Here is a 72089-nt window from a genome sequence, read left to right as displayed (position 1 = left end):
AAGGGAGGATTTTAACTGGGAACCTTCTGTCTCGACCTTGGCGTTCCCACGCAAGAGGGAGGCTCACTAGGAACCATATTGTTCCCAATCTATGTGTTTCCAACCTAAGGGAGAGGTTCACCTGCTACACTGCACAAAATACTTTACAAATATATCTCTTTAACTGAATATTTTATTGGATGACCTCATTAAAAAACCCTTATAAGGGAAAAAGAGTGTTCCCTAAAAACTATGTACAATGCAATAACTTAACTGAAATAAAACTTAAGGTTGGTCGTGTTCCATGTACGAGGGATTGCTCCACCTTCTAAGGTCTCAAGCCTGTACGCTCCATTCCCAAGGGCCTCTGTCACGCGGAAGGGAGCAGTCCACTTGGGAGACAACTTGTTTTCTAGCTGGTATAGGTGGCCTTTCACATCACCAGGTCAGAGACCTGGAACTGCCAACGTCTCAGCTTAGAGTTGTACTTGTACTCCACCCTTCTCTTCAAGGCTTCAACCTTGATTCTTGCTTCTTCTTTGTTCATCCAGTAGGTCCAGGTTCACCTTTCTTTCTTAGTTGGATTCTTCAGCCACGAAGTTCTGAAAACGTGGTGTGTTCTCCTAGATTTCTACAGGAATCATCGCGTCCAAACCATAAATCAAGCTAAAGGGTGTTTCCTTGGTAGTGGACTGGGAAGTGGTGTGGTAAGCGCACACAATTCTAGGAACCTCTTCTGCCCATGTCCCCTTGGCTTTCTCCAGCTCTCTCTTCAGACCTCTGAGCAGAACTCGGTTGGCAGACTCGACCTGCCTGTTCGTCTGGGGGTGTTCGATTGATGCAAACACCTTGTTATCCCAAGCTCTATGCACAACTTGTCCAACTGCTAGCTTGCAAGCTGGGTGCCATTATCGGACACCAACCATTTTGGGACACCAAAGCGACATACTATATTCTTCCACACAAAGTGCTGGACCTTATGGGTTGTGATCTGCGCTACTGGCTCAGCCTCTATCCACTTTGTGAAGTACTCTATGGAAACCACGAGGTACTTCATCTGTCACACTGTTAAAGTGAATGACCCCAGAATGTCGATTCCCCAGGTATGGAATGACCATGAGCTATAGATCGACCTCAACTCTTCTGGGGGCGCCTTGTGCAAGTCAGCATGTTGTTGACACTGCTTGCACCAATGTGCGTACCTCGTGCAGTCTTTCCCCATGGTTGGCCAATAATATCCTGCGGGAACGGCCTTCGACGAGAGAGCTCGACCACCGATGTGACTCCCGCATATCCCCTCGTGAAGTTCTGCCATAATGCGCGTGCACTGCTCACCACTTACACATATTAGGGTAGGCTGAGTATACCTGTGTCTGAACAAATCCCCGTCGATCAGGGTATACTTGCTCGAATTTTTCTTAACGACCTTAGCCTATGTGGGTTCTAGCGGGAGTATCCCATAAGCCAAGTAGCATCGATAGGGTGTCATCCAGGTTTCGCCTCCTTCAACCAGGCAAACTTGCATTGACTCTCCCCCCGATAACGTGTATGTGCTTATTCTGGGCATTTTCAGGGTTTCTTGAGTCAACAACCGGTGACTTCTTAATACCTTCTGAGGTGCTTATCTGCTGGATTTCCACTGTGCTATCTATGGTGGTTCGAGGTGTCCTCAGGGTCTCCTATATGACTATCTTCTGCCTGCCTCCCTTGCTTGAACTAGCGAGCTTTGCTAGCAAGTCAGCTCAGGCATTCTGTTCTCGAGGGACATGTACTAACTCGAACACCACGAAAGTTTCCTTCAGAATCTGGACATACTATAGGTATGCGTCCATCTGGGGTCCTTGGCTTGGTATTCTCCTGTAACCTGTCCTGTTACCAACAGATAGTTACTTTTCGCCTCCATCTTTTTAGCTAGCAACATTCCAGCTATCAAAGCCTCATACTCCGCCTGATTGTTACTGGCCTTAAAAACAAACCGCAGAGCCTACAAGATCAGCAGCCCATTTTGATGGCAAATTTCATGAAGGTCTTCTTGAATCATGTAAGATATGGTGCGGAAGCTATGTATGAGTGTGTGCAAGATCCTCCTAAGAGTGATGTTGATCTTGAAGGTGCATGGTGTGTATGAATATTGGGAGGTTCGGCCAGCCCAAGGAGAGGTGAAGGATGTGAAGTTTAGAGCCTAGAGTTCTAGGGAGAAGCAAAGCTTGGCACAAAATGGCAGCATAACTTTACTCACAATAAACTTGCAAATACAAGGTGTAGGCCTCCCTATTTATAAGCTACATGGCCGTGGAAACTAAGCTAATAGCTAATGAAATGAAAGCCAAATGAAATGCAAATCACCAAGCACATGGCACATGTGCTCATGACCGGCCAAAACCAAGAGTTTCTAGAAAGTTCACTCAAATATGCTTTCTACACTACTCTAATTACTAAGCACCCCTAATGGGCCTCCATGTAACATGTACAAGGCTTTCTCTCTTCCATCTGTGGCTTCATTTAATTGGGCATGAATGTGCTTAGCCATTGATCTTGTAATTGGGCCTAGACGGTCTAGGTCTCCCCCTAGACGCTCCATGTGTAGCCTCCCTTCTTCACGTCCTAGACGCTCATTCCTTGGGTCTAGACGCTCATCATGGTCTAGCTTTGGGTCTTGGCTTTCATGATGGGATGTGCTTGGCCCTCCTCCATCACATTTAGTCCTTCCAAGATGACACCAGCTTCGCTACCCTGTTAGTTAGAGGATCCATCTATGGAGAGGACCCACCTAAAAGCTGATTCCTCTTGGTGCGTGGTTGCTGATGAGAGTTCTACTACGAAGTAAGCATAAACCTTACCTTTGATAGGTCCTTTGGGTTTGTACTGCACATTGAATTCTGACAGCTCCACCACCCAGTGCACCATTCGTCCTGCCACACCAGGCTTTTGTAAGACCTTTTGAATGGGCAGGTCTGTCATTACTATCATGGTAAAGCTCTGGAAGTAGTGGCGAAGTCTTCATGCTGAAAATACTACCGCCAAAGCCGACTTCTCCATGGCCTGGTACCTCACCTTAGGCCTTTGCAAAACTTTGCTCACGAAATATATTTGCCTTTGTACCTGATCTTGCTCTTGGACCAGGACCAAACTGATCGCCCGATTTGTGACTGCGAAGTACAAGCGAATCGGGGTGCCTGGTTGTGGCTTGCATAATATTGGTGGGCTGGCCAAGTATTCCTTCAACTTGAGGAAGGATTCCTCGCACTCCTTGCTCCAGACGAACCTGTTGTTTCTCTTTAAGAACTGGAAATAAGGATGGACCTTATCTCTCCTATTGACATGAATCTGGACAGAGCGACCATCCGCCCTGTCAGCTGTTGCACCTCCTTCACTGAGATCGAGCTGCGCATGCCTATGATTGCAACACACTTCTCAGGATTCGCCTTTATCCCATGCTCAGTGAGTAGGAACCCTGAGAACTTGCCTGCCTCTACCCCAAACACACACTTTTAAGGGTTCAACTTCAACATGTACTTAGCTATTGTGGTAAATAGCTTCTCCAAATCAGCAACGTGTTGATCTTTCACCTGAGAGGTGACCACCATGTCGTCCACATATGCTTGGACATTTCGCCCTATCATGGGCGCAAGCACTCTGTCCATCAACCTCTAGTAAGTGCCCCCTGCGTTCTTGAGCCCAAAAGGCATCATTTTGTAACAGTGACAGGAAAGCTCCGTCATGAACGCTGTCTTGCACTCGTCCCTGGGATGCATCCAGATCTGGTTGTATCTAGAGAAAGCATCCAGGAAGCTAAGAAGTGTACACCCTGAGGCACTGTCTACTAGGGCGTCGATGCTGGGTAGCGGGTAGGAATCCTTTGGACAGGCTTTATTGAGATCTGTGAAGTTCACGCACATCCTCCACTTCCCGTTGGTCTTCTTGTCCAGCACCACGTTCGCCAACCACTTAGGGTATTGGATTTCCCTGATTTGGCGGACACCGTCTTCCCTTGGAGGTTGGGTGGTGACTGCGCACACTCCTCTTTTTGTCTTGAGGTTGTTCTCGTAGCACCTTTTGACCACTTTTTCATCAGACTTCATGGTGATCACGACTTCTTCAAGGGAAGACAACTACATTTTCATATGCCTCGAAGAGGCTACTGCTCCAATCCTGTTCAAAGCAGGCCTGCCCAAACATATGTTATAGGCTGAGGGAGCATTGACAACAATATACCTGATGTTAGCAGTGCATGATGTTGTGTCGTCAGTGAAGGTTATCCGCAACTCTACGTGCCCCCGTACTTCTACCTGGTCTCCCGCAAAACCATACAACTACAGTTTGTTGAAGGTCGACCAAAACATTACATCGGCTGAGCTTCCCTTCTCAACAAGGACGCGGTGTACCTTTTTGCCCACTGAAATCACTATTGGGTCATTTTCGTGTGGGACCACATCCTGCATGTCGGTCTTGGTGAAGACAAGGTCGGGCTCGGGCGTCTAATCCGACTTCTGCACTTCTACTGCCATCACTCCCCTGGCATATTTCTTACGCTAGGAGGCAGTACACCCTCCTCCTGAGAATCCTCCAACGATGGTGTTGATCTCTCCATGAATGGGCACCTCGTGCCCCTGATCTCTCGCTGGGGCCATTATCGTCAGGGCCCCCTGCGGCTCTTGCAAGTTGTCTTTCAAGAAACCGCTCCTTACCAGTTTATCCAACTGGAATCCCAATGCCAGACAGTTGTGCAGGCTGTGGCTAAAGGTTTGGTGGGACTTGCGCCAAGCGTTTTTGCTGGGTCTTAACCTCTTATCGGTCTTCAGTGGAGACTTGAATCTGTCGGCCACATTGGGGATGACGATCAACTCCTTAAGGTCCACCTGAAAATTGTGTCTGGTAGGGACGTTTTCTCTCGTGCGTGCCCTGGTCTGGGGCTTCCTTGCTTCATACGGTGGTTGTGTTCCTGGGGCTTTCTTCTCCATCGTGGCCTCATGTACCCTCATATACTGAGGACGACCAGTTCCTCGAGGACGGACAGGGCCAACGCTACCACGCTTTTCTATGACCTCTCCTTCTGCGACGATGTGAGCCACGACACGACGTCTGATCTTGCAAAACCTCTTGGGGCGGCATTTGATCAGTGAATCACTGAAGGGTCCTGGCAGTAATCCCTTCATGTCTTCATCCTTGGTGTGCAGCTTCACCACTTGTGCCCCAAATCTGTTTAAGAAATCTTTCAATGACTCTCCCTGGTATTGCCTTATGTCATAAAGATCGTAAGAGACTGAAGGGGGAGCCCGGTTGACAATGTATTGTTCTCTGAACAATGTTGAGAATTGATCGAACGATGCAATGTGTCCGTCAAGAAGACTGACGAACCAGTCCAACGGTGTGCCTGACAACGTGCTCATGAATAGCTTACAGTGCAAGGTGTTAGAGCCTTCTGAAAGCATCATTTGGGTGTGGAAAGCTGTGATATGGGATTCTGGGTCCTCTACACCTGTGAAGGTGACCTTCGGGCCCATGAATGTGGCTGGTATCACAGTGTCCATGATTGCCTGAAAGAACGGCATGGGGCGAGCCCTAACCAGCATGGGCAGGGCCCGCTCATCCACCTCACGTTCTCTTACATGCTGTAAATTCCTACGTAGTTCCTCATTGGTTCTGCACAACTTTACATTGCTTGCTTGTGACGCGGCCAGGTCGACCTGGAAACGATCCTGATCAACTATGGACGCCGCTACCGCTTGCTGAAAGGCACGTATGGTTTCCATGAGTTGTTGCATGGTGACGTTGTCCCCCCCTTTTGTCGCAGTCGATCATTGCCTTGTGTTTCTCATGTTGCTGGTTGGCTCTCAACACGATTGTGAATGAGACCTAGTTTTATCGGGCCCCACGGTGGGCGCCAAATGTTTTCGCCAGTTGACTCAACCGCCGTTGGCTTCAAAGGCAGATGGTGGCTCCTTCTATCTCCTGGTGGTTTCCGCTCTCTCCTTGGGTAGCTGAGAGTGGCTTTGTTGAAACAGAGGGGGCCCTACCTGTTGATTGCACTCTTGCAATCAAGTCAGTACTGGGCTAAGGAACAATAAGTATGTAAAGTAGTTTCAGTCTTAGAAACGATGTACCTTTTCTAGGGTTCTTAACACCCTATATATAGGTTGTAATTAGGTCAACTCCCTATCCCTCAAGGATCTTTCCTTAAGTGGAATTAGGGTTTGGAATATATTCCTTTATGAAATGTTGTAACTTCCTCCAGAATGTGATTAACTTTCAACACTGCTTTATTGACCAAGGGTTCTTTCATAAATGAGATCTGCAACAGACAGAATTCAAAAAAGAATTAAATCCATTCTCTCATAGTGCTGTCAGAAAGGAAACAATCGGTTGTTTCAAGGAAACAATCGGTTGTTTCAAGGAAACAATCGGTTGTTTTTCTGCAGCAGCAAAACAAAATTTGAATTTTTAAGAAGGAGCAGATAAGATTCAATGTAGATAAAATTGAGCATCTAACAAGAGATATTAAACATGAATATGAATTTAAAAAGGAATTAAAGATAGAGATAAGGAAGGTCTTATCTTTTATGATGTTCCTTCAATGAGTCATATGTCTTTGATCAAGAAGCCTCTTTTGACTATTGAGAACCTTGGACAGATACACAACATTGATTCAGCTTCAATGTTAATCTTTTCCTTCCAAGAACTTGATCAGATGACTCAGTTCCTCATATTCCTCTAGATTCCCTGCATAAACATGAATTCAAGCAACAAGGTTTGGTCCCTTTACAAATTTGGGTCCATTTGGTTTATTTTTATCATTTGTAACCTCACAACCTTTAGGAATCCATTTCATAAAGCCTCTGGGAACAGAAAATTTCCTTATTTTGCAGAATCTAACAGAATGGCCTTTCTTCATGCAATAAAAGCATGTAACAACCGGTTGTTTCGACTTAACAATCGGTTGTTTTACTGGCTTTCTTGAAAAACTTTTTGAAAACTTATCTTGCTTGTTTTGTGGATTAAAACCTAATCCAACTCTTCAAAAAACACAGTTTTGAGATGCCAAGACATTCTCAAAGTTGGATTTTCCTTTTGAAAGCTTATCCACAGTACTTACAAGATAATGCACTTTCCTTTCAAAATTTTCACAATTTTCACAAATGAGAGTGTCACACTTGCAAGAAGAGTTTTTGCAATGTGTTTCAAGATTTTCAAAATCCCTTTTTGATTTTTCCAGCTCTTCTTCAAGTGCCTTAACTCTCTTTTCAAGCCAGCTGTTAAGATCTTTCAATCGGTTGTTTGAAAGAACCAATCGATTAGCTTCATCATGTGTTTCTTGAAAAGCTTCAAGCAATTCACTATAATTTTCAACATTTAGAGAAGCACATGAACTTAAATCACTTGAGCTACAAGACTCATCATCTTCTTCAACAATCAAGCATATGTTTGCCTTTTCTTCTTCACTTGATGATGAACTTGATGAGGAGACTTCATTCTCATCCCAAGCTATGTAGGCCTTTTTTACTTTCCCTTCTTTTCTTTGTAGCTTGACTTCTTCTCCTTGCTTTCTTTGTTTGGGCAATCTGCCTTTATGTGCCCTTGCTCACCACAACCAAAACAAGTATAGTTATTGGAATTAAAATCATTGGATTTTTTGTTTCCATACCTTTCTTTGTTGGTGTCTTTGCTGCAGTTCCTTTTCAAGAATTTGCTAAACTTTCTAGACAGCAAACTAAGGTTCTCTTTATCACTTTCATCACTGGATTCTTGCTTGCTTTTGTGCTTGACAGCTTTTAAGGCAATACTCCTTACATGCTTGTCTTCACTTTCTTGAACATTTAGTTGATTCATTTCTAACTCATGTTCCCTAAGTTTGTCAAACAAATAAGCCATACTCAATGATGTTAGATCTTTTGATTCAGATGTAGCAGTTACCTTAGGTTGCCAAGACCTATCAAGACACTTGAGGATTTTGATGTTTAGCTCTTCTTTTTCAAAGGTTTTCTCAAGGCTCATGAGGTGATTGATGATATGTGCGAACCTTTTCTGAACTTCAGCAATTGTCTCACCCTTGAGCATTCTGAACATTTCATACTCTTGGATTAGAGTATGATTTCTAGCTCTTTTTACCTCATTGGTACCTTCATGAGTTACCTCCAAGGTGTCCCACATTTCCTTTGCTGATTTGCTTTGAGAGACCCTGAAAAATTCATTTGAATTCAAGGCAGAAGTTATTATGTTTTTAGCAATGCAATCAAATTTAGCCTTCTTGCTTTCAGAATCAGTCCATTGAGACCAAATTTTTTCAATGGAAGATCCATCCTTTTCAAATTGGAACAAAGGGGTCATTTTCAATTGCATCCCAAATACCTTTGTCAAGTGATTCCACAAAGATTTTCATTCTGACTTTCCAAAATTGGTAGTTCAAACCACAAAACAGAGGTGATCTGTTGATTGAAGCACCTTCCCCAAAAGGTAATCTATTAGCCATTTAAAAACAGTTTTAGGATCACACTTGAATAAATTTCAAGAACCAAGCTCTTGATGCCAATTGTTAGAATGTATGGCTTTAAACTAGAGGGGGGGTGAATGGTTTAAAGAGGGTTTTCGCAAACTTTTAAGTCTAGAATGAAATTACTTCGAGAAAACTTGATTCAAAATTCAGTTTGCCAAAAACACAAAGCAATTTAGCACAGCACCAGAAAAACAATCGGTTGTTTCGCATAAACAATCGGTTGTTTATACCAGTTCACAAATATAAACTGAATTTAAAGTGTTTAAGGGATAGAGAGATTGAACACAAAGGTTTATACTCGTTCACTTTTAACCAAGAGCTACATCTAGTCTTCCCAGAAACCACTGGGGAATCCACTAAGCAATCAACCCTAGATTACTTACAACACCACCAAAGAAGTGACCTTGATCCCCTCAAGACACACACTTCCTTTGGCTCAGCAAAAACACCACTAAGAATGTTGATCTTGACAACCTCAAGAACACACAACACTTCTCAGTTTCACACACAGAGTTTCTTCAAAGTACAAAAGGATTACACTTGTTACAGAAAATATATGAAATCAATACAAGATGAAAATCCTATTTCACACTCTCTTGATCAAAGCAATCTCCAACTCTTCAAAAGCAAAAACAGTGTGTACCGCCCTGGTAGTCGGGAGTGATGACGTGGCATCCTGCTACAGTATAGGCGTGTTGACAAGGCGCCAGGTTGGCAGAAGGGAAGGAAGTCGGGGGGCTCGTGTAGTCGCCAGTTGTTAAATTGGCGTGTTCCGATCTCCAGCTTACCAGAATCGGCGATCACCAGGTTAAAGATGAAGTCGCCAGATGTAGATTCAGGCGACCTAGTCATTGGAGATCGCCAGAGCAAGCACATCGCCAAAGATGAAGGAGAAGCAGATTATGAAGGCGGCCGGCGAGACCACAGGGAAGGTGTATGAAGGCCCCTAACTCGCCAGTTCCAGTAGAGATCGCACTCCCAAGTTAGCTATGCACTGGGCAGTACCATGCATAAGTAACTTAGCCAAAATGAGAGTAGAAGCAGCGCCAAGTCAAGGAGGCTCCAGATGATGGCACGTGTACGACTGGATGCGAGCCACGTGTCCAGGTCTGTAACTGCCAGGAGAGAGAAAACAACCAGGTATATAAGAGTTCTCAACGAACTTTCTGAGGTACGCACGTTCAGATTATACTCTTTACGCTTGCGGGTTATAGAGCTTACTATGAGAGAGGATTTGCACGGTTCTTGTTCTCTTAGTATTTGGTGATACCGTCACTGACTTGGGCGTTGGAGTGCGATCGGCCGCAGCGGCGCCGCTCTGTTTCTTTGCAGGTTCTTGAGGTGGATCTCGAAGAGGAACGGAGGTTCGAAGCGGTGCACACGTCGATCCTTTGACGAGGCAGTTTCCAGCGTTCCGGTCAACAAGCAGGATCATCAGGCGCCCACCGTGGGGCCGTGTAAAACTTGCTCCCATCCACAGCGTGAGTTCTTGGAGGTTTTCGAAGTTTTCTGCGTGGTTGTGTGCTGGTGCAACCATCGCTCGCTGTTTGCTTGAGTTTCGTTCGGTGAGTTCGCGTTTTATACCGTTCGTTTGGGTTTTCGATCGGTGAAGTGAGGTTTTACTGCTGTTTGCGCGTAATTTGTTCGGTGGAGTTCGAAGTTCTTTCGCTCGTTTGGTTGTCCGTGGGGAAGCGCTGGTTTCTGGTGAAGTTGTGGTTTTCTTTGAAGATTTACGGTGTTCTTGAGTTTTCTTGCGCAGTTTCGCATAGTTTTCTCCGACTGATCGCTGAATCGATCGTGGTTGAGGTGTCGTTCGCTGCATTCTGTGATTCGCTGAGTTTCATGAGAAAAATGAGAAGCAATCGCTCAAGTCCAGTTGCGCCCGTCGTTGCCGAAGGTGATGGCATTTTCATGTGTTCTTCTTGAATCAAAGTAGAAAATAAGGTGCGGAAGCAATGGGTGAGATGATCAAGACCCTCCTAGGAGTTGTGTTGGCCTTGTAGGTGCATGATGAGTATGGTGTTTGAGTGGTTCGGCCAGCTCAAGGGAGAAGGTGAAAGGATTGAAGTTTAGAGCCTAGATTTCTAGGAGAAGTAAAGCTTGTGCACAAAAATGGCAGCATAACCTTACTCAATTAAACTTGAAAAATACAATGAGATAGCTTTCCTATTTATAAGCTATCTTAGACGTAAATGGTAAGCTAACTTCTAAGGAAAAGAAAACCAAAATTAAATCTAAATGCTAAGCCATGTGCCATGTGCAATGACCGGCCACACAACCCTAGTTTCTAGAATGTTTCCATCAAAAGTGCTTTCTACACTATCCTATCTACTAAGTACCCCTAATGGGCCTTTATGCAAACATATACAAAGCCTTCTCTCTTCCATCCGTGGCTTCATTTACTTGTGTGTGAGCATGTTTGGCCATGGATCTTGTAAGGGGGCCTAGACGGTCTAGCTCCATGGATAGCCTCCCTCCTTCACGTCCTAGACGCTCATCTTCACGTCCTAGACGCTCACCTTCACGTCCTAGACGTTCACCTTGGTCTTGGTCTTGGTCTAGACACTCTCCTTGGCTTGGGCCTTGGTTTCCTTGGGTAGGTGTGCTTGGCCCTCCTCCATCAGAAGGCGCCGCTGCCATGACCATGGCGCAGATGGCAGAGATGATGCGTTCGTTGCAGGCAACTGTGGAAGCCTCACGCTCTCGCGCCAGGAACGAGGAGCTCAGCAAGGTGACTGAGGAGCTGCGTCAAGCTCTTCAGGAGCAGCAAGGGCGTTCTTCTGCTGAAGAGGTGGCGCCGTCATCGCCACCTCGTGTTTTCCCTATGCCTTTTGTTCAGGCGATTACCGACACGCCCATTCCCACGAGCGTGGTTCCGGTTAAGGCTGTCTTTACCGGTGTGGAGGATCCAGAGGCTCATCTAACCACGTTCCATACGCAGATGATGCTGTCGGGAGGGTCAGACGCCGTCTACTGCAAGATGTTCGTGAGTACGCTCCAGGGGACGGCGATGGAGTGGTTTGTGAGCCTGCCTAACGGCCACATAACCAATTTTCAACAGTTCTCGAAGATTTTTGTCGAGCAGTACATCGTGAATAAGGCACCGCCTAGGGTGTCTTATGATCTGTTCGATATAAGGCAGTACCAGGGAGAGTCCCTCAGAGACTACCTGAATCGCTTTGGGGCGCAGATGGTCAGATCGCCGGCCAAGGATGAAGAAATGCTGGTCTATGCCTTCAAGAAGGGCGTGCTGCCAGGACCATTCTGCGAGGCCTTGATCAGGGCTCACCCCGCGACGTTTGCTGAAGTCAGGCGACTTGCGGTGGCTCACATCGCCGATGAAAGTGAGGTCGCTGAGAAGAGAGGGAGCATGGCTCCCGCTAGGCCACGCGCCCAGACCAGAATCCAGCCGCAGAGGGTGCTGGAAACAGCGGCGGCGGCCAGGAAGGACCAGAGGACTCGCCATCCTTACGATAGGAGGAACAAGGGAAGGAGCCAAGCACGCCAGCAACCAGCACGCCGGGAATACAATCGCCCGCCTAAGCACAAGTTTGTCATGGGACTGGCGGATCTGATCGTCATTCCTAACATATCTGCTAGGTTGAAAGCGCCTGAGAAGGTGGGCGACAAGGTGCTGGGGTCAAAGCCAGATGCCTGGTGTGAGTTTCACCAAGGCTTTGGCCACACTTTGGACTCGTGTTTGTCTTTGGGATATCAGCTCGACGATCTGGTTAAGAGCGGGTTCCTAAATGACTATCTGCTGGACAGGAGGACGGGGGGAGCGTCGAGTTCCCAGCCGGCAGGTGGAGAAGCCCAGCAACACGAGATGCCTATCCACGGGGAGATCCACACCATTGCAAGGGGCTTCTCAGGTGGTGGATGCACCGCATCGCAGAGGAAGAAGTACGCGCGATCGGTGATGGCAGTGGATATGTTTGAAGATCACTCGCCGGAAGTGGACATTACATTCACCAAGCAGGATCTTCGGGACGTTGTGCCTCATGATAACGATCCCATAGTCATTTCGTTGGTTACGGCGGGAAGGAAGGTCCACAGAGTTCTGGTGGACCAAGGAAGCTCGGCAGACGTGATGTTCTGGCCGACTTTCACGCAGCTGGAGTTGCCCCTTGACCAGCTAAGGCCCTATGGAGGGTGCCTATATGGGTTCGCTGGGAACCACGTTTACAGATGAGGCTGGGTCGAGGACGGAGAAAATCAAGTACCTCATTGTGAACGCTCCTTCAGCATACAACATCCTGTTGGGAAGGCCCACGCTTAACAGGATAGGCGCAATCCCGTCGACCCGGCACATGAAGGTAAAGTTGCCGTCTATGGAGGGGGTGGTGATCACGATCAAGTCTGATCAGAAAGAAGCGAAAAAGTGCTATGAGAATAGCCTGAAAAACAAGAGATCGGTGAGTTATGTAACAACCACCCCACCTCCCGGTGTGAAGCCCAGATCGACGGTAACAGAGGAGGCCGCCAGAAGAGATGTGGAGATGGTGGACGCTGAGCTGGGGGAGAAGAATGCTGGTCTGGAGGAGGAAGAGGAGCGGAATCGCCCTGAGGAAGCGAGGGAGCAGGGAATCGCCAGGGCGGTGATCGCCAGAGAATCCAGGCCAAAACCTGTCGAGCAGTGGCTCGAAAAGGAGATCGGAGGAAAGATCTTCAAGCTGGGAAGCTCTCTAGAGGTCGAGCCAAGGTGATTGAGCGGCATCTGGACGCGTTTGCATGGTCCGCTTCGGACATGCCCGGGATTGATCCCGACTTCTTGTGCCATCATCTGGCGATGGACAATTTGGTGAAACCAGTGCGACAAAGGAGAAGAAAGTTCAACGAGGAGAGGAGGCAGGCGATCAGGGACGAAACACAAAAACTCCTCGCTGCAGGCCACATCAGGGAAGTCCAGTACCCTGAATGGCTGGCAAATGTCGTGCTGGTAAAGAAGAGTAACGGGAAATGGCGCATGTGCGTCGATTTCACCGACCTGAACAAAGCTTGCCCAAAGGATTCGTATCCTTTACCAAGCATTGATGCCCTGGTCGATAGTGCTGCAGGGTGCAAGTTGCTGAGTTTCCTGGATGCCTTCTCGGGATACAATCAGATCAAGATGCATCCCATGGATGAAGAGAAGACAGCCTTCATGACAGAGAGATCGTGCTACTGCTATAAGGTGATGCCGTTTGGGCTGAAGAACGCGGGGGCCACATACCAGAGGCTGATGGATCGAGTACTTGCACCAATGCTGGGAAGGAACGTGCAAGCGTACGTCGATGACATGGTCGTGACCTCGCAGGAAAAAAGCAAGCACGTTGCAGACTTGGAAGAATTGTTCACGACGATCGCCAAGTTCAAGTTAAAGCTCAATCCGGAGAAATGTATTTTCGGCATGGAGGCTGGAAAGTTTTTGGGTTTCCTCTTGACTGAAAGAGGAATAGAAGCCAACCCAGACAAGTGTGCCGCCATCTTGGCGATGAGGAGCCCAGCTACGGTGAAAGAAGTCCAGCAGCTAACAGGTCGGATGGCAGCCCTATCTCGCTTCGTGTCAGCTAGCGGAGAAAAGGGGCATCCCTATTTTCAGTGTCTGCGGCGCAATAATAAGTTCGTTTGGACGAAAGAGTGCGAGGAAGCTTTCGTCAAACTGAAGGAGTATCTGGCGAGCCCGCCGGTTCTGTGCAAACCGCTGGTGGGAATCCCTCTCAGGTTGTATTTTGCTGTAACTGAGAGGGCGGTGAGTGCGGTGCTCGCCCAGGATCAAGATCAGGCTCAGAAGCCTATTTATTTTGTGAGCAAGGTGTTGCAGGGCCCAAAAACGAGATATCAGGCCCTGGAGAAGGCTGCACTGGCCGTGGTATTTTCGGCGAGGAGGTTGCGCCACTACTTCCATAGCTTCACAATACTGGTGATGACTGACCTGCCCAACCAGAAGGTCTTGAAGAAACCTGACGTTGCGGGAAGGATGGTGAAGTGGGCCGTAGAGTTGTCAGAGTTTGATATTAAATATGAGCCCCGAGGCCCGATCAAGGGGCAAATCTTTGCAGATTTCGTGGTTGAGCTCTCATCAGAGGCGACGCGAGTTGAAGGAGACGATTTCCGTTGGGTACTCTCGGTGGATGGATCGTCGAACCAGCAGGGTAGCGGTGCTGGAGTCATTTTGGAAGGACCCAACGGCGTGCTGATCGAACAATCTTTGAGATTTGCCTTCAAAGCCAGTAACAATCAAGCAGAGTATGAGGCGCTGATCGCCGGAATTTTGCTGGCCAAGGAGATGGGAGCTAGGGTGCTGATGGCTAAGAGTGACTCGCTGCTGGTCACGGGGCAAGTAACAGGCGAGTTCCAGGCTAAAGATCCACAAATGGCGGCTTACTTGGCGTATGTGCAGGAATTGAAGAGTTCCTTTGCCTCCTTTGAAGTAGTACATGTGCCCAGAGAGCAGAATGCCCGAGCTGACTTGCTTGCTAAGCTCGCCAGCTCAGGCAAGGGGGGTAGGCAGAGGACGGTGATTCAAGAAACTCTGAAGATGCCAAGGGCATTTGTAGCAGATCACCTGGTCCTTCAGATAAGCAAGTCGACGAAGAAAGCAGCGAGAAGCCATAAGTCCTTGACGCAAGAAACTCTGAGATCGCCGAGAATTAGAGCATGTCGAGGAGAGAAGGTGAATATGGCGCAGGTATGTGCCATCCATGAGCCAGACACCTGGATAACCCAGTACAAGCGGTGCCTGGCAGATGGCCTCCTCCCACTGGATCCGACAGAAGCTAGGAAGGTAAAGAAAAATTCCAGCAAATACACATTGATTGATGGCGATCTGTACAGGTTTGGGTTCACTCACCCACTCCTGGAATGCGTACACGGCGAGAAGTGCACGAGGATCATGGCAGAGCTCCACGAGGGTATATGCGGAAGCCACGTTGGGGGTCGAGCTCTAGCCACGAGGACTCTCCGTGCAGGCTACTACTGGCCATCGATGAGAGAAGATTGCAAGAAGTATGCCCAGTGTTGCAAACAATGCCAACAACACGCCGATTGGCACAAGGCACCTCCCGAGGAGTTGAAGTCGATCTATAGCCCTTGGCCGTTTCATACTTGGGGAATCGACATCCTGGGACCTTTCCCGCTGGCGATCAGGCAGATGAAGTACTTGGTGGTGGCGATTGAGTATTTCACCAAGTGGATTGAAGCAGAACCAGTGGCCCAGATCACCGCACACAAGATCGAAGGTTTCGTGTGGAAGAACATCGTGTGCCGGTTTGGAGTGCCTAAACGCCTGGTGTCGGATAATGGGACGTAGTTTGCAAGCCACCTGTTGAAGAAGCTTTGCGAAGGAGTGGGAATTCAACAAGTGTTTGCATCCGTCGAGCACCCTCAGACAAATGGCCAGGTGGAGTCAGCGAATCGGGTGTTGTTGAGAGGTTTGAAGAGAAGGCTTGAGAAAGCCAAGGGAAGTTGGGCTGAGGAGGTGCCCCGTATAGTCTGGGCGTACCACACCACCGAGCAGTCAGGAACCCATGAGACCCCGTTCAGCTTGGTCTATGGGTGTGATGCCATGATTCCAGTGGAGATCCAAGAGAGCTCGCCGAGATTCCAGAACTTCGTAGAGGAAGACTCGAATGAAGAGAGAAGGCTGAACCTGGATCTACTGGATGAGGTCAGGGAAGAGGCGAGGTTGAAGGCTGAAGCCGTGAAGAGAAGGATTGAACGAAGATACAACTCGAAGGTGATGCCAAGGCAGTTTAGAGAAGGCGACTTGGTGATGAGGAAGGCCCACCAGTACGAGATGGAGAATAAACTGTCACCCAAGTGGACTGGACCGTTCAGAATAACCGAGGCGCTCGGGAACGGCGCCTACCGCTTAGAGACGCTGGAAGGAGGGGCGATTCCTCGCACCTGGAACGCCACACACCTGAAGTTGTACTATAGTTAAGAGCTTTGTAAGTAAAGACAAACACAAAGTCATATTACAATGTCTCTGATGAAACAGTTTGAAGGGGGCACTCTTTTTTCCCTAAGGAGGGTTTTTAACGAGGCCACCCAATAAAAGAAAAGTTTTCGAAGTACAAGGCGTTTTCAGATTGCATGTGTGCTATTTTCCAAAAGTTTTGAAGAAAGACCTTGTCACTTGTACGTGATTTAAGGCAAGTAAAGATATATCGTGTGCTTTCTAAAAAGTTTTTAAGTCCTCATCGTTTTTCGGCGATTGGAGGCACCAGTAAAAGTTTTTAAGTCCTCGCCGTTTTTCGGCGATTGGAGGCACCAGTAAAAGTTTTTAAGTCCTCACCGTTTTTCGGCGATTGGAGGCACCAGTAAAAGTTTTTAAGTCCTCATCGTTTTTCGGCGATTGGAGGCACCAGTAAAAGTTTTTAAGTCCTCATCGTTTTTCGGCGATTGGAGGCACCAGTAAAAGTTTTTTAAGTCCTCATCGTTTATTGGCGATTGGAGGCACCAGTAAAAGTTTTTAAGTCCTCATCGTTTTTCGGCGATTGGAGGCACCAGTAAAAGTTTTTAAGTCCTCATCGTTTTTCGGCGATTGGAGGCACCAGTTAAAGTTTTAAAGTCCTCATCGTCTTTCGGCGATCGGAGGCACCAGATGAAAGACCTCAACGCCCCCGCGCGTTCTGAGGCAAGATAAAGACCTCCTCGCCGTCGAGCGAGTGCAGGCGAGGAAGAGTAAAAAGTCCTCAGTGTTTCTGGGGGCGAGAAGATGTAACCCCTGGGGCAATATAGAGGCACCAGTAAAAAGTCCTCAGTGTTTCTGGGGGCGAGAAGATGTAACCCCTGGGGCAATGTGGAGGCGCCAGTAAAAAGTCCTCCGTGTTTCTGGGGGCGAGAAGATGTAACCCCTGGGGCAATGTAGAGGCGAGTTAAAGACCTTCTCGCCGATGAGCGAGTTCAGGCGAGTTAAAGACCTTCTCGCCGATGAGCGAGTTCAGGCGAGTTAAAGACCTTCTCGCCGATGAGCGAGTCCAGGCAAGTTAAAGACCTTCTCGCCGATGAGCGAGTTCAGGCGAGTTAAAGACCTTCTCGCCTACATGCGAGCTTAGGCAAGATAAAATCCTTCTCGTCTCGAACGAGTTCAGGTATGGTGCAGAGGGTGGAAGAAGTTTGGAAGGTGGCTAAGGTAGGTTCGAAGAGAACGCCTAGTCACCCGGTCTTTCGTTCTGAAGTTCAGGGAGGCAAAGAAGGATCCCAAAAGGCGTTTCTACCCCCAGACAAAGAAACAATGGCCAAAGCATGAGGCTAGAAAGAAGCTGATATCACCAAGAGTCTTTGGCGATCGGGAAGAGTTCAAACAGCGGCGAGAGGGTTAAAAGACCTGTTTAGTGAAGCAGGTCGAGTGGAGCGGTGTTTAAGCCAGTGACTGAGTTACAGTTCATTGCTTGAGGGATATTTTTACGATAAGGTTAATTGCCTTAAGGTTACGAATTGTTAAGTGTTTGTTGCTTAGGGCTGAAGTGATCCGAAGCAGTTAAGTCAAAGGTTGTACCTACAGTTTTCCTAAGTCATTTCTTTGAAATTAAACAAGCAAGGAAAGTTGAAGCGAGTGAAGAAGTTATAAAAGGAAAAACGTAAACCTTTGTCATTAACAGATAGCAGTGAATAACAGTTCAGAACATATATACGAGGGGGCATAAAAGTTTATTACAAGTTATAATACAAGGGAAAGCACGAAGGTAGTAGATGAAGAAGAGTCGATTAATCTTCAGCAGGAACGACTTTTCCATCCACCACTTCATTGTTCAGTGACACCATGCTGAGATCCAGGTCGGGGAATAGGCAAGCAAATTGTTCCCGCGCAGCTTCGAATCCAGCAGCCAGAATTTGAGCAGAGTTTAGCTTGAGTTCTTCAATTTGCTTCTGAAGTTCCTCAATCCGCTTCTTGAGGTCTTCAGTTTGCTCTTTCAGCTCTTTATTCTGTTGCTCCAGCTCTTCAACCTGTTTTTTGAGTTGCTCGTTGGTCTCTTGAGCCTGGAGAAGGTCTTCAATAACCTTCTTGGATTCCGCTTGTGCTTGGGCCAATTCAGCAGCCACCTTTCCCTTCTCTTTGTTGGCCTCGGCAAGATCAGCTATGGCGTCGTCCCTCGCCTTTTCCACTTGCCCAAGAAATTTCTCTCGGTCGACTGACCTATGCTCCAGTTTTTGCACCTTAGCGGCGTCAGCTTTCATGAGAGCCTCCAGGTCAACCACCCTGACGTGAAGAGGCACAATCTTGCTCTCCAGCTCGACCTTCTCTTGAGCAAGTTGATGCACCTTGTGGCGAAGGTCAGTAGCCTCCTTGCGCGCCAGCCTGAGCTCGGTGTTCATTGCATCCTCCACTCAGGAGTGTTCGATTTCTGCGAGCGTCAGGCTGAAAGACAACTTCTCCACCTCGACCCTCATGGTGCTGTTTTCGGTTTTGAGGTTGAAGAGGTCGTCTTGGAGCCTCCTGGTTGAGCTCTCCACAGCTCTGGTTATGATCGCCGGGATATCTTGTGCTATGGTCTTCAGCTTGGCAGTTAGAGGCTCCCACATCCTTGTGACCTCCAAAGGGAGGTTTGCTGCTTGGAGAGGCACCAGGTGAGCCTGTTGTTGGTTCTCGTCGCCACCTTCCTTAGCGGGTTCTTCAGTAGGCGCTTCCTGGCGTGGCGACGGAATCGGGGACTCGGTGATCAGAATCGGAGAGGTATGAGCAACCTCATCCCCGATTGGAGCAACTTCTGCAGCTGAGGCGTTTGAAGGGAGACCCCCTCCAGCTGACACATATGGTGTAGAGGCGCTTGGGGGGTCCTCCATGAAGTTTGGCTCTTGGGCCTCAACTGCAGGTGGCGCAGTGGCCAGTAGGACCGCTTGGACTGGTGAGGCAGGAGCCCGTGGGAGTGGCGATGATGGAGGAGGAGCAGGCGTCGATGGAGGTGTTGAGGTTGGAAGAGGGGGTGGAGCAGGCGGTGAAGAAGGTGCCACCCTCTTCCTCTTTGAGACCAAACCGTCTTCGGTGGCCTCGTCATCTTCTTCCTCTTCCTCGGGGATCACCTGAGGGGCTTTCCTTTTAGGTCTCTTGAGGACCAATTTCTTGCGTTGGGCAGGTTCCTTGGGTGGCGATCGCCCGTGGACGATGGCTGTCTCCACCACCGAGTTGGGCACCGTTTGAGAACCCGTCGCCAACCCGTGGTTTCGGGCGAGCGCCTTCAGTTCAGCGAGCATGCCTTTGCCCAACATGTTGTCTGCATGGAACGAAAATGCATGGGTTAACTCAGGGAAAAAATGAATGCATAAGGTAGTACACAGCAAAGCAGATGATATGTGCAGGAAAGATAAAACCAAAGTCTTGCGCATAACGCGCAAGACGCCCAGAAACAGCTAAACAGAAGCAGTATTAAAACAACAGTTTTTAATGTTCTAACCTATTTGAATTTCTAGCTGGTCTTCGTAGAATTCGAAGCAGATCAAGGTGGTGGTAAGGAAAGTAATGTTGGCGTCCGCCACCCTTTTCCAGAAGAGACAGAGATCTCTGTCCAATGCTCCCATGCTGTCAGGACTTCTGGGTCTCCTGAAGCAGCTCTTGGACTCCTTCTTCCCCTTGTCCACCCAGTACAAGGGGAAGCCGTCGAGAAGGGAGGCGTCCTTGTCATTCGCGCGCACTTGAACGAATCTCCCTTTCCAGTCTTTATAGGACTGCTGGAAGATGGCAAAGATGGACCTCCCAGCGATCGCGTTCAAGCTAACCCACAGGCGGTCTCCTGGGTGCTTGGCTTCGAAGAGGAATAGGAACACGTCCACCGATGCGGGCAACCCCAGATGGTCGCACATCACTTCGAACGCTCGCACAAACGCCCAGCTGTTGGGATGGAGCTGGGCGGCGGCGATGTTGAGCTCGGTAAGGAGCTCCCTTTCGAAACGGGTGAAAGGGAACTTGAGCTTCACCTTCTTGAATAAGGTTGTGTAGACGAAGCAGAAGGGCCCGTCAGCACTCACCTTGTCATCGGCACAAACGGGCAGATCGGGGGGGCAAGGTAGCACTATCATTTTCTCGTCGTGCTCCTTATGAAACGTCTGGTTAGGCTCATCCCCCTTTGTCAGCCGCAAAACTGCTCCAGCAGTGTTCACAGAAGATGTCTCCTTCAGAAGGGTCGAGTTGGCCCAAGGATACAGGGTTTTGAAGTCTGGCAAGGGAACAGGGGCTCCTCCGGCGATAGGTGGAGTCGTCTGGGCCAGGTTAGGGCGGGAAGACGCAGTCCTCTCAGCCTGCGAAGATGAAGCGCCACGAACTCGTGGTGGGTCGTGTGCTTGTGAAGGGGGGTTTCGTGATGAAGGAGGAGGATTCGGGGTGATCTTTGTGCGAGTCATGGTAGCAGCTGCAAAGGAAGAAGAAAGGAAAAATGATCAGGGGTTACAGAGGCTGACTCGATCATAGAAGGAAGGTGAAAAACGAACGAATGTAGGTTCGTTGCGACGATTGACGAAGCCCTAAGTTACGCAGAAGGAGAAATGGAAAAACAACCCACAGCATATGCACCAGGCAGTTACAGGATGATGCGAATCGGTTAAAATGCAAGGAAAACCAACAGAAGAAGGAAAGTAGGTACCTTTTGATGATCAGGAAAACGATGAAGGTTGATGGTGATTCAGAATGTTGGAGAGCGCTGAGAGTTTTCCGCAGAAGAAAGTTAGAGCATTCGTGAATGCGAGGGAAAGTGATAGAACAGTGTTGAGTGAAAATGGGTTTAAGGGTTTTTTCGAAATGGGTTTAGGAAGCGCAAACGGCAGCTGAAGAGAGCCGTTGATGAAGCCACGTGTCGAGCGATGAGTGAGGGGTTTGGTGGAGCGTTAGAGCAGCAGAAGGTACAACCGCTTGGAATTCTGCGTCAGTGCCACGTAGATCGGTGTTGACGTGGCTCTTTCAGTCTTTTCGCTAGACAAGTCTTCGCTTAAGACTGGGGGGCTTGTGTACCGCCCTGGTAGTCGGGAGTGATGACGTGGCATCCTGCTACAGTATAGGCGTGTTGACAAGGCGCCAGGTTGGCAGAAGGGAAGGAAGTCGGGGGGCTCGTGTAGTCGCCAGTTGTTAAATTGGCGTGTTCCGATCTCCAGCTTACCAGAATCGGCGATCACCAGGTTAAAGATGAAGTCGCCAGATGTAGATTCAGGCGACCTAGTCATTGGAGATCGCTAGAGCAAGCACATCGCCAAAGATGAAGGAGAAGCAGATTATGAAGGCGGCCGGCGAGACCACAGGGAAGGTGTATGAAGGCCCCTAACTCGCCAGTTCCAGTAGAGATCGCACTCCCAAGTTAGCTATGCACTGGGCAGTACCATGCATAAGTAACTTAGCTAAAATGAGAGTAGAAGCAGCGCCAAGTCAAGGAGGCTCCAGATGATGGCACGTGTACGACTGGATGCGAGCCACGTGTCCAGGTCTGTAACTGCCAGGAGAGAGAAAACAACCAGGTATATAAGAGTTCTCAACGAACTTTCTGAGGTACGCACGTTCAGATTATACTCTTTACGCTTGCGGATTTGCACGGTTCTTGTTCTCTTAGTATTTGGTGATACCGTCACTGACTTGGGCGTTGGAGTGCGATCGGCCGCAGCGGCGCCGCTCTGTTTATTTGCAGGTTCTTGAGGTGGATCTCGAAGAGGAACGGAGGTTCGAAGCGGTGCACACGTCGATCCTTTGACGAGGCAGTTTCCAGCGTTCCGGTCAACAGGCAGGATCACAGTGAAAAACTCAAATCTGTTTTTCTTTGATTAAAACTAAGTTGTTGTTTGTTACAGAATCTGAACAAACTATTTATTGCATTCAAAGATTAGTCAAAGCATTTAAAACTGAAGCGTATTCAGTTATAAAATCATTTAAAGCTCAGTCAACGCATAAAACAGTTTTCTGTTACGGTCCCAAAACAAACAATCGGTTGAATGCTCGAATCAATCGGTTGTTTTGGTTTGACAGCAAGTCAACCACCAAAAACAGTTTTCAACCTTTCTCAAAACACCCAAGTATAAAACAATCGGTTGTTTCGACAAAACAACAGGTTGTTTTTCACTTAGTTTGAAAAACACTTTTCATTTAAAAGGTTTGAGAATGCTTAAGCTTTGGATTCAATCAAGAGTGGATTTAACACAGATCATCTACCCCAGATCCTATCAAGACAGCTCAGCAACAACAAGCACATCCAGCCTTCCATCAACCTTCAAAGGGTTTGGATTCTTCAAAGCTTGAACACACTTTATTCAACAGTGAACTCATACTGTTTGTGGGGCCCAACTTACGTGGCCCATTATTACTATCGGACCACCGAGGTCCGATGTCGACGTCTGATGTCGACCTCTTCTTCAGTCGATGTCCGAGGTCTGACCTGTACAATTAATAATAAAAAGGGGTTAAGATAATTATGCACAAAATTTAAAAGAGATTGAAACAACAAATAAAAAACGTTTGATCCCCAAGTTCTTCCACCATTGAATATTTTACAGGATCTCTATAGATTAATCTTTTCTCAATCCTCCAATAGAGATAAACTAGATTGAACATGTGCCAATCTTATTTAACTGAAACTCACCAGTAAAACATGCGTCTACTGGTTTAATCACTACCCACTTTGTTCGATGTGTATACTCCATGGGAATGCTTATCTCCTCTCTCTTGAATCATGTGTCCAAGAAATTAATTAGAACAATGCAAACTAATTAAGAAACCAAAGTTTAAGATAAGGAAGACTCTCAATCATGCGTTCAAGTACAACCTCTTACAAAAACCAATTTTCTAGGAGATTAGAATATTAAAACAACTGCTATAGAGAATTAAAAAATGAAACTTTTATTGACCAAAACCTCATAACTCAATGGAAAACTGCAAAGGAATCAACCAAAAAGGTTTACCCTTTCATGCGAAGGCAAAACAAAAGAATTACAAAGAAGAAAAGAAACTAAGAAAATCCTATAAAGTTGCCCCTTTTCTCCTTGATGCTTGTGTCCTTTTATAGGCTTTTCAGCTCCAATGATCTTGGGAAAATATATTTTGTTAACAGATTCCAATTTTCCAACTTTCCAAAATTCTTGTATTTTGCAGAAGATTTGCTTCCAATTTTGTTTTAGAGATATTGTAGATTTTATTTTCTCTTTCTTCGAAATTTGTTTCCTGTATAAAACTGTACATATTTTTTTGCATTCCGGATTATGAAATTCACTAAATTTTCGGATTGGCGCTTCCGGTAAAATTTTGGCTTGGCGCGTCCAGCAATTTCCTAGATTGGTGCTTCCAGTAATACATGAATGCCAGTGTTAATCCAAAATAAAAAAAATGCAGAACATCCATAATTGAAAAAAACATTCTGGATCCGCTAATCCGTAATTCAAAATATGCATTCCGGATTCAGAAATCCATAATTAAAAAAAAAATCATTCCAAATCCACCAATCCGTAATAGAGATTAGGCTTTTGGATTCAACAATCCAGAAATCAACAATTTATGCAAACTTTGTTTCCAGAACACTTACTCATTCGGAAAGCAACATAATTCACTTTCAGATTGATGAATCCATAACACACTCCCAGATCTCAAATTCAAATAACAGGTGAAGGTCATTTTTGGGATTTATAAAATTATGGGAGTACAGAAAGAAATTGTCGAATGTGAATTAAAACAATAAATTTATTTATTATTATATTTCAATAATCCATAATTAAAAGTGTAAATAAATACATGTTCATCACCTTGAGTTTATTAAAAATCTGAAATTGAAAAGTATATATTCGAAAAAGAAAATTCGAATAGATGTTTTATATTTTGAAAAATGAGATTCTTGAATAGAATTGAAAAACCAAATTTCATTATGCAAAAGCAAATCCAGAATACAAATAACGCATTCTGGAAAAGGATTCCAGAAAACAAAATCCGGAAACATATTCTCAAAAAAGAATTCCAAAAAACAAAAAAATCCATAAACATATTCTAAAATGAGTATTATGGAAAGTTGTGCTGAAAAGTCTAATCTAGAAAACTGTTCCAAAAATCTAAATATGAAAATATATTCCAAAATACCAAATCCATAATACGTTTTGACATGCTCCCACTCCTATTTAAACTAAAGAATGCGTATTTGTGGTCATTTTGCATCAGTGATAGAGTGCATGTTCAAATTTATTGAATAGAGGAAACAAGTGTATTTTATGGAAAGAACAACACTCTTTGTAAATCTGGTCTTTAAAATCACAAACTTAAATGAACAACATTGTATGTGAGTGGTGCACTAATTCATCAAGCAGTTCAAGCTCAAAAACAATATCTTCAATCGATTAAAGTTGCAACATTTATCCATAGGCAATATATATATAGCTCTAATGAAAGCATCATCAACAAAGCGATAAGAATTAGAAATCGAAATGTGCTTTCTTAACTTATTGCTGGATTTCACTATACGAGCCTCACGTGGAAATATAATTACTTGAAAAAATGAGAAGGAGAAAACAAATATGTTATTAATTAAAATAGTGATAATTACATTTTCAACTCCTTTATTTATAAAGGTCACATTCTCTTGAAAATAGAAATAAAATCTACTAGATTAAAGAAACTCCTACTATGATGAATGCAAAAGTTGGCATTGTGGTAGTGTGGAAAGGTTATTCTTGTTGAATTAATGGGGCTATAAGTTGAAGAGGGGTGAAGGTGAATTGTATTTAGGTAGATTTTCTTAAAAGTTGGTTTAGTCAATCATGAGAGAATTGGTTGTTTTTCGAAATAACATATTAAATTTTTTTAAAAGAATACTAATTTAGAAAAACAATCCATTATTTTTAAAAACAATTGATTAAAAATTCTGGGCACACAGATCACAAGATACAAATCTGTCAATCAATTTTACTTAGAAAACATTTGAACCAGTTTTAGGAAATAAATTCCAAAATCTATTTCAACAAATTCTCTTTAAAAACAACTTATTATTTTTCCAATTTTAGAAACAAAAAAATATCAACAGATTAATCTGAAAACAACTTATTTATTTTCTAGTTATAAAATCGGAGAAAAAGATATTAACATGTTAAACTTCGAAATAACAGATTGATTTTCTCGTTTTGATAAAAGGCAAAAAATATTTTAGTTTTTCAAGAATCCAATACAATCAGACATAGTTTTCAAGAAGCTTTTTGATTCAAACAATGAAAGTGTATACACAGAACCAATACATAGAGACTCGCATACAATTTATTATAATATTAATTATGTTCAATCCAAAAGATCACACAACACTACTGAGTAAAACAATCGATTAATTTTTTTAAAAATCGATTGATTTTTACACCAGTAAGTACAGTTATGCAGAAAATTAAATTGCAATGATAAGAAAAGCTTAAAGCACACCAAGATTTATACTAGTTCACTCAAAACTGAGTTACATCTAGTCCCACCTCACACCAAGATGGAATTCACTAGATCAACAATTTATTTTACAAAAGAAGATAAAAAACAGTTCTTGAACCCTATAAGAACCAAACCACACACTGCAACACCCAATTACAGTTGTGATAACCACCAAGAAACTTATAAACATATTTAAAACACAGTAAAGTAAACGAACGAATACACCTTTGTTATGAACCATGAAACTAAAAAAGGATCTCTAAATTCACAACACACTTTGAAAAACCTTTGACCTTAAGTGAATGGTGAAATTTAAGCACCAAGAACACTCAAAGATTATCAAAGACTATTTTTTCTCAAAAAGTAGCTCACTTTTTATTCTCTCAAATTGTAAAAATGTGTTGTATGTAAGCAATTCTCATAACCTTTTTCAGAAAACAAACTCACTCTTTTATAGGAGTTAAAACAGAAACTGTTTAAAAACATAAACTATTTAAAAAATAGAATAGGGTACTGTTAAGAAAATCAACTGGTTAAAAATCAAAACAATCAGTTGATTTTACTTAAAACACTTAGTTTGTTTCAGAAGTGGTTTTTCTTAAAAGGAAAGTGTTTAAATTGAAAATATTTTATATATTACATTTAAATATGGTTTTTCATAGATAAACACATTACTGAAAAACTACATTTTAAGATTTTCAATTAGTTGATCTACAAAATAATTGATTGAAAAACTACACCTTTCTAGAAAAGAAAAATATAATCCATTGAAAACAATTTTAACCAATTGAAAATATGGTTTTTCATAGATAAAACACATTTATGAAAAACTACATTTTAAGATTTTCAATTAGTTGATCTACATAATAATTGATTGAAAAACTACACCTTTCTAGAAAAGAAAAATATAATCTTGCTGAAAACAATTTTAACCAATTGAAAAACTACAGTTTTCTAGTAAAGAAAATTATAACCAGTTGAAAATAGTTTTAACAAATTCAAAAATTGCAACTTTCTAAAAAACAAAATTTTAACCAGTTGAAAACATTTTTTAATCAATTAAAAAACAGTTTAACCAGTTGAAAATGATTTTGTTCTTGAATACCCTTAACCATTACAAAAGAAAAAAGATAAATTAAGAAAACAAAAACAAAGCCTAAGTTACCTAGACACATAAGGCAACAAGTCTTCACGCAAGGTTTCAATTCATGGCTTCATTAAACATTTTGAGTTAAGATCCTTGAGATGTAGAACAATTATATGGAAAGAAATTTGTTGAAGATCTTCTAGGGTGAAAGAAGATTGAATACTCAAAGGTAAAGATTTGATAGGAAATCTTTTTTTTTCAAAGATGGGTTTAAAAGACTACGTAATTGAGTATGAGAAGTTTGTCATCTACCACCTTCTAGTGGGTATTCCTTTCAACTTGCCGCCACATATCCTTTATCTTCACTAGAATCATACATGGTATAGGGGACTACATACAAAATACATTGTTACACTTCCTCTCATATCATGTGATAACAAGGGAGTACGACAAGTTTTACAAGAAGCTCAACAGTCCAACTCATCCAGTGGTAATCAGCAAGGTGGAGAATAAGGTTTGCCCATAGGAGTATGGATATTAACACATTGTGTAGTAAACATGATGGTATACTAATTACACCAGAGACTCGTCCACAAGTGACTAAATGCAGTCACAAGGATGTGAGAGACATGTTGGAAGAGAAAATACACATAAAGAACAACCACAATATTTAAAGAATTATCACACCATTGAGGCATTTTCTTCCTTCATTTTTTCTTTAAAAACCTAAAGTTGGACTACTTAATTTGTTTTGAAGGAGCTTAATACTACGTAGATGAGACAAATAAAGGTTTAAAGAATTATGAGTTTCAATTGTTATATCATTTAGGAAAGGTAAACACGGTAACAAAGGTTTTAAGTAATAATACAATTCATATGTCAAAACTAGGAGGAATTGGAGTTAGTTAAAAATTTCAAGAACTTTGAGGTGGGTGGTGGTGTTATGGTTGTAAAATGTTAGTTATAAAACATAATTTGTTAAATAAGTGGATCTTAGTTTGAAACGTACTAATGAAGTTGTTAAATACTGAACATGCTAAGGATTCTTTTGTGGAAATAAATGAGATTATGAGATTCAAAGGCTGAATGTGTATGCTAAAATATAATTAAGTGAGGAAGACGAGTATTAGAGAAAATGACAAAAGTTGAATCAATTTGCATCCAAACATGACTGATATGTATTAAGATTATATATTTTTAGTAATTTAGCATGAAGAGAGACATGACTCACTTTGTAGCATTATTATAGAATAATAAAAAGAATAAAGTGAATATTAAGACAAAGTGGTTTGTTACAACACTTAAAAAGTTCAAATTGGAAATTAGACAACATAGTTATGTTTTTGTTACCTAATTAACACGATTAGTGAGATAACAAGACATTTTCAAGGGTTATGTTGTATAGTTAATGAAGAGTATTGACCTCATGTCATTTAGTTTAAGGATATATATATATATATATATATATATATATATCATAAAGATTGCAAGACTACCTAGTATATCCTATAGGTTTTAATAGATACTACAAAAAAAACACTAAGAAACCAATTCCTTGATGTTCAGTTTCACATATCATACCCAAAATAATGTTTAATTGGAACATAATTTAGTACTTAAAAGATTTGTTAATAACCTCAGAATTTGGGATGATATTTTACCTTAATAATAATAATAATAATTATTATTATTATTATTTTTTACCTTAATAAATTTTATCTACAACAATAGTTGATCCGATCGGTCATCGGTAGTCGATGACGTCAGCAGCAGAGGACCACGTGGACCGCTCGCAGGGCGACACGTGGACCAAGTGACAGAGAGATCAAGGAGACGATCGCCGAGAGCGGTCATCGGGGGTCAGTAACCAAGTGACCATCGACAAATCAGGCGGCAGAGAGGTCAGGGGACAGATCATCCAGAACGATGATCGGTGGTCAGTAGCCAAGTGGCCACCAACAGACCAATTCTCAGACTAACGCCTGGGGGCAGAACGCGAGAAGCAACAGAGCACTGATCAGTCATCGGGTGCATTGTCATCGGGGTCTCATGTTACACGCAGTTAAACTGGGACTGAGGCTCCCAGCGAGAGCGTTATACATGGACCTCGCATGAGTACACCTCAGGGAATCGCGCACGAGAGTGGCCTGAGGGAGCTAGTAAACCGATCAGTGATTGGTGACTCCCTCAACCCATTACGTGCGTGAAGGGAAAGTCGTCTGCGCAGAGAGCAACGCTTGGTGAGTGTGCCTAGACCGGCCACACCTGGCGTTCTCATGAGAGTATGCGATTTACCCAGATGAAAGAAATATGCTAAGTTACTCCGCAAGGGAATAACTTAGCACGCAAAGAGAAGCGCTAGAGCCCTTCCAGTAAGTGACATGTGTGTGGTTAGATGCGAGTCGCATGCCTCCACGTGTCGTCATCTGAGAGGGGTGTGGTCCAGATAAAGGTGCACTCCGTACCACTAAAGGTACAGACAGGTACAGACAAGCGCAACCAAGCGCAGAGACGCGCGGACACGCACAGACACCCACACTCTACTGATTCTACAGGTACACTGTCTCAGAAAAGCATAACAGGGTTCTGACACATGCCAGAAAAGCATAACAGAATTCTGTTATGCCCAGGAGCAAGAGAGAGAGACATAAAAGAGAATCAGGGAGAGAGTGAAGGGGATACGAGAAAATAGAGAGCAAGAGTTTTACACACACACTAGTTTTCTCATTTGGTGGTTCTGTGGTCTAACTTGACCGTCGGAGTGCAAACGACCGCTAGAGGCGCCGTCTGTGTGTTTTGCAGGTCACGTTTGGAGATCCAAGAGAAGGCTCTGAGGGTGATTCTGCAGAGGACGCAGTCGTGTAGACGGGACAGAGAGTGCTACAAAGCGATTCCTCCACGTTCGAGTTGCCGGCAGGATCAATAGTTATCATGTTAGTATTGACATGATTTTATTAGAAGTCTTGATGGAATAAAGTGTATAACTTCATTATTTTGGTATTTGGATTTATGAGAGTTACTTTAACATTTTTTTTTTTGAGAAAGCTAAGTTGATGTTTTGAGAAAGCTAAGTTGATGTAAAAGAGATAAAAAAAAAAAAAACTTCTTTGATTTGACAAAAAATATGCAAATAATAAAAGAAGACATTTAAAAGCCTTTGTTAGTGATCGAGTTTTCTTGTGAGATACACTCTTAAGTGAAGACTTCAATCTTGAGTGTAGAGCATTGTCACTTAAATGACCACTTGGACACTTGAGGATAGATCTCCTTAGGTGACCTATGACAACTTGAGCGAGGAGGCTCTAATTGTCCTTTTTCCATCTTGTTGAACTATAAGTCGCTTAAGTGATCTTTAACTAACGAATTATTTCACTCAAGTAACATTTTTGAAGTCTAAACCATTATTTAATTAAGGTACTCAATGTAATAATGTGATGTTATGATATTATATTGATTGAGATGATTATTGAAAGGGTTAAATATGTTTTTCGTCCTTATATTATCACGCGAAATTGGTTTTCGTCCATAATCCAAACTTTAGACCTCTTGGATGCTTGTAATATGGAAATTATTGGAATGAGTCCTTGACAACATGACATTAATTTTTTTTGTCTTAGCAAACAAACTTCTAGCGTGGATAGTATTTTGACATCCATTTGAATCGTTTGGTTTAACGCATTGTATTTAGAGAGAGAAACCAAGGAGAAAATGAAAAGTGACACTGAGAAAGTTGCATTGATTTGTCGAGAGGTAAAGAACACATTGATTCGTGATTGTGCATTTTGGTTGATTGTGAGGAGTGCATAAGTGTTTGTTAAAATTGTGATAAGTATTTCAAAATTCAATATCGTTATCAATTCAAAGTCTAAATACTTTTTCAGCAAAACATTTAACTAAAAACATAATCTACATTAAATTAAAAATAATTTACAAAATAAAGTAAAAGAAATATTAGACAGTATACAGGCAACAATTAGTTAGTTAGTTAGTTAGTTTGAGAGTTTTTCTCTCATCTTCCATGCTTTGTATATAATCTTTTGTATAGTTGCACCATATATCAATAATAGTTTCTCTCTCTTTCTCTTAATATTCTAATATGGTATCCTGAGCCACACATTTTTTTTTCTTCTCTATCAACTCATGACCTCCCCTTCCTCTTCTTCATCTTCCTCCTCTTTTTCTACCTCTAACCTTTCTGCCACTACGTTTTCCATGGCCACCTCCACCAACGTTCACCATTTCAATACCCCTATCTCTGTCAAACTCAATAATGATGACAATTTCCTTGTATGGAAACAACAGGTGTTGGCTACCCTGCGAGGTCTTGAGTTAATGCATTTCTTGGATGGAAATGTTGTTCCTTTTGAGTTTCTGCAAAACTAAAACAACCACAATTTGAAAAATCCTGCATATCGCTCTTATCACCAACAAGATCAACTTCTTCTGGCATGACTCCTTGCTTTCGTGTCTTTTTCTCTCTTGACCAAGATGGTGGGTCTTGATTCATCTGCTCAAATATGGAATCGCCTCCTCACCTACTATGCCTCTAACACTCGCGCAATGGTAAAGAAGTTCCGCCTTCTCCTAAAGACCCTAAAAAATGACCACTCCATTTCCAGTTACGTTAATGACATCAAGAAAATGTTGAACCAAGTGGTGTTCAAGCTTTGAAGAATCCAAATCCTTTGAAGGATGTTGAAGCCTCTACTGTGCTTGATGTTGCTGTGCTGGTTTAGCTTAGTTCTGGGGTAGTTTGGATGTTGTAATTCACCCTTTGATTAAATCTAAAGCATAAGCATCTCAATCTTTGTGAAAGTAAAATTAACTAAGTTAAAACAACCGATTGTTTTGTCGAAACAACCGATTGTTTGTACTTAGGTGTTTTGAGAAAAAGATTGAAAACTGTTTTTAAAATGGTTGAACTGTTAAGTACCAAAACAACCGATTGATTCGTAGAAACAACCGATTGTTTGTTTTGGGACCATAACAGAAAAGTTTTTCTGAGCTTTAAATGTTTTAACTGCTTACGCTCCAGTCATTAAATGCTTTGACCAATCTTTAAATGCAATTTAAGAGTTTGTTAAGATTTGATAACAAACTATATCTTTGAATAAATTCAGAAAAACATATTTAACAATTAATCTTTGATAAGTTTTTATTAAGAGGTTTTGAGTTTTTCAAAGAGCCGAGATTGCTAAGAGTTTGTGATTGATCAAAGTGTATGGAATAGGATTCTGCTTGTATTGATTTCAGATTTTCTTCTGTAACAAGTGTAATCCTTGTACTCTGTTAAACAAGTTTCGTTTCTGTGTTTGTTGAGATTGGCTGTGTGTTCTTAAGGGGATCAAGATCAGCAATCTTAGTGTTGGTGTGTTGACCAAGGAGAGTGTGTTTCTTGAGGTGTTCAAGGTCATTCTCTTGGTTGTTGTGTAAGTGATCAAGGTGTGGTTGCTTAGTGGATTTCCTCAGGATTTCTGAGAAGACTGGATGTAGCTCTGGATTTGAGTGAACCAGTATAAACAACTGTGTACAATCTCTATATCTCTAACTCTTTAAATTCAGGGTATAAACAACCGATTGTTTTTCTGGTAAATTCATTCTTGTTTTAAAAGTTTACGAAAATTCTCTTTAAACAATTCACCCCCTCTAGTTTAAAGTCATCTATTCTAACAGAAAATAGTTAACTCTTATTAACCAAATCTAGTGTTGATCCCTCATTTTTGGATTTTTGACGTAAACTTATGGTTGTTCAACCACTCCCATAAGTTTACGGAATGATATTAAACAATATATAGGTAATATTTTATTAGTTAGTTAGTTCGCGAGTTTTCTTTCTTGTGTTACTTTGTATATAATCTTTTGTATAGCTTCATATCAATAATATTTTCTCAATCTTTCTCTTAATATTCTAATAAGAAACAAAAACTATTAAATAAAATTAAAAATAAACATAAATAGAAAAAAAAACTCACTACTAAAGTGTTGCCTCATTTTCAAATAAAAAAAAAACATAAAACCACATATGTACTTCAACGAGATTTCGAAAAAAAAAAAAACTTGAAATCATAATACATTACACAATTTCTAATTATTTAAAAGAAAGCTCAAGTCGTAATCTCATTAATAATTTTAAAAATTAGTGTAAAGTCATAAGTTTAAGATCGACTTTAATTGTAAATTTGTAACAAATAAAACAAATTTTAAATTAAACAAAGAATAAGTCATATTTAACACTATTTCAAAATCATATTTTTAATCACAATTTACTTTTTTTTTATAAAAAATAAAAAATACTTATTTAAGTAAAAACCATCTAAAATGACATCATTTTTATAAAATAACATATCGTGAAATGCATGCGAGATATAGTTTTTTTTAAGACAATTGTTTCGAGAGTAAATTTGAACGTGCATATTCCGAGTTATAAATATCTTTAAGTAAAAGAGGATTCAGATGAAAAATATTTTCATATTTTTTTTATTTGAAATATGATTTTGGATTTAGATTTTCATAATATTTTTCTGAATTTTAGAACATATTTTGAAAATTTATTTTTCCAAAACATACTTTTTATATTTTGAATTTACAGCATAAAATTTTGTTTTTTAATTATGAATTTTATTTCCAAAATACATTAGTTTATCATAAATTTGTTTATTCAGAAAATAATTTTAAATTCTTAATTTTCAAATACAGAATAAAAAATATTTTTTAAAATTTTATAAAGTAGACCACGTGTCACAATTGGTAAGATACTAAAAGGAATTTGCATTTTCTAAATAGATAAACTTCAATTAAATAGTGATTAATTATGGAGTTTCTCGAATACTCTACCAAGATCTTTCTAAGCTAATCTAACAATTTCCTTCATGCACTACATTAATTTCAACCTGCATTCAAATTATTATTAAAAATAATAAAAATAAAAAAAACGAAAATAACTTTAAATAAAAGAAGATTGCAGATAAAAAAATATTTCTAAAATATTTTTTTAAAAAATATTTCAGATTTAGATTTCTGGAATAGATTTTTAAATTTGGGATTTTTTTTTTCAAAATATATCTTTTTTATTTTAGATTTTTTTCTGAAACGAAATTTTAACTTTAAAATCATATTTTTAAAATTTTAGATTTTTAAATCTAAAATAAAAATAATTTTAGAAAATAATAGGTATGGCGCGGTAAGAACTTCCAACATAGAATCAACCTTATTTTCAGCGCTAAAATGAATTCATAAATCGCAAAGCCTATACATGTACAATTGTACTTTTTCTGATTTTCTACGAAACCGAATCAATAAGAACGTTTGGAACTGAAGATTTTACAAGAATTTTTTATTAAGAAATTAATCCAATTGAATTTTGATGACGAGAGTTGTTTTTTCAATTATCAGAAATCATTTCTACAAATTTACACTAAAATAACATTTTTATCAATAACAAATTATAAAAAATACTATTAATATTGTACTTTATCTTAACCTCGTCATGCTACAGGTGTCGTGTAGAGTCTTACATTGTACATGTGTGATGCCAGCACTGTATGCTTAAAATTTAGAGAGAGAAACACTCCTTAGACTTAATATTATGCCTTTACTAAAATAGAGAGAAAAACACTCACACAAAACATTTCATCCTACCGAGAAAGAGGTATATTGTTTTTGTTCGATGAACATCTTTTCTTTTCTCCTTTTTCAATTTCTTTTATGGGGTTGTTGAATTCTTGTTATGGTGTAATTGGTTTGTAAAATTGTTGCGTTCTATACTTTGCCTTGAATTTCTTGTGGGGTTGATGTGAGTAGTTGTTCTAGGAGTTGATGCTGAACTTGTTTGAATCTTGGTTTATCTTTTTAATGCTACAGTAATTGATTTTCTTGCCCTCTTCTTCTTCTTCTTCTTTGGGTTTTGATCATTTTTTTATGTTGTTTTGGTCGAAATATGTTTTTCTTTTAGGTGTAAAAAATAAAGTATTTTTGGTGTAGAATGGTCGAAATCAGTATTGTTTTCTTATTTAGCCGAAGAGGGTTCCATATAAAGCGTTTTCCCTGTCTTGAATTTCTTAATTAATAAGAAAAACAAAGAAATTGTGTCAATGCTTTCTTTCATCTTTTTCAGGTAATCAAGATTGTGTTGTGCTTAAGAAGGACCACTGAAGGATGGTTGATTCAAAGGGTAGTTCGTGGTTAAAAAGTCTAAATATCAGTGACATATGGAAAGATCATGGAGAATGTGGAGCTCTGGCAGCTATAGTCATAAGCATCCTTGTTCCTGTTTTGTTTTCAGCTTTGTTCTTCGCAAAGAAAAAAGGAAAAATAAGAGGTGTGCCTGTAGAAGTTAGTGGCGAGGCAGGTTTTGCAATACGTAATGCTAGAAAAACTGAGTTGGTTGAAGTTCCTTGGAAAGGGGCTCCAACCATGGCTCATCTGTTTGAGCAATCATGTGATAAATATACCCGAAATCAATTTCTTGGAACAAGAAAACTAATACAAAGGGAGTTTGTTTCATCTAGTGATGGCAGGAAGTTTGAGAAAGTTCATTTAGGAGACTATGAATGGGAAACCTATGGAGAGGTATTTGCTCGTGTGTCCAATTTTGCATCTGGTCTTCTTAAGTTAGGTCATCTTATAGATAGCCGTGTTGCCATTTTCTCTGATACAAGGGCTGAGTGGCTCATTGCCCTTCAGGTAAATTTGCTTTATTTGTGTTATTTCCATGTCTCATTCCATTACCTTTTGGCTTAACAGTTCTGAATTCACAAATTTTAATGAAAATCTTTGTTTGCTGAACTTCAGGGTTGCTTCAGGCAGAGTGTAACAGTTGTTACTATTTATGCTTCTCTAGGAGAGGATGCCCTGATCCACTCACTAAATGAGGTAGGAAATTATCATCTCTTGCATAATTTTAAAAATTAGGCGACAATAGTTGATGAATCTAGTGACTAAAAGTGATGGGCATGTTCTCACTTGAAGCTTTGGAATGTGGACAGACTGAAGTATCTACTCTGATCTGTGACTCCAAGCAGTTGAAGAAGTTGGATGCAATAAAATCAAGACTAACATCTATACAAAATGTTATTTACTTTGAAGATGATGAGAAAGAAGATTCTTCCTCAGGAAGTTCGAGTGGTTGGACAATTGCATCTTTTGGTGAAGTTGAGAAACTTGGGAAAGAAAATCCTGTTGAGCCAAACCTGCCTTCTAAGAATGATACAGCAGTTATCATGTACACAAGTGGAAGTACAGGTCTGCCAAAGGTTTGTTTCTTCTTCAACTATTGTTGTAGGTGTGGTCTCTTTCTGTGTCTGATATTTGTGATTTGCTGCGTTCTTGCAAAATGTTTTGTCCAGACTGGTCATTAAATGTCATGCCTGTTAACTAATGTAGTCAGTAAGCATAAGTAGTTAGAGTATTGACTTGTATTAAGAAGTGAATTTTAAGCCTAATTCAACTTTACAAAACTAAATCTAAATGGTGAGGTTGCATCCACCTATACACTATGAAATGTGCTTACCCATACACTATGAAATGTGCTTACCCGCCTATACACTATGAAATGTGCTTACCCGCCTATACACTATGAAATGTGCTTACCCGCCTATACACTATGAAATGTGCTTACGCGCCTATAAACTATGAAATGTGCTTACGCGCCTATACACTATGAAAGGTGCTTACCCCGCCTATACGCTATGAAAGGTGCTTACCCGCCTATACGCTATGAAATGTGCTTACCCGCCTATACGCTATGAAAGGTGCTTATCTCTAATCGAAATGCGATTTTAGATCTTGGTATGACTTTATTATGAACATGTTTTTAGGTGGTAAATTATAACCAATAACCATATTAAGTCATTCTGCAGATATGATTAGAAATTTCTAGTCTGCTAACATTAAGAGTATCCCCAACAGGTCAGTGTGTTTATTTAGCTTTGATTTTGAGCGTTGATATTTTTTTAATCATTCAGGGTGTTATGATTACTCATGGGAACATTGTAGCCACTACAGCAGCGGTTATGACAGTGATTCCAAATCTAGGTAGCAAGGATGTGTACCTGGCATACTTGCCCCTTGCTCATGTTTTTGAAATGGCAGCAGAGGTGATTTCTTCTTAGCCTTCTTCTAACTGTTGAAGTAGTTGATGGTATTATCCCCAAGACTAACTTATTGTGGTTGTCCAGTCTGTAATGCTGGCTGCAGGTTGTGCAATTGGTTACAGCTCTCCGCTGACTATGACTGACACATCTAATAAAATCAAGAAAGGAACCAAGGGAGATGCCACTGTGTTGAAGCCCACACTATTGACAGCAGTACCAGCTATTCTTGATCGTATTCGAGATGGAGTTGTAAAAAAGGTGTGAATCAGACCAATGCTCTACATGGGCACTTTCTTTCATACATATTGTTACTTATGCTCCGTCCTTTCTATTCTGTGTCTGCAACAGAGATAGCTCCTTTGTTATGGAAACCTTCATAAAATTCCCTTATGTTTACAAAGTAAATAGGTTGAATTTTTTTTTAATAGGTAACTTGAGAATACAGCTGTGCTTCATTGTTTTTTACCTCAAATTTAGCTCATGGATGTTTTGTGGTTAAATGCCATTTCTGCTCTCATATTGCATTAAGCAAAGAGGATGAATGGATTCGTTTGGTGCAGCTGGGTTGAATATTAATTTTGGGCTCCAACCATTTTGCATTGACGGTATAGCTACACAAAATGAGTGTGCTCTTCCTTTTTTCTCAACTTGAAAGGGTAAAAGGGATAGAAATGGAATTTGACCTAAGAACATCCAGGAGCTAGTGGCTAAATTCATGAATATGTTAGGCTTGTATTTGAAATTGAATTATATTTTTAATATAAATATTGCAGAGGTTTGTTTATGTTTTCATAATGGAGGTCTGTATGGGCATGGCAGGGAGTACCAACAACATATTCTTTTTCATTAAGCCGCCACATGAATAAAATAATTCTGTTGATATATTAAACTAAGTTTTCAATAAATCAATTTAAATTGAACTATTTCCAAATGGTTTTTCTATTTCTTTTATCTTCCTCTCACCTTTAGATTTAATTTTGTTAGGACAAAAGGAGTAGTTGCTTGGAAGCATCAAAGGAAGACATAATAGTTAATTACAGAAATGTGGATATAATTACAGATACCAGGATCACATCTTTATAATTAGAAATATCAGGATCATATTTGTATTATTCTAGGATCATGTCTTTGTTATTGGAGGATATCGAATTTCATCTATATATTGTATTGATTTTTTTTCTCAATATAAATTAATCACTTGTGTTGTCTTGTCATAGAAATACCCAATTTTAGCTCAATATTTTTCTTTTTCTTATAATTTAACATGGTATCTAGAGCCTCTTGAAAACTGTGGTATCTAGAGCCTCTTGAAAACTATGTTGGCACTCTGCTGTTTCCGAAAGAGTTTTGTTTCAGAAAAACTGTTTCTGATGATATTCATAGAGGAGCTATGCTTTTTATAGAATACTAAAACTTAATAATGAAAAATCCTAATTTATGATGGATATAATCTATCCCTATAATTCAGGATCAATGAGCGTGTACAATAAATACAGAATATATTGTTAGCCAATTAATCCTCCTAATTATGAAATGTAATTAAATCTCTTAATTGTGTAATTAAAACTATACAAGGAAATATTATCTGCAGCATTAATAAAGGGATTCTGACACCCCCTCAAGTTGGCATGTGCAAGTTGATTTCCAAATGATTCAAATGGTGTAGACATTGTCCCATTATCCAATTTCTCCTTATGAAATGTGTGTCTACTTCAACATGCTTAGTTCTATCACGTTGTACTGAATTATGTGCAATTTTTATTTCTAACTTGTTATCACAATATAAGCTCATAGGCTTCTTCCAATCAATCTTTAGGTCTTCTAAAATTATCTTTAGCAATAGTATTTCACAAATCCCTAAGGCCATGGCTCTAAACTCTGCCTCTGCACTTGATCTTACCTGTTTCTTGCTCCTCCAAGTGACTAAATTTCCTCCAAGAGAAGTGCAATATTCGGAGGTAGATCTTCTGTCATCTATAGAACCTATATAGTCAGTTGTAGGCTTCTAAGATCATCTCATTCCCATTTGTAAATAGAGTTCCTTTTCCAGGGGTTCCTTTCAAGTATTGTAGAATGCGATGAACAACTATGAGACGAGTCTCCTTTGGATTATGCATGAGCTGACTTACAACCCCTATAACATAGGTAATGTTGGGCCTAGTGTGAGACAGGTAAATCAATTTCCTGATCAGCCTTTGATAAGATTGTCTATCCAAAGCTACATCTTCAATTGATTCCCCAAATTTGTGATTTTGTTCATTAACTGGCTCTACTAGTTTAATTTACCAGTTTCAGTCAATATATCCAGCACATAGTTTTGTTGGGAGATGAAAATACCATGATGGGAGCCACTTCAATGCCCAAGAAATATTTCAATCTGCCTAACTCATTAATTTCAAATTTTGTTATCAAACATTTTTTAAGGCTTCCATTCCTACCTAATCGTTTCCACTTAGAACCACATCATTTCCACTTAGAACCACATCATTTCCATAGACAATTGGTGTAATAACTCCCCCTGAAGCTGAATGCTTAATAAACAGTGTATGGTTACCTTGGCTTTGCTTGTATCCCATGGTCTTCATTATAGTAGTAAACTTGTCAAACCATACTCTAGGAGATTGTTTCAATCCATATAGTGTCTTTCGTAGTTCACACACCTTTACCTCCTTGGCTTTAAACCCAGGTGGGACCTTGTTAGGATCCAAGAATTATAAAGAGAAGAAAAGAACAAGAAATAGGAGAGCACTCTCTCCTCCAAGGGTTTCCCCTTCACAAAGAGCTAAAGCTCAATCTACAAAAATATTACACACTCCCCTCCCCCTCTCCTTCTTTCTTATTTATATCTAACTAGCAAATCAAATAACAAACTCATGACTATTCTAATTCTAACTAACTCCTCCTCCTCTATGTGTAACCTAACAATACACTCTTCCAGAAAACAACCTTGTCCTCAAGGTTGGAACAGTGGAACCTTTTCTCCGTGGCTCATCTTCAACACCATGATCTTTATCTACGCTTCCTGGAAGTATTTTGTGATATTGTCTATCTTAGGGAGGGAACCCATTGGCTACTGCATGCAAATTCAGGTCTGGAGGCTTAGGTGGTGGTGGGAATGAGTGGGGGTTTTGTATAAAAGTCTTTGCACCCAGTAAGTTGAAATTCCAAGATTCTGAGGTCATTGATGTTCTAGCCACCTTCATTATGAAATCTTGATTCCACAATGATTTCTTATGCTTATGAAGTAAATCTGAATTTTTGAAAAAATGATGCTTGGTTGCATCTCCACCTTCAAATTTCTTACTGGATAGCTCTATAATTGGCCTCTCAAGAAAAAGATCATTACAGCACATAGTCTTCACTTTCTTTATTGATGCATCCCCTTCTGCCCTTATCATTTCAGTTTCTCTTGCAAATCTCACTTCATTTTTGGTTTTTTCTTCGCTGCAGAGAATGTGATTCTTCATATCTGAACCTTCTCCAACATCTTGGATCCTCTTCTCTTCATCATTAACATATTTCTCTCCTCCCTCCGAGATTTTGTCCCCTTTCTTGATGTCCCACAACAATTCTTTAATTTCTTTCAAGTCCAGAAGGCTTTCCTTCAAGAACATTGTGTCCGCTCTAACAGATTTCTTTCCTCCCTCAGACATTCTGTCCCCTTTCTTGATGTCCCGCAACATTTCTTTTATTTCTTTCAGGTCAAGCTTCAACCCAATAATGTATGCTCTCATTTCCGAAATCCATCTTCCTTGTTCGCTGGTCAACTCCTCCAATTCAGCGGTCCTCTGTTCCATCCTCTTTGTGTATCCTAACAATCTCTCTTGTTCAGATCCGGCAGGTCAGACCAATTTGTTAGGATCCAAGAATTATAAAGAGAAGAAAAAGAAAGGTTTTTATTGAATAGAAAGAAAAGAACAAGAAATAGGAGAGCACTCTCTCCTCCAAGAGTTTCCCCTTCACAAAGAGCTAAAGCTCAATCTACAAAAATATTACACACTCCCCTCCCCCTCTCCTTCTTTCTTATTTATATCTAACTAGCTAATCAAATAACAAACTCATGACTATTCTAATTCTAACTAACTCCTCCTCCTCTATGTGTAACCTAACAGACCTCCATGTAAATTTCTTCCTCAAGATTGTCATGAAAGCTATTTGTGACATCATATTGCTGCAAACTCCATCTATAATTAGTTGCTAAAGACAATAAATTCTGATAATATTCATTTTGCAATAGGTGAAAAAGTTTAAAGATACTAACCCTTGTCTTGTACCTTTCTAATGTCCCATCTACCTTGTATTTAACTGTACTCACCTACATCCAACAAGATTTTTTCCTTATGTAGATGCATCTAGAATATACTAGCATCAATTTATGAACTTGAGTGTCTATTGGAGGATATTTTTGGAGTAAAAGCATGAATTGAAGTTTCACATTTGGTAGGAATGTGCTAGACAAATAATGTATAAGTGAGAAGTACCCACAAATTTGTTGCTTCAAGTTTACTTGTATGGTTTTCTTGTAGTTAGTTTATGGAGATCTCTTGGTATTTTACTCTTTTCATATTTCCCAAAAGGTGCAAACCGAGTAAACTACTTGATGTGATACATAAGCCATGAAACTCTCACCTAATAGACTGGTATCGAGTTAGACTCTCTTCATGATAGGGACTTCAATTTTATGGGATTCTTAATTTTCACATCAAGCTTTTAGGGGTGGGTTCTCAAGTGTTTGGGTGTTTATCAATTGGTACCGGAGTTGGTTGTCAATATGTTGAAAAAGGATATGAGTGTAGGGTTTAGATTAATAAAGAAGTTGAGTGTTCTAAAATGTGGGTTTTGAGATGTTGACTCTAAAGGAATGATAGGGACTTGGATATTAAGGTGTGTTTGAGTCCTACATCGAGTAATATAAAATGCTCAACATAGTCAAAATGGAGAGTTAGATTGTGGAAGATCCATGATTTCGAACCTTATGTTTGTTCTTGTGCCTACATATGATCATAACAATGTGAGATGGGTGGGATTGTTGTTGAATATCGAAAAAACAAAGAATCGTCGTTTTGAGTCAGCGGTTTTTTTTTGTTTCAAGCCCAATAAAAGAATGACTTCCCCTCTTCTTCACATACCTTCACATACAAATAAATGGCTTGGGTCTTCAACTCTTTCATTTTCAACTTTGTGCGTGGTCTTCATCTTCTTCTATTTGGGTGTGGTCATTTGCGTGTTGTTCCAATAAGATGCGGTATGTGGTGTTGGTTTCCGTTTCGTTTCTCTTTCATCTACTGCATTTTTTTTTTCATTTTTCCATTCGTGTGTGGTTTCTTTAGTTTCTGCTTTTCCATCTCCTTGGTGTCATTGTGTCTCATCATTTAGAAACTTATACTGATTTACAAAATAAAACGCAGAAGCACCATTACGTTATGATGGCTTTGGGAATTTGGGCTTCTAACCCTCCCGCTAGTGATGTTGCTGCTGACAGTTCCTTCTCACAAAATGTTCACTCTAAAAATGTGGTAAAAAATGCTTTGGGCAGTAGAATAGACATGGCTTGGAAGCATGGAGCATGTCTTAATGGAGATCCAAGAAAAATTCAATGCAAATTTTTCCAAAAGACTATAACAGGACCACTTCGTGGGACTCAAAAAGGATGCAATTGCTTGCAAAAGTGACTGAAGCAGTAAAAAAAAGTTTGAGGTTGTTGTGGGTTTGCAGCAAAGATTAATGAAAAATCAAGGTTTGATATTGAGGATGCTGATGTAGAAACTGAAGAAAAGAAAGAGGACTGAAGAGTAGGGTGAGAGCAGCAAATAGAAATATTTATAAAAAGAAGGCAGTAAGCTCATACCATTTAATGTATCAAGAAGCAAAGCATTTAGGAGAATGTTTGATTTAGTTTCAAATTATGGCCCAGGAGATCAGAGTAAAGTTCTTGATGGAGGAAGTTATGGCAACAAAAGATGTTATTGACAAAATGATTGATTTTGTTTTAATTATTTACATTATTTTCATAGGTATATTGTTGCATAATCAGGAGAATTATGTTATAATTAAGTGCAGATTTCATTTTATATTTATTAGGACAGATTTGTTAGTGATTTGATTTGTACAGCTTTAAACACTCATTATTTCTGGCTTTCATTGCCTATTATTTCTTTCTTTAATTAGGTTGTAAAACAGTCTATAAATAGAGACTGTAATCACATTTGTAAGATATTTCAGAAATATATTTCATCTATTTCTTTCCACTCGATATCAGAGCTTTTGATCTAGGAGACTCTGCTTCCGCAATTTTTTTTAGCCTTCATTGCTGTAATCATTTTCCTTGACAGCCTTCATTGCTGCAATTATTTTTTTTTTTTGACAGCCTTCATTGCTGCAACTTTCTATTTTCCTTATCCTTTCTCCATTGACCACCACCATCACCTTGCACCATTGACCGTTACTGCCACCGCCATTGACCACCGCCGACCACCACCATCGACCACCACTGCCGTCGCTCGCCAGAAACTGCACTGCTCGCCGGAACTGCCACTGCTCGCCGGAAACCGCTACCGGAAATCCGACGGATTTTTTTTTGTCTGTGAACAGGATCAAATTTTGCCAATCTGAAAAACTCAGTTGGTTTTGAACTCTCATGGACTCCTTTAATAAGCCATCTAGCTATTGTTCCTTTACTATGAGTGGTAAGAGTTCTAGTTTTTTATCCTTTAATGCTTCTAGTACTGAAAATATCTGGATTATAGACTCTGGTGCTACTGATCATATGACACCTCATTCCTCTTCTTTTTCATTCTACACTACTTTATCCGATAAGCCATATATTACTGTTGCTAATGGTTCCACTACCCCCATTAATGGTCGTGGTAACATTCACCTTCAACCTTCATTTCCTTTAAAAAATGTGCTTCATGTTCCCAAACTATCCAATAACCTCTTGTCTATTCAAAAGATTACCCAAGATTTAAATTGTGCAGTGGTATTTTTCCCTTCCCATTGTGTTTTTCAGGATTTTGCCATGGGGAAGACTATTGGAATTGCTAAAGAGCAGGGCGGGTTATATTATTTACAGCATGAAGAAAGTAAAAAGGGTGCTAGACTACAGGCACACACTTCTAATCTTCAGCAAGGTCGTGAATCTTGGTCATCCTCTCAGATATGGCTTCAACACAGACGTCTTGGTCATCCTCCATTTAGTACCCTAAAGTCCTTATTTCTTGTTTTATTTACAAAAGTGTCTGCTGAGTCATTTCATTGTGATGTTTGTCAGTTTGCTAAACACCATCGGACAACTTTTCCTCCCAATGGTAATAAAAGTTCTAAACCTTTTGATCTTTCAGATGTATGGGGCCCTTCACTTATTCCTAATATCTCGGGTGCAAAATGGTTTGTTTCGTTTATTGATGATTGTACTCGGGTTACTTGGATATTCCTCATCAAAGATAAGTCTGAAGTTTTTCACTTGTTTGTAAAGTTTTACAGAATGATTCAAACACAATTTGAAAGTCCAATTAAGAGATTGCGTTTTGATAATGGAAGAGAATATGTGAACCAAAACCTTTCCAAGTTCCTTGAGGAAAATGGAGTTGTTGAATTAACCTGTGTGGACACTCCTCAACAAAATGGGGTTGCTGAAAGGAAAAATCGTCATCTCCTTGAGGTTACTTGAGCTTTACTTTTCCAAACATTTGTTCCTACATCTTACTGGGGGGAAGCAGTCTTGACTGCCACTTATTTGATTAATAGATTACCCTCTCGGGTTCTAGAGCAGGTTATGACCACATTCTATCCTTCTATTCCCATGTTGAATAGTCTTCAGAATCGTGTCTTTGGTCGTCCTGCTTTTGTCCATGTTCATAGTCCTTATCGGGGTAAGTTAGATCCTCGTGCCATCAAATGTGTCTTCATCGGTTATGCCCCCAACAAAAAGGGGTACAAATGTTATCATCCTCAAAGTCGTAAAGTTTATATTTCCAAAGATGTCACCTTCCATGAAACAGAGTCTTTCTTTCCTAGTTCTCAGCTTTAGGGGGAGAGTATTCAAGAAGCTGAGGACCTTGAGTTGCCACCTTTTCCTTTGTTGCAGGATTTCGTTCTTAGGGAGGATGACAAAGACCCTGCACCAACATCATTACCAGAGAAGAATAATGAAGACAAATATTTTGGAAAACAATATTAGCGAAGGCAACAAGAACCCTTCCTGGTCGAACAGCAACTTCAATGGTCTGAACCGGAGGTAAGAACTCATACCAGTGAGACTCTTGAGGACACCTTAAATACTGCTTTTGAACCTAACCTAAATGATTTACCTATTGCCTTGAGAAAAGAAAAAAGATCTTGTGCCAAATATCCTATATCCCAATTTGTGTCTACAGAAAAATTTTCTATGTAGCACCATAGTTTTCTTTCAGCTATTGATTCTATCAAAATCCTTACATCAGTACAAGAAGCCTTAAAAGATGAGAATTGGATTCGAGCCATGAATGAAGAAATGAGCGCGTTAGAAAGGAATGAGACTTGGGAGATTGTAGAGAGACCAAAAGATAAGAAAGCAGTGGGTTGTAGGGGATATACACAGTTAAGTATAAGACTGATGGCACATTGGATCGGTATAAAGCAAGGTTGGTTGCAAAAGGGTACACTCAAACCTATGGAATCGATTATGAGGAGACTTTTGCTCCAGTGGCAAAAATGAGTACCGTCAGGATTATTCTCTCCCTGGCGACACACTTTGGTTGGGCAATGCATCAATTTAATGTTAAAAAATGCCTTCTTGCATGGAAGCTTGGAGGAAGAAGTATACATGGAGATTCCACCTGGTTATGGTATTGTTAATGAAGGGAATAAGGCTAAGAAGGCCCTATATGGTCTTAAACAATCACCTCGTGCTTGGTTTGGAAGGTTTACTCAAGCTATGGTATCTTTGGGGTACCGACAAAGCTAAGGTGACCATACTCTGTTTATAAAACATTCTCAGAATGGTAAACTCACTCTACTTTTGGTCTATGTAGATGATATGATTATAACAGGTGATGATGAGATTGAAAAACAAAATTTGAGGGAGAGACTAGCTGCTCAATTTGAAATGAAGGATCTTGGGAAGCTGAAGTACTTCCTTGGGATAGAGGTTGCTTACTCGAGACAGGACATCTTTATTTCTCAAAGAAAATACATCCTTGATCTTCTAAAAAAGATTGGTAAGTTGGGTTGTAAGCCCACTGGAGTGCCAATAGAGCAAAATCATAGGATTGGGAATGATGAGGAAAACCCAAAAGTGGAGAAGACACAATATCAAAGACTTGTGGGAAAACTCATTTATCTTTCACACACTAGGCCAGATATAGCCTATGCAGTTAGTGTGGTTAGTCAATTTATGCATGATCCAAGAGAAAGACACTTGCAGGCAGTAGATAAAATTATTCAGTACTTAAAAGCCCCTCCAGGAAAAGGATTGCTATTCAAAAAGGGGGAAAACTTATCCATGAAAGTATATACTGATGCTGACTATGCAGGATCGATTGTTGATAGGAGATCCACCACAGGCTACTGCATGTTCTTGGGTGGAAATCTGGTGACATGGAGGAGCAAAAAAAAGCAAAATGTAGTTGCAAGATCAAGTGCAGAGGCAGAATTTAAAGCAATGGCTCAAGGGGTATGTGAACTCTTATGGATGAAGATCATACTTGATGAACTAAAAATAAAATATGAAGCTCCTATGGGTTTGGCATGTGATAATAAGTCTGCTATCAGTATTGCACACAATCCGGTTTAACATGATCGAACAAAGCACGTAGAGATAGACCGACACTTTATTAAAGAGAAGTTGGATGATGGTCTTATAGCCATTGAGTACATCCCTTCAAGACTCCAATTGGCAGATATGTTTACTAAGGGACTTCCCACAAAACAATTTGAAGATCTTACTTGCAAGTTGGGAATGATAGATATACATTCACCAACTTGAGGGGGAATGTTGCATAATCAGGAGAATTATGTTATAATTAAGTGCAGATTCCATTTTACATTTATTAGGACAAATTTGTTAGTGATTTGATTTTATTTGATTTGTACAGCTTTAAACACTCATTATTTCTGGCTTTCATTGCCTATTATTTCTTTCTTTAATTAGGTTGTAAAACAGTCTATAAATAGAGACTGTGATTCACATTTGTAAGATATCTCAGAATATATTTCATCTATTTTTTTCCACTTATATATATATATACGCGCGCTAGGTGCTTATCATTTGTCTACACACTCACATCAACTTTTTCAGCTCTTACTGTTGTTAAATGCTTTTAATTAAACTATTTGCTGAATGGTTGTTTCTCTTCCTCACCATTTCATACACCGTATGTAGGTTGAGCAAAAAGGGGGCCTTGTGAAGAATCTTTTCCATTTTGCTTACAAGCGCCGACTGGCTTCTGTGAAAGGAAGTTGGCTTGGGGCTTGGGGATTGGAAAAGTTGGTGTGGGATACCATTGTCTTTAAACAAATTCGTTCTGTACTTGGAGGCCAGCTCCGATTTATGCTTTGTGGGGGAGCTCCTTTATCTGGAGATTCACAATATTTCATCAATATCTGCATGGGGTAATGGTTCCCATTTTTATACTACATAATACTTTGTTGCAACTAACTGGTATTTGAATATGTATGTGTCCTTGCATGTGTATTCATACACCTCTATTCTAGGTGGATAAAGCTATGCATAGTTTGCATGTTAGATTCACTTCAAAGCGAAATTCTATCTAAATAGCAAATGTAAGATAATATATATCTATTTGTATTTTCTACTTGCATGAATATTATGGAATGAACATTTTCTTGGTGAAAAGTTATACAATCTAACAAAACCCATCCATCTATCCACCCTTAACTTTAACCAATATACACTAACAACATGTACTTATTGAGTTGTTGATAGGGCTCCTATTGGGCAAGGATATGGCTTGACTGAAACATTTGCTGGGGCTGCGTTCTCCGAGTGGGATGACTACAGTGTGGGACGTGTTGGTCCACCACTTCCTTGTTGCTACATTAAGGTATGCCATATGTCCCTTCAACCAAAAAAACAGTGCAATGAACTTCCAAGTACTATTCATTCATACATATTGCATTGCTTTATGGTAATGGCCATTAATTCTTATGGTTTAATGCTTGTGGGTGATAAGTCTCACTAAACATCAATAGTAAGAAGTTAGTAACGTATGAGAAACATGGTTATGAGATCAGACATGCTGGCTCGATTGAGAATTGGTCTCTTGTTGTGATGTAAAACCGGTGAAGCACAAGATCAATATCAAGCTGGTGAAAACGACCAGTGTCGAACTTGGTCAACAAAAAAAGGAATACATCACAATTTTTTTCCTTTAAAAAAATAAATCTAAAATATTAGCCATTTTCATTCTTACTCTATATATAAACTTGTTATTATTATTGAAACTTCAATTTACGTATGATAAGCTTTTTCTTATTAAACTTTTATATGTATTTTAAATGTTACAATTTACAAACATATAAATATATGTTTTATTTGCATTATAAAATTGTGATATTGTATTTTTTAATATTATTGTGCATTTTTAATCATTAAAATGTTTTTTTAGTGCTGGTTAGACCCTGGTTGAACCATTAAAGCCTAAACTAGTGCCTTGACTAATTTAATGGAGGAATGGTCTGGTTTTAAAAACATTGATGAATAATATAAAAATATCTCATAATCTGTATGTTTTAGAACTCTAGAGTTGGTGCTACGTAGAAGGTCTTACATGGTGGGACTTGATTTCTCTATTAATGTGGTTGTATAGCTTATTTCTTGGAAAGAAGGAGGGTATCTGACATCAGATAAACCAATGCCAAGGGGAGAGATTGTAGTTGGAGGATTTAGCGTAACAGCGGGTTACTTTAAGAATGAAGAAAAAACTAAAGAAGTGTTCAAGGTAATTTCCAAACTTTAAGTTGTATTCTTGTCATTTTTCCTTTTTAATTTTCCTTAACTACTCTTGAATCTGTTTTAGCATTATACTAAGCCACATTACATTTTTTGGTTTTTGAACGTATTACAGGTTGATGAGAAAGGTATGCGCTGGTTTTATACTGGCGATATTGGGCAATTTCATCCTGATGGGTGTCTTGAAATCATAGATAGGAAGAAAGATATTGTCAAACTTCAACATGGAGAATATATATCTCTTGGAAAGGTAACTCAAACTATACATTGTTCATTCTGGTATCTGGATGAAATACTGACACAAGATCCACAATAACTTTTTTCTGGCCTTACATTGTGACTTAATTGTAGGTTGAGGCAGCACTATCATCATGTGATTATGCAGACAATATGATGGTTTATGCAGATCCCTTTCACAATTACTGTGTGGCTCTAGTTGTTGCTTCACAACAGTCTCTAGAGAAGTGGGCCCAACAAGCTGGTATAGATTACCAAGATTTTCCTGATCTGTGTAACAAGCCTGAAACTGTCAAGGAGGTTCTGCAGGCTATTTCCAAGGTTAGTGTTAGGTATCTATAGATATCTGTTGTAAATAGCATACTATTAGCATAAAAAATATTCTCAATATATCTAGTAATTAGGAAAAACATATCTTGAGAATCTTCCTATTCATTTCAACATATCTTTACTTCCTTTTTTTTAAAGGTTTTGATTATTGCAAATGGAGATTATGAGAATATACTTGATGTGATTGATATCAATAAAATAATTTTTTATTGTCTTACATAGCTCCTGATCTTGGGAGCTCGGTTCTGGCTGCTCCATTAACCGCTGTCACCATTGTTGTTTGCCATCGTTGTTGATGTTAGTGGTGGGCTAGAAAGGCTTCTGATTTGGTTCTTTTGTTAGACATTTTGTTTTGTTACTAATCATAGTGATGGGTGAATCTCTTTCTTTTATAAAAACTCATGCTAGTTATCACTAGGCTAACACCTCAAAATCCACCCATCATCTTTCATCACATGAAACATAACATAAAAGAGAAAATAGAGGAATACAAAATATGGGACCAAACCAAAATCCATGCAACAAAAAGGAACACAACCTAGCACTGAATAAAAATTCAAACTAAGACAAGGAGGTATAGTAGAGTACCAAAAAAACCCAAATTAGCCAATTTATCATTACAATTATTGCCTTGCCAAATCGTAGAGGAGGTGGCCTTTGGTCAATCTATAGCCATTGTATATGCTGCATGGTTGATGTCTCATTTCCTTGATTTGTTGTCTTCAGGTTGGAAAAGCTGCAAAGCTGGAGAAATCTGAAATCCCTGCAAAGATCAAGTTGCTGGCGGATCCATGGACTCCTGAATCTGGATTAGTCACTGCTGCTCTCAAGATAAAGAGAGAGCAGCTGAAAGCCAAATTCAAAGATGATCTTCAGAAGCTCTATGCATGAAATGGTGTGTCTAACCTCTCTTCAGTTTCTTGGTTGTTGAATGTTCAATGTATGTAACATGTCACATCTATCTTTTTTTCAATAATCTCATTTTGCCTTTAAAATAGAAATTATATAACTTATGTGACATAATAAAATCATACTCCACATATTACTTGGATGTCAACATTAATTCATGCCACTTAGTGAGATGAACAAGTGTGTCTCAATTCAATTATATTATTTTTTGTCCTAATTCATTTTATAAAATAATTTTTATATTTAAAAAAACTAAAATAAGATTATTTTAAAAATATTTATGAATTATAACTTATATTTAACATAAATATTTATGTTTTATTTTATTATTTTTTATGATCCATAAGTCCAATATAGTCAAACTGAAAACTCTTTGAGAATAACTTTTGACAGAAATAATATGATCGAAAGAACTTATTTGAAATTAGCTTAAAATAAAAATTTATTAGAAAAACTATATGGGAAGGTTTTATAACTAGATTATGAATAAGCTTATTTAGCTTAAAAATAACTCGTTTTTTTATGTAAGAGTTTGAAAGAGCACAACAAGATGAAATAAGTTAACCTTGTTGTACTGCAGTAAACATCTTGTTTTATAAGAGTTCTTCAACTTTGATCATTTCAACTTTAATAATCAATTTAACAGACGATATGATTCCAAAACTATTTTATTAGAAATTTCATAATAGATATTTATTTTTTATTAGATTATGATACATAAATATATTTTATATATTTTATCACATATGTCCTTGATCTTTACATTGTACTATTTCTACATTATCAAGTAGTAATATTATTTTATTTTACAATAAGATAGGGAATAGATTAATTAAGAATTAATATGGGTCCATTAAGCACCAAATGAACATCTAAATTATAAGCAAAACTCAGAGATATATTTCTCTTGAGAGAATACAAGAAAAAGATAGAAAAATGAGGGATATATATCGTATAAATAAAATTGTATCAAACAACAATTGAATAAAACAGATTTTTAGAATAACTCTAGATCTGCATCAACAGGAAATCTGATATTTTTTTAAGACTCGGAAGAAAAGTCCCTCTCAATACATATATTTAATAATTAAATTTTTAAAAAATATAACTAATTATTATATTAATTAAATTAAATATTATTTTAAAAATAAATAAAAAATTAATATTTATAGTAGTTTTTATTATCAATAAAAATTATAAAATAATTTTTAATTAGTTATTAAGATTTTAATTACGTTTTAATATTAAATTAGTCTTAAAAGATTAATAAAAATTAATTTAAATTTATATTTTAAATTATTTTTAAAAAAATTAATAAAAATTAATAAAATATTACTAGCTAATATTAATAATATTAATAGTTAATGGTTAGATATTAATTTAAAAATTATTTTAAATATTAATAATTTTTTTAATTTTTAAAATAATTTATAATTTAATTAATATAATAATTAATTACTTTAGTTTATAAAATTAGTTTCTTTTATTTCAAATAATTTTTTTGTTTTGATAGTTAGTAGTCACAATCTATGTACTGACACGGATAATGATACGATATGAACATGAAGATACAATGATACGACACGAACATGAAGATATGTATAATCTCTAAAATATAGGACATAGAGACACATATTTATATATTATATAATTATAAATTATATAAATTGATAATAAATATTTATATATTATATAATTATAAATTATATAAATTGACAATAAATATTTATGTGTATAAGTATGTTTCAGATTATTTTTTGGAGCATAAAGATGTTTTTCATGACTGGTTCAAAATGATTTGTTTTTTATTTTTATAATCATAACAAAAATTATACAATAAATTTGAGTTTTTAAAAAATTAATGTATTTTTTCTTTTTAAAATTGCGTTAGAATTGTACTAGAATTTTCAAAAATCCAACAAACACTTTTTGAATTACATGTCCTACAAGTATCATACAAATGTTGGTGTTTGATATGATTATCTAACATCGACATATCATTTAAGAGAAGTGTATGAGTTTTATAGGTCACAACTTTCGACTTTTCTCGATCGACCAAAGTGTTGTGTGTATTGGGTATGGTAAAATTTGAAATATCTACCCTAATTAATAATTAATATTTAAATTTTTGAATTGATTTATTTAAATAAAATATTCTGAAAATGTAGGGAATTTAGATTAAAATTTTAAGCATACCAAATTTTCATAAATTTTTAAACCTGAGATAAATACGGGTGTTAAAGTGGGGGAGCCGTGCGGACCGGCTCGTGGTTCGTTGAAATAAACACATAACGGATTGTCTATTTTAACTTGTTGGCCTGTTTAGGTCCGTTCACATAATTCACAGTCCGTTTTAGCCCTTATTATGAAAAATATGTCTGGAAGGTTGGGTGGAAAAGTAAGTAATCATCAGTTAGTTTGTAACTTGTAACTTAGGTAATTTTTGTGCGAAAAATAATGAAATTTTTACCAAAAGCTTTTTAGTTGTATTAATAAGAAACAAACACAAATGGATAAAAAATAACATTAAAAATATTTGGTGGAAAACCATTTGTTTTTAGAATTTTTTTTTGCAAAGAATTATGAAATTTTGACCATAAGTATTTGAACTATTATTTATGGAAATAACCACAAAGATAAAAATGATTTTGAAAAGGTTTAGAAACAAAGTCAATTGAATTGATTTGTCACTTAACAAATTTTAGTGATTTGGGTGACTAGTTGGGTTCAATGCAATGAATAATGAAATTTTTACCTTAACTTTTTTAGCCCTCTTCCTTGAAAATATGTTTGAAAAATTTGGTGGGAAAACTAATGAATTGTTGTTTGCAACTTAAGTAAGTTTAGTTCGAATAATAATGAAATTTTGACCATAAGATTTTTTAGTCGTATTATAAGAAATAATTACAAATGGGTAAAAAAAAATCATGTTGAGAAGGTTTGGTAAAAAATCAAGTCATTTTAAGTTGGTTTTACACTTAGCCAAATTCATTAAAAAAATCATAAAATCTTGACTAAAAGGATTTTGACTTCAATTGGTGAGAAATAACCACAAATGGATAAAAAATAATTTTGGAAAGGTTTAGTAAAAAAACAAAGTCATGAGGTAGTCAATTTTAGTAGTTTTGGTGACTAGTCATGGTGATGAAATTTCAACTTGAAGTTTTTTTAGGTCTCTTTATAAAAATTATGTTTAGTATGTTTGGTGGAAAATTAAATAATCGTGAGTTGGTTTGCAACTTAAAATTTTTTATGCAAAAAATTATGAAATTTTTAGCAGAAGTTTTTTATTTTTTGCAATATTAATAAAAAACAATGATGTTGGAAGAAAAAGCAAGTTATTTTGAGCTAGTTTCGCACTTAGGCAATTTTTGTTCAAATAATCATGAAATTTGGATTGGAAATTAGTCAAAAACATCCACAAATGGATAAAAAATAATTTGACAAGGTTTGATGAAAAAAAAGTCATCATGAGTTGATTTGGGTTGGTTTGTCACTTAACAAATTTTTGTGATTTTGGTGACTAGTAAGATTTAGGTCAAGGAGTTATGAAATTTCGACCTTAATATTTTTTTTGTTTATTTATAGGAATATAATTGAAAGGTTTGGTGAGAAAATAATGTAATCCTAAGTTGATTTGCAACTTTAAGTAAATTTCGTGTGAAAAATCATAAATTTTTTAGTATAGAAAACACCACAAATGGGTAAAAAATGGTGTTGGGAAGGTTTGATGAGAAACCAAGTCAGTCTGAGTTGGTTTTGCACTTAAACAATGTAAAAAATCATAAAATTTGGATCGGAAGTGAGCCGTATTAATCGAAAACAACCATAAATAAATAAAAAACAAATTTATGAAGGTTTGGTGTAGAAACAAAGTCATATTAAGTTGGTTTTTTTCGATTTGACATTTAGCATTTTTTAGGGTTTTAGTGGCTACTCAAATTCGGTGTGATGAGTCATGAAAACTCAATCTCAAGCTTTAGTGAATTGTTTGAACAAGCCACGTTACTCAGTCTCGGTGATTAACCGACTGATTGAAAGCATATTTAAAGTACAATTATATAAATAGCAGTAGTTAAGGCAGTGCGGAGACTCCTTAAGAATCAGGGTCACACCCCATCAAATTTGAGTAATGTCTCGAAAAATTAGGGTAACTATCTTAGAAATCAACTAACACTGATACGTGCTGGATTTGTCCAGATAGGATCACAACAAGCAACAATGCTTTCAATAAGACATGTTGCAAACAACGACCAAAAAGAAGAGAAGATTGAAGAAGAATGAAAAGGAGGTGTGCCTCCTCAAAGAACAAAATAAAGAATTGAGACACAACTAAATGGGTATGCATGTCGATAATGAAGACAACTATTATCCGGACTCAAATTCGTTACTCGTCCAGACAACATACCGAACATACTCATGTCATTGAGGAGGAGGATGACTTGAAGGGACATCCATTCACTAAAGAAATAACAGAAGCACAACTCCCTCCTAAATGGAAGGTTTTGAACATCAAACTCTATGATGACACCATAGATCTGGATAAACATATGAATGTTTACGAAACGCAGATGAATCTTTACACCACAAATAAATCAATATGGTGTAAGGTTTTTCCCGCCTCTCTTAAAGAATGAGCACTTAGTTGGTTCATTCAACTTCTATCTGATTTAGTGGATAACTTCAAAACTTTGTTAGCTAAATTTGGCACCCAATTCACAACCAACTGAACGCAACACATAATATTTATAGCTTTGGTCAATAAAAGATAAGACAAGGGTGAACCACTATGAGCGTTCATGGAATGATTTAGCAAATTGAACCTTGTTGAAGAAGAGCTTTGATGACTCCAAATCTCTTGAAGGCCGATTGTAGCTTAGTTGGGTGTGTTCCGGGGTAGTTTGAATTTGTTAATTCATTCATCCAAAGCTGGTTTAATTCAAATCTTGTTAAAAAAAGTGTTTTAAGAAGGAGCAGAAAAATAATAAGTTGTTTTATCGTTTCAATTGGTTGTTTCATACTTAAGGTTTTTGAAACCGGTTTTGGCAAATTTGAATTTGATTGAATTTGTTGTCAAACCAATTCAATCAGTTATTTATGTTAGAATTAATGGCTTAAACAAGAGGGGAGATGAAGTGTTTGTCAAAAGATTTTTGAAAAGATTGGATAAGAATGAAGTTTTAACAACAATCACAGAAGAAGTAATCAAGGAAGCCAATCAAACAATGTAATTAAAATTGTTTGCAGAATTTCAATCGGTTGAAACTTTGTTTTAACCGGTTGTTTATGGCAGCAACAAAAACAAAATTAAATCAAATAGTTTATAAGGAGTGAGAGAGATAGAGATTACACAACCAATTTATACTGGTTCACTCAACCCTGAGCTACATCCAGCTCCCAGATCAACCACTGGGTTTCCACTAGTAATCAATTACAAATTACACAACCTCAAAGCCACAAAGAGGTGATCTTGATACCAAAAGAACCACTCACCCTCTTTGCCTTCACACAACCTTTGTCAGAACACCCTCTAACCTTACAGTTTTACACACTTCACAATTACAAAAAAAGAAACTTTTACAAGAATCAGAAAGAACAAATTACAGGGATCACAGAGCTCCTCAGATCAAACCTTGAATCAATGCACAACTACTTAGCAATCTTGCAAAACTTTGATTTGAATCTTTTCTCAAAAATAATTTCAATCTCACTTTCTTGTGTATATATTTTTTTAAAGATACAAAGAGAAGCCATATTTATAGCTCTTAAAACTAGCCGTTCTAGGCAGTCAATCATGAGCTAAAACAGTTTTAATCCAACTGAAAACAGATCCAACAGGATTTTGAAAAGCTGTTATGAAATGTGACAATCAACCGGTTAAAATGTCGTTTTAACCGGTTGAATTGGTTAGATAATTAGTTAACCAAGTCAAAAATAGTTTTGAAAACCTTCAATCAAGCTAAGTGACAAACAACCGATTATATCATGGTTTCAACCGATTGTTTTTCTCTTGCTTAGAAAAATACTTTTCTCTTTTAAAATAGATTAAACCAGCTTGTACAAGGGACTAGGAATGATCTTTACAAGAATTCTAAACACCCTAGACTAAGATAAACCAAAAAGCAGCACAACTTCAACCTTCAACACAGATTTGAATCATCAAAGCTTCCATGTTCTACAATTTCGACAAAACAACCGACTACTTTTTTAACTGTCTGAATAGAATTTTGTTAAGTTGGTTAAATCTACTTTGAATGATTTGAAACTGATTTGGCTTTTATAATAAATGTTTTCAAATGCTAATTGGAGTATAAATGTTTTGTTTTACACTCCTAGCATGAATTTTACAAGATCAGTTTGTGAAATCAAGTTTTCTCCAAGATTGCTTAAAGCTTTGGATATTTCTTTAAGAGTGAAGTAGGACTTGTAGTGTACTTTGATTTGATTTGTACCAGGTGTGATCAATCATATTTCTTTCTTTATTTGTAATTCTGTAATTACTGGTGTTCACAGAGTCAGAGGGTGTTCTGATCTGTGGTGTAATTGTGTGCCAAAGGAAGTGTGTGTTCTTGAGGGGATCAATATCACTTCTTTGGTGGTTGTGTGTTTGTAATCTAGTTTTTGATTACTTAGTCGATACCCACAAGGAACAATTCTAATTAAGAAGTTCTATTATAAAACTTATCAGATATAGGAAATAACTGTAGAAACTTGTTCATAACCAAATCATCACTTTTACCAGAAATAACTCAAAGTTTACGATTTGATTCAACAAGTAACAAAACTAACTTATCAAATATAGATAAAAATACTTGGGATTGAATTAATTTTATCTCAATTATATGTATTTCAGAATAATACAATATATAATACTAAAAAATAGTTATCCTTGATGCTTAATTTAAAGTCATTCACCTTGATTCCTCACAGATGAAATTCATAAAATGATTTATCAAACACTGATTCCTCATATATCTAACAAATCATTTAGCTTTATGAACAAAATTATGATGCAATTAATAACTTGCATTTTATTCCTAGCATTACAAGTTATCAAGTATTTTCGTCTATTTCAAATTCTTAAAAATACTTAAATACTTTTATGTTAAATATAAGGATCAAAATCAAGACTTAATTGATCAGATAGAATTAAGCAACAAACATGAAACAAAAATACCAAGAACAAGTAGAAAATAAAATATTATATATATATATATATATATGTATGTATCACCAAAATACATTTGAACAAAGTAGATTACATTAAATTTCGTTGGAAAGCACTTAGCCACTCATGATAGTTCCTCCAATCTTCATTCTTAATTTGATTTGCATAAGAAGGACTGATCTGAGCAGATTCTTCTCCTGAGATCATAGTCTTCTTCTCTTCCTCTCACTAATTTCTCCCTATAATCGTCACTTCTTTTTCACCGCCCCTGTTTTAACTTTGTTCCAGAATTTATTTAATCAAGTTTAGTTCAAGCGAGCCAATCTAGCTTAGGCTAGATCATTCGGTGTTGTTTTAGCTTGGGCGAGCAATTCTAGCCTGAGCTAGACTAGTACTGCAGAATTAATTTAATTTGGATAATTTTAGCCTAAGCTAAATCTTCTAGCTTGAGCGAGATGTTTCCTTTATATTTTTCTTTTTTACTTCTTCTTGGGATCCAATTAAGTCTTTGTTTTCTTTCTTTTAATGCTTCATATTCATATGAAATTTACACAAGAATTGAGATTAAATTTCTTCATTTGTTTCCTGGTTCAAAATATATAATCGGATTCAATAATTCTCAGATTAGGATATTTTTCTTACATTAAGCAACAATTAAGTTCTAAAGTGTTCAATTTTCTCAATCATAAAAACTACACATTGGCACTTATCAATTTCTCCCCAACCTAGAATCTTGCTTGTCCTCAAGCAAAGTAATTGAATCCCAAAAAATAAAAGTTCATTCCTCCCCATAGAACCTTAAAAATAAAATCTATAGTTCAATATCGAAACAACTTCATGAAAAGAGTACAGGATAAATCAACAAAAAAAATTATGGTGTTTCGTATCAATTCAAACTAAGACATGATAAGAATGTATTCAATTTCCAAGGTAAACAATTGTTACTCTTTACTTAGAATCAGACTAAGGAATTTCCCTCTTCATTCCTCACTCGTGCTCACTCGTGAGTGTTTTTCCTCTCTTTTCAATGATTTCTAAGTTAATTTAAGGTTTCCCTTCAATTCCAGTTGATTACAAACACTTTTACAAACATAGATCTTGAGGTCTTTTTTCAGGTTGTGATGAGGTTGGGTTACAAAGAAAATTTGGTTTTTCCAGGATAACAAAATGCTCACTTAACAAAAGATTAACATATTTGCTATTCAATTTCTAAATGTGTTATCCATTATCCTTTCCAGATTCATCCACATTGCTTCCTTTTTATTCTTGTAATTCTCTTTCCTTTTTTCTTTTTTTATAAAAGAGAATGAGAATGTGGATTACTTTGTAATCCTTTTTTTTTCTCCAAATCCCATAAGCCATACCAAATCCAATTCTTCTAATTGTAGAAATTTGAATTGCACATATGCTCTCCTTTTGTTAGCATACCACAGGGTAGGACAATATATGTATATAAGAAGTTAGGGTGCAATAAAACAATTTTTAGCTAAAAAAGTGTTATTTTTCTGCACATTTCGTTATATACTGCAAAGGTTAGCTGTTTGGCCCTGAGTTTTCTCTCATCCAACTCTATTAAACATGCCTTAATCATCTCCATGTTTGATTTTGTGATGCAAATTGGGTAGAAAATTAGGCAACCTCAATTAACTCTTCACTAGTGAAAATCTCTCGAACTGTTTAAAGGTTTCACACTCTCACTTGGTTGGCTAATTTAAATTCCTCATTTGTTCTTAGTCATTGCTTTCAACTGTTTAACTTGTTCCAACTTTTATACATTACTATCCTATCATTCCTAGATTTGAGTGATGGTTTCAGCCACAACTTTTTTTCAGATTTAGTCCTTGATCAATCCATTTGATTGTTCTAATTTAGAACTGGGATTTGATTTTTCCAAAAAAAATACTATTATCTATCTATGTACAAAATTTCACAAAACATACAAATTTAGACAATATTACTAATCTTAAGTTTGCAATCAACAAAAGTTCAAGTAAGAAATATTAAACTAAACTACTAAAGTCAATTTACTAAATTAAACTACTTAAACTAAATTAATACTGAAATTAAAGTTAAACAAAATGATAAAATCAGTTTTCTGTTCATTGTGCATGAGAAATATTAATCTCCTCTTGCGATTTTGTTCCTCTCTGTGAAAAAATCATCATTATGAAATTGATTTGAATGTTCATCATCTGTTGTTGTTGCTATAAATGGTCCAACTCCCATTTCTGATGTATCTTCAACTCTAGTCCCAACTCCAAACATTCCTGCCTCCCCTGAAAAGTTGTATTTGTCCCCAGGCCAGGATAAATAATCATTAAATTTAATGGGTGTCATCCATGAATTATTTTGACCTTGAGTAGAACCATGGTAGAGGCCTTGTTGGATCTTTGAGTTTGTAGCAATTTGGGAATGAAACCATAAAATGAAGATTTGCTTGAATGGAAATGGCAACACACTTGATTGGAAATGATTGAATGAAAATGGCAATGAGAATGTCTCTGAAGAAGATAAATTTATACATATAGTACTTACCTTGATAATGGAAATTTAGATGAAATGCTTGAATGAGTATGAAAACTTTGGGAAAGAAGTTTTAAAACTGAGAGCACTTGACTGAAAAGGAGATAGTGCGCAGGCTTTTTGAATGGGATTTTAAAATGGTGCAGTTAAACACTAGCCTAGGATAGGTCTTTTTAGCTCAGGCTAAAATTTGACAAAGAACAACACATTTTTCTAGCTTAAGCTAGATCAGTTTAGCTCAAGCTAAAATTTGGTCGAAAGCAACAAATTTATCTAGCTCAAGCTAGGCCTTTTTATAGAGTTTTCTAGCTCAGACTAGGTCATTTTAGCTCAGGCTAAACTTGCAGAATAAAATTTCTTTATTTTTTTTCATATTTAGCTTAGGCTATAAGAACCCAGCTTAAACTAAAATTACCCTACAATGAAATTTTCTTAAAAATTTACAGTTTGTCTTTGTCATTAGTTTCAAACCTTTTTAAGCTTTCTTTCATCCATTCATTTCACCTAACATTTCAATCCAACATGACCATTTCAAAAATCAAAATGGTTTTAAAGACATAAAAAATTAAAACATACTATTGAATAAAAAAAATAAAAAAAATTGAAGACACACTTCAAAATAAAACACTGGGTTACCTCCCAGTAAGCGCTCGTTAACGTCATATAGCTTGACGTTTGGTTAACGTCATTAAAGGTTCAACAACAATCTTATCCATTCTGAAACATTCTTTCTGATCATTTGAATATTTCATTGTTTCAAAAACATTAAAGCATAGTTCTTCATCTTAAACACAAACCTTTAACCTTCCTTTGTCTACATCAATTATAACTTTGGCATTTTTCATGAATGGCTTTCCCAATATTAAAGGTACTTCAACATCTTCTTCAATATCCATAACAACAAAATCTACTGGTAATAGAAATTTGTCTACCTTTACCAACAGATCTTCAACTATTCCATGTGGATATTTGATTGATCTATCAACCAACTGCAAAGTCATTCTTGTTTGTCTCACTTCTACATCTCCAATTTTCTTTGACATTGATAAAGGCATCAAATTAATACTAGCTCCAAGATCCAATAATGTCTTTTCAATAGTGAGTTTTCCTATGGTAACTGGCAGAGTGAAACTTCAAGGATCTCTAGATTTCTGTGGCAATGATACAAACAATTATCTATTCACAAAGAAAACAAAATATTCACAATACTCAATAAGTTATACTTTAGAAATTCTTAAAAGAACTTGTTCCCCGACAACGATGCCAAAAACTTGTTGAATTATCCCGACAAGTATACCGAATCAACTGTAATATAGTACTATTTAAAGTACGAATGGAGAACCCATAGGGAACAATTCTAATTAAAAAGTTTTTTTTATAAAACTCATCAAGTATATAAAATAACTGTAGAAATAAGAGCATTGACCATTAAGATGATCTCCCCGACAAAAATCACACTTCAAAGCCTGATTCTAAATTGAAGGAGAATTTAGTGCATGTAACTGCTGAGGCAGTTTTGACATTTGCTTGGTTAATGCCTCAATTTGCTGAGTCAAAATCTTATTTTGTGCTAAAATTGCATCTAAAGTACTAAGATTCAGCATCCCCTTCTTTTGCATTGTATGTCTATCGTGTTGAGCTTGGTAATCTGTTGAGGCTAAAGCATCAATGATTCTTGTAGCTTGTTATGCATCAACAATCATCATTGTACCTCCTGCTGCAGCATCCAAGATCATTTTAGTATCGGGCCTTAAACCATTGTGGAATATTTTCAACTGACCAATATCCTCAAAGCCATGATTAAGACACCTTCTTAACATTACTTTAAAACGTTCCTAAGCTTCACAAAAGGGTTCATCTTGCCCTTGGCTGAATATGGAGATATTAGACTTAGCCTTGATATACCAAGAAAGTGGGAAGAATTTATGTAGGAATTTCTCTTCTACATCCTTCCAGCTACTTAGACTCTGGTTTGAATGAGACTTTAACCATTCTTTTGCCTTGCCTGCAAGTGAGAAAGGAAATAGACGCAAATAAACATATTCAATATCATTTTCCTTGAAGCCCATGGTACCAACCAACTCATATAATATGGATAGATGAGTATGAAGGTCTTCATGATCCATTTCAGTGAATTGATGAGTGTTAGTTAAACTAAGAAAAAAATGGCTTCATTTCTAATGATTTGGTGGCAGAAGGTATGGCTATGCTGGAGAAATGTCTCGGTCCTTGTTGCATTTCATAGTCTCTCAATGTCCTTCTAGGTGGATTTTATCTATTATCAGCCATTTGTAACTCTGTTTGATTGTGTGACTTGAGAATGTTGGAAGATTCTCCTTTTTCTTATCCTTGCTTCTTCTTTTCTTTTCTCTTCTTGCTCTGATTTCTTCTAGCTGTCTTCTCAATTTCTTGGTCAAATTTCAATTGATCTTCAGGAACATGTCCTCTTAATAACATATATCTAAGACAACCCAAACCAGGATTAACACAGGACAAAAGAATAAGATCTAAACAATTATCTATTCACAAAGAAAACAAAATATTCACAATACTCAATAAGTTATACTTTAGAAATTCTTAAAAGAACTTGTTCCCCGGCAACGATGCCAAAAACTTGTTGAATTATCCCGACAAGTATACCGAATCAACTGTAATATAGTACTATTTAAAGTACGAATGGAGAACCCATAGGGAACAATTCTAATTACGAAGTTTTTTTATAAAACTCATCAAGTATAGAAAATAACTGTAGAAACTTGTTCCCCGGCAACGATGCCAAAAACTTGTTGAATTATCCTGACAAGTATACCAATCAACTGTAATATAGTACTATTTAAAGTACGAATGGAGAACCCATAGGGAACAATTCTAATTAAGAAGTTTTTTTATAAAACTCATCAAGTATAGAAAATAACTGTAGAAACTTGTTCATAACCAAATTATCACTTTTACCAGAAATAACTCAAATTTTATGATTTGATTCAACAAGTAACGAAACTAACTTATCAAATATAGATAAAAAAATACTTGGGATATAATTGATTCTATCCCAATCATTTGTGATCCTGCCTGTTGACCGGAACGCTGGAGAATGCCTCGTCAAAGGATCGACGTGCGCACCGCTTCTCACCTCCGTTCCTCTTCGGGATCTATCTCAAGAACCTGCAAAGAAACGATACAGCGCCGCTGCGGCCGATCGCACTCCGACGCTCAAGTCAGTGACGGTATCACCAAATACTAAGAACGAGAACCGTGCAAATCCTCTCTCACTCGCAAGCGTAAAGTGTATGAACTGAACGTGCGTACCTCAGAGAGTCTGTTAAGAACTCTTATATACCTGGTGGTTTTCTCTCTCCTGGCAGTTACAGACTTGGACACGTGGCTCGCATCCAACTGTACACGTGCCATCATCTGGAGGCTCCCTGACTTGGCGCTGCTTCTACTCTCATTTTGGCTAAGTTACTTATGCATGGTACTGCCCAGTGCATAGCTAACTTAGGAGTGCGATCTCTACTGGAACTGGCGAGTTGGGGACTTTCATACACCTTCCCTGTGGTCTCGCCGGCCGCCTTCATAATCTGCTTCTCCTTCATCTTCGGCTATGTGCTTGTTCTGGCGATCTCCGACTGCTTGGTCGCCTGAGTCTACATCTGGCGACTTCATCTTCAACCTAGCGATCGCCTATTCTGGTAAGCAGGAAATCGGAACACGCCAACTTAACAACTGGCGACTACACGTGCTTCCCGACTTCCTTCCTATCTGCCAACCTGGCGCCTTGTCAACACGCCTACACTATAGCAGGATGCCACGTCATCACACCCGACCACCAGGGCGGTACACAAGCCCCCCAGTCTTAAGCGAAGACTTGTCTAGCGAAAAGACTGAAAGAGCCTTCGTTAACACCGATCTGCGTGGCACTGACGCAGAATTCCAAGCGATTGTACTTTCTGCTGCTCTGACGCTCCACCAAACCCTTCACCCATCGTTCGACACGTGGCTTCATCAACGGCTCTCTTCATCTGCCGTTAGCGCTTCCTAAACTTATTTCGAAAACCCTTAAACCCGTTACGCTCCTACTGTTCCATCACTTTCTTCGCGCTTGCAAACGCTCTCACTTCTTTCTGCGAAAGCTCTCGACGTTCTTCAACGCTCTAAATCACCATCTCCCTTCACCGTCTTCCTGATCATCGAAAGGTAACTACTTTCCTTCATCTGCTGGGTTTCCTTGCATTTTCACCGATTTGCATCATCCTGTAACTGCCTGGTGCATACGTTGTGGGTTGTTTTTCCATTTCTCCTTCTGCGTAACTTAGGGCTTTGTCGATCGTCGCGACGAACATACATTCGTTCGTTTTTTCACCTTCCTTCTGTGATCGAGTCAGCCTCTGTAATCCCCTGATCGTTTTTTCTTTCTTCTTCCTTTGCAGTTGCTATCATGACTCGCACAAAGATCACCCCGAACCCCCCTCCTTCAGCACGAAACCCTTCTTCACAAGCACACGACCCAACACAAGTTCGTGGTGCTTCCTCTTCGCAGGCTGAGAGGCCTGCATCTTCCCAAACTGCCCTGGCTCAGGCGACTCCATCTAACGCTGGAGGAGCCCCCGCCCCTCTGCCAGACTTCAAAACTCTATACCCCTGGGCTAACCCAACCCTTCTAAAGGAGACCTCGTCGGTGAACACTGCGGGAGCAGTTCTGCGGTTGACTAAGGGGGACGAGGCCTATCAATCGTTTCACAAGGAGCACGACGAGAGGATGATGGTGCTGCCTTGCCCCGCCGCTCTGCCAGTGTGTGCCGATGACAAAGTAAGCGCCGACGGGCCCTTCTGCTTTGTCTACACAACTTTCTTCAAGAAGGTCAAACTCAGGTTCCCTCTCACCCGATTCGAGAGGGAACTCTTGACCGAGCTCAACATCGCTGCCGCCCAGCTTCACCCCAACAGCTGGGCGTTTGTTCGAGCCTTTGAAATAACGTGCGACCACCTGGGGTTGCCCGCGTCGGTGGACGTGTTTTTTTTCCTTTTTGAGGCCAAGCACCCAGGAGACCGCCTGTGGGTCAGCCTGAATGCCATTGCTGGGAGATCCATTTTTACCATCTTCCAGCAATCGTACAAAGACTGGAAGGGGAAGTTCATCCAAGTACGCGCAAACGATAAAGACACTTCCCTTCTCGATGGCTTCCCCTTGTACTGGGTGGACAAGGGGAAAAAGGAGTCCAAGAGCTGCTTCAGGAGGCCCAGAAGTCCTGATAGCATGGGAGCTTTGGACCGAGACCTCTGTCTATTCTGGAAGAGGGTGGCAGATGCCAACATAACATTCCTGACCCCCACCCTGATCTCCTTCGAATTCTTTGAGGACCAGTTAGAATTCCAAATAGGTTAGGACGCTACACTTGTTTTGATATTGCTTCTGATACTGCTTCTGGGCGTCTTGTGCGATACGCACAAGACTTTGGTTTTACCTTTTCTGCATATACCTGTTTTGCTGTTTCATTACCTCATACACTTATCCTTTTCTTCTCTGAGCTAACTCATGCACTTTCGTTTCATGCAGACACCATGTTGGGTAAAAACATGCTCGCCGACTTAAAGGCGCTCGCCCGAAACCACAGGTTGGCGACCGGTTCCCAAACGGTGCCCAACTCGGCGGTCGAGAAGGCCATCGTTCATGGGCGATCACCGCCCAAGGAACCCACCCAGCGCAAGAAACTGGTCCTTAAGAGGCCTAGGCGAAAAGCCCCCCAAATCGTCCAAGAGGAGGAAGAAGAGGACGACGAGGTCATAGAGGATGGCCTTGTCACGAAAAGGAAGAGGGTGGCACCATCCTCCCCACCTGCTCCACCCCCTCTTCCAACCTCAACACCACCATCAACGCCTGCTCCTCCTCCCTCATCGCCAACACCACAAGCCCCTTCATCACCAGTCCAAGCAGTTCCATTGGCCACTGCGCCACCTGCAGCGGAGGCCCAAGAGCCAAATTTCTTGGAGGACCCCCCAAGCGCCTCTACGCCACATGTGTTAGCGGGAGGGGGCCCCCCTTCAAACACTTCAGCTGCAGGAAACGTTCCGATCGGGGATGAGGTTGCTCATACCTCTCCGATTATAATCACCGAATCCCCGATCCCGTCGCCACGCTAGGAAGCAAACACTGAAAATCCTGCTAAGGAAGGTGGCGGCGAGAACCCTCAACAAGCCCCCCTGGCGCCTCTCCAAGCAACAAACCTTCCCCTTGAGGTCACAAGGATGTGGGAACCTCTGACTGCTAAGTTGAAAACCATAGCGGAGGATATCCCTGCAATCATAACGAGGGCTGTGGAGAGCTCCACCAGGAGGCTTCAAGATGAACTCTTCAACCTCAAGACCGAAAAAAGCACTATGAAGGTTGAGGTGGAGAAGATGTCATTCAGCCTGACGCTCGCAGAAATAGAACACTCCCGAGTGGAGGATGCCCTGAATACCGAGCTCAGGCTGGCGCGCAAGGAAGCTGCTGACCTTCGCCGCAAAATTCATGATCTTGCCCAAGAGAAAGTCGAGTTGGAAAGCAAGATCGTACCTCTTCGCACCAAGGCGAGCGACCTGGAGGCTCACATTCAAGCTGACGCCGCCAAGCTGCAAAGACTGGAGCAGAGGTCGATCGACCGCGAGAAGCTACTTGGGCAAGTAGAAAAAGCAAGGGACGACGCCATGGCTGATCTCACCGAGGCAAACAAGGAAAAAGGGAAGATGGCTGCCAAGTTGACCCAAGCTCAAACGGAATCCAAGAAGGTTGCTGACGACCTTCTCCATGCTCAAGAGACCAACGAACAACTCCGAAAACAGGTCGAAGAGCTGGAGCAGCAGAACAAGGAGCTCAAGAAACAGGTTGAAGAACTTCAAGGGCAAATTGAAGAACTTAAGCTAAGCTCTGCTCAGATTCTGGTTGCTGGATTCGAAGCCGCTCGGGAACAATTCGCATGCCTATTCCCCGATCTCGACCTCAGCATGGTGTCGTTAAACAACGAAGTAGTGGATGGAAAGGTCGTTCCCGCCGAAGACTTAACCAACTCCACCTCATCCGCTACTTTATAATTTCGCTTGTATATACCTTGTAATGAAAACTCGTGCATATGTGTTTTGAACAGATACTTATTTCAATCACAAAACTTGGATATTCTTTCTTCTGACTTCTTTAAGCGCTTTCACCTTCTTTGTATGTTTAACTTTGTCGGTCTTAACTTATCGATTTCGCAAAACACAACCTTTTGACTTTAACTGCTTCGAACCACTTCAAATTTAAGCAATAATCGCTTTAAACAACTTGTACTCTTGAGGCACTAACCTGATCATAAGAGTACCTTCCAAGCAACGAACTGTAACTCAATCATTGGCTCAAACAACGTCCCACTCGACCTGCTTTATCAAACAAGTCTTTCAATCTTCTCGCCGTGTTTGAACTTTTCCCGATCGCCAAGACCTCTTGGTAACACCAGCTTTTCCTAGCCTCACGCTTTGGCAATCGTTTCTTTATCTGGGGTAGAAACGCCCTTTGGGATCTTCCTTTGCCCCCCTGAACTTCAGAGCAAAAGACCGGCTTCTCTTCGAACCTACCTTAGCCACCTTTCAAGCTTCTTCCACCCTCTTCACCATACCTGAACTCGTCCGAGACGAGAAGGATTTTATCTTGCCTATGCTCGCACATAAGCGAGAAGGTCTTTAACTCGCCTGAACTCGCTCATCGGCGAGAAGGTCTTTAAATGGCCTTAACTCGCTCGACGGCGAGAAGGACTTTATCTGGTGCCTCAACTTGCCCAGGGTGTACATCTCCTCCCCCCTGGATGCACTGAGGACCTTTCTCGCCTGCACTCGCTCGACGGCGAGGAGGTCTTTAACTGGCCTTAGCTCGCACAACGGCGATAAGGACTTTATTTGGTGCCTCAACTTGCCCAGGGTGTACATCTCCTCCCCCCTGGATGCACTGAGGACCTTTCTCGCCTGCACTCGCTCGACGGCGAGGAGGTCTTTAACTGGCCTTAGCTCGCACAACGGCGATAAGGACTTTATCTGGTGCCTCAACTTGCCCAGGGTGTACATCTCCTCCCCCCTGGATGCACTGAGGACCTTTCTCGCCTGCACTCGCTCGACGGCGAGGAGGTCTTTAACTTGCCTCTACGTTGCCCCAGGAGTTACATCTTCTCGCTCCCAGAAACACGGAGGACTTTTTCTCTTTCTCGCCTGCACTCGCTCGACGGCGAGGAGGTCTTTAACTTGCCTCAGGACGCGCGAGAGCGTTGAGGTCTTTCATCTGGTGCCTCCGATCGCCGAAAGACGATGAGGACTTTGAAAACTTAACTGGTGCCTCCGATCGCCGAAAGACGATGAGGACTTTGAAAACTTAACTGGTGCCTCCAATCGCCGAAAAACGATGAGGACTTAAAACTTAACTGGTGCCTCCAATCGCCGAAAAACGATGAGGACTTAAAACCTTTTGAGAAAGCACGCGATATATCTTTTCTTGCCTTAAATCATGTACAAATGACAAGGTCTTTCTTCAAAACTTTTGAAAATAGCACACATGCAATCTGAAAACACCTTATACTTCGAAAACTCTTCTTTTATTGGGTAGCCTCATTAAAAACCCTCCTTAGGGAAAAAAGAGTGCCCCCTTCAAACTGTTTTAACAGAGACATTGTAATATAACATTGTGTTTGTCTTTACTTACAAAGCTCTTAACTATAGTACAACTTCAGGTGTGTGGCGTTCCAGGTGCGAGGAATCGCCCCTCCTTCCAGTGTCTCTAAGCGGTAGGCCCCGTTCCCGAGCGCCTCGGTTATTCTGAACGGTCCAGTCCACTTGGGTGATAGTTTATTCTCCATCTCATACTGGTGGGCCTTCCTCATCACCAGATCGCCTTCTCTAAACTGCCTTGGCATCACCTTTGAGTTGTATCTTCGCTCGATCCTCCTCTTCACCGCCTCAGCCTTCAGCCTCGCCTCTTCCCTGACTTCATCCAGCAGATCCAGGTTCAGCCTTCTCTCTTCATTCGAGTCTTCCTCTACCAAGTTCTGGAATCTCGGCGAGCTCTCCTGGATCTCCACCGGAATCATGGCGTCGCACCCATACACCAAGCTAAACGGGGTCTCATGGGTTCCTGACTGCTCGGTGGTGTGGTACGCCCAGACTATGCGGGGCACCTCCTCAGCCCAACCTCCCTTGGCTTTCTCAAGCCTTCTCTTCAAACCTCTCAACAACACCCGATTAGCTGATTCCACCTGGCCATTTGTTTGAGGGTGCTCGACGGATGCAAACACTTGTTGAATTCCTACCCCTTCGCAAAGCTTCTTCAACAGGTGGCTTGCAAACTGCGTCCCATTATCTGACACCAGGCGCTTAGGCACTCCAAACCGGCACACGATGTTCTTCCATACAAAACCTTCGATCTTGTGTGCGGTGATCTGGGCCACTGGTTCTGCTTCAATCCACTTGGTGAAGTACTCAATCGCCACCACCAAGTACTTCATTTGCCTGATCGCCAGCGGGAAAGGTCCCAGGATGTCGATTCCCCAAGTATGAAACGGCCAAGGGCTATAGATCGACTTCAACTCCTCGGGAGGTGCCTTGTGCCAATCGGCGTGCTGCTGGCATTGTTTGCAGCACTGGGCATACTTCTTGCAATCTTCTCTCATAGATGGCCAATAGTAGCCTGCACGGAGAGTCCTCGCGGCCAGAGCTCGACCCCCGACGTGGCTTCCACATATACCTTCGTGGAGCTCTGCCATAATTCTCGTGCACTTCTCGCCGTGTATACATTCCAGGAGTGGGTGAGTGAACCCAAACCTGTACAGATCGCCATCAATCAAGGTATACTTGCTGGAATTTTTCTTTACCTTCCTAGCTTCTGTTGGGTCTAGCGGGAGGAGGCCATCTGCCAAGCACCGCTTGTACTGTGTTATCCAAGTGTCTGGCTCATGGGCGGCGCTGACCTGCATCACGTCCACCTTCTCTCCTCGACATGCTCTAATTCTCGGCGATCTCAGAGTTTCTTGCGTCAAAGACTTATGGCTTCTCGCTGCTCTCTCCGTCGACTTGCTTATCTGGAGGACCAGGTGATCTGCTACAAATGCTCTTGGCGTCTTCAGATTTTCTTGAATCACCGTCCTCTGCCTACCCCCCTTGCCTGAGCTGGCGAGCTTAGCTAGCAAGTCAGCTCGGGCATTCTGCTCCCGGGGCACATGGACTACTTCAAAAGAGGCAAAGGAACTCTTCAATTCCTGCACATACGCCAAGTAAGCCGCCATTTGTGGATCTTTAGCCTGGAACTCGCCTGTTACTTGCCCTGTGACTAGCAGCGAGTCACTCTTAGCCATCAGCACCCTAGCCCCCATCTCCTTGGCCAGCAAAATCCCGGCGATCAGCGCCTCATACTCTGCTTGATTGTTGCTGGCTTTGAAGGCAAACCTCAAAGATTGCTCAATCAGCACGCCGTTGGGCCCTTCCAATATGACTCCAGCACCGCTACCCTGCTGGTTCGACGATCCATCCACCGAGAGCACCCAACGGAAATCGTCTCCTTCAACCCGCGTCGCCTCTGATGAGAGCTCGACCACAAAATCTGCAAAGATTTGCCCCTTGATCGGGCCTCGAGGCTCATATTTAATATCAAACTCTGACAACTCTACCGCCCACTTCACCATTCTTCCCGCAACGTCAGGTTTCTTCAAGACCTTCTGGATGGGCAGGTCAGTCATCACCAGTATTGTGAAACTGTGGAAGTAGTGGCGCAACCTCCTCGCCGAAAACACCACAGCCAGCGCAGCCTTCTCCAGGGCCTGATATCTCGTTTCTGGGCCCTGCAACACTTTGCTCACAAAATAAATAGGCTTCTGAGCCTGATCTTGATCCTGGGCGAGCACCGCACTCACCGCCCTCTCAGTCACAGCGAAATACAACCTGAGAGGGATACCCGCCAGTGGTTTGCACAGAACCGGCGGGCTCGCCAGATACTCTTTTAGCTTGACGAAAGCTTCCTCGCATTCTTTCGTCCAAGCGAACTTGTTATTGCGCCGCAGACATTGGAAATAGGGATGCCCCTTTTCTCCGCTAGCTGACACGAAGCGAGATAGGGTTGCCATCCGACCTGTCAGCTGCTGGACTTCTTTCACTGTAGCCGGGCTTCTCATCGCCAAGATGGCGGCGCACTTGTCTGGGTTGGCTTCTATTCCCCTTTCAGTCAAGAGAAAACCCAAGAACTTTCCAGCCTCCACGCCGAAAATGCATTTCTCTAGGTTGAGCTTTAACTTGAACTTGGCGATCGTCGTGAACAATTCTTCCAAGTCTGCAACGTGCTTGCTTTTCTCCTGCGAGGTCACGACCATGTCATCGACGTAGGCTTGCACGTTCCTTCCCAGCATTGGTGCAAGTACTCGATCCATCAACCTCTGGTACGTGGCCCCCGCGTTCTTCAGCCCAAACGGCATCACCTTATAGCAGTAGCACGACCTCTCCGTCATGAAGGCTGTTTTTTCTTCATCCATGGGATGCATCTTGATCTGATTATAGCCCGAGAAGGCATCCAGGAAACTCAGCAGCTTGCACCCTGCAGCACTATCAACCAGGGCATCAATGCTCGGTAAAGGATACGAATCCTTTGGGCAAGCTTTGTTCAGATCGGTGAAATCGACGCACATGCGCCATTTCCCGTTACTCTTCTTCACCAGTACGACATTTGCCAACCATTCAGGGTACTGGACTTCCCTGATGTGGCCTGCAGCGAGGAGTTTCTGTGTTTCGTCCCTAATCGCCTGCCTCCTCTCTTCATTGAATTTTCTTCTCCTTTGTCGCACCGGTCTCACCATGTTGTCCATCGCCAGATGATGGCACAAGAAGTCGGGATCGATCCCGGGCATGTCCGAAGCGGACCAAGCAAACGCGTCCAGATGCCGCTCAATCACCTTGGCGATCTGGTCCTGGAGATCGACCTCCAGAGATCTTCCGAGCTTGAAGATTTTCCCTC

At 39.8% G+C, this 72089-nt stretch overlaps 2 protein-coding genes and 1 pseudogene across 6 annotated transcripts; 2 read left to right on the top strand and 1 right to left on the bottom strand.

The window, feature by feature from the left end:
• Nucleotides 1–4511: 4511 nt before the first annotated feature.
• Nucleotides 4512–5744, bottom strand: LOC137833245 (uncharacterized). The gene has a single exon (XM_068641604.2). The coding sequence runs from the start codon at nt 5742–5744 to the stop codon at nt 4512–4514; it is 1233 nt and encodes a 410-aa protein (XP_068497705.2).
• Nucleotides 5745–34154: 28410 nt separating this feature from the next.
• Nucleotides 34155–50626, top strand: LOC137830953 (long chain acyl-CoA synthetase 8). 5 transcript variants are annotated; one of them, XM_068638384.2, is made up of 12 exons: nt 34155–34540; nt 35006–35574; nt 35683–35763; nt 35877–36143; nt 36855–36986; nt 37068–37241; nt 47344–47573; nt 47908–48025; nt 48791–48922; nt 49049–49183; nt 49285–49491; nt 50227–50626. In XM_068638384.2, exons 2-12 carry the CDS (start codon nt 35047–35049, stop codon nt 50389–50391), a joined length of 2169 nt encoding a protein of 722 aa, XP_068494485.2. In that variant the 5' UTR covers nt 34155–34540; nt 35006–35046; the 3' UTR covers nt 50392–50626. The 5 variants fall into 5 exon arrangements, with proteins under 5 accessions (XP_068494485.2, XP_090159205.1, XP_090159204.1 ...); XM_090303079.1 differs by having other exon boundaries at nt 34379–34540; nt 35860–36143; XM_068638386.2 differs by lacking the exon at nt 34155–34540 and adding an exon at nt 34543–34684.
• An 11265-nt stretch (nt 50627–61891) lies between these two features.
• LOC137833773 (small nucleolar RNA R71) lies at nt 61892–61997 on the top strand (annotated as a pseudogene).
• Nucleotides 61998–72089: the final 10092 nt, after the last annotated feature.

This window comes from Phaseolus vulgaris, chromosome 6 (genome assembly GCF_051622355.1).
Source record: "Phaseolus vulgaris cultivar YP4 chromosome 6, ASM5162235v1, whole genome shotgun sequence".
Lineage (NCBI taxonomy): Eukaryota > Viridiplantae > Streptophyta > Magnoliopsida > Fabales > Fabaceae > Phaseolus > Phaseolus vulgaris.
The sequence above is the reverse complement of the archived record's forward strand: the minus strand, read 5'-3'. Positions and strand labels throughout refer to the sequence as shown.

Excerpts from the sequence above, each read along its gene's own strand:
- LOC137833245 (XM_068641604.2), bottom strand. The coding sequence starts at position 5,744 with ATGCAACAACTCATGGAAACCATACGTGCCTTTCAGCAAGCGGTAGCG.
- LOC137830953 (XM_068638384.2), top strand. The coding sequence starts at position 35,047 with ATGGTTGATTCAAAGGGTAGTTCGTGGTTAAAAAGTCTAAATATCAGT. Across the intron at positions 48,923-49,048 it reads AAACTAAAGAAGTGTTCAAG|GTTGATGAGAAAGGTATGCG; the intron begins GTAATTTCCAAA and ends AACGTATTACAG. Across the intron at positions 49,184-49,284 it reads AATATATATCTCTTGGAAAG|GTTGAGGCAGCACTATCATC; the intron begins GTAACTCAAACT and ends ACTTAATTGTAG.